Below are 71714 nucleotides of genomic sequence, written 5' to 3'. Positions count from 1 at the left end.
CACCGCCACCGCCGCCCGACACGGGGTCCCGGCCGAGGCCCAGGTAACGCCCCCTTAGCCCCTTCTTTTCTCCCCTCCGCCGCTCGGGCTTTTGTTTTGCTTGCTCGCTTTATTTACTACTACTCGGCCTTGAAGTTCCTTCTTGAGTTAAGAGGCGAGTAGTGGTAATCTATCTGTGTGTATAAACATTGCGAGGCTGTGATTGTAATAATAAATCTGCCGGGAGCAGAGAAGGAGAGACAAAGGGAGCCTGGAAGGTCTGTTTTCCCTACCCCCCCGGACCCCCTTTTGTAATTATTTAAAAAGGAAACTCTGCACGTTTACTCAGTTGAGTTACTCTCGAGTAACCTGCCTAGGATTGCAGCCCGAGCAGTGGCTCTGGACGGGGGTGGGGGGCTCTACGTGGAAGCCCCCTGCAAATCTGCTTCGAGAAAGCATTATTGTATTCCCCCCCCCCCCTTGCGCGGAGTAAGAGTTCCAGAAGTGTTTCTTTCATCTGTTGCTCTTGAAGCGGAAGGAGACCCCCCCCCCTCAAAAAAAGATGGTACCTTTTAAAGGCTTAACGGGACTAGTTGGTAGAATCGTGAAGTTGGGGGGGGGGTTCCCCTCCCTGCAATGGCATGAGTGGTTTTTGTTTTGTTTGCAACGGAGCGAGAACACTTGCCACAGTAAACCTGCTAGTTTTATAAAGTATCATAAAGCTTGTGGTGACACCGTTGTGGCAAAAAGAACAAAGAGCTTAGTGGCACCGTAAAAACCTAAAACAGATTTATTGTTTGCATGAGCATTAATGGAATAGCGCCTGCTTCATCGGATGCAGGGAAGAAAAACTTGCCACCATACATCTGCTAAATCTCTCACGGGCCACAAGCCTGCTCTTTTTGAATTATTGCGGTTAACAGTCGTGTGGCACCTTGGAGACTAGCAGACTTATTGTGATGAGTTCTTCTGCATCTGATGAAGAAGGCTCTAGTCGGTGAAAGCGCATGCCATTTTTATTTTAAAAAAACCCACCTGTTAGCCTTTAGTAGTAACCATAGTAATGAAGTGCCTTCAGCAACATGAGACAGTTATGTCTTTAGGTATTATAAAATGCATGGATACCTCTGTTAATTTTTATTTAAAGAATGAATTCAGAAAACTAATTTTAATAATTAGCTGTAATGCTTCATATGCTTCTGTGGGTTGCTGTATACGTCTACAGTAAGTTAATGCAGAAGTTGGCTATAACCTGTAGATATTCATGCTGTATTAAAACTTGATCTGAAAAGTTGCTCCTGAATGTCATGTTTTAAAATTCTATTATTATATCTTTCTGGATAATACCCCCCATCCATATTTAAAATATGGAAGGAGATTAAACACCCACAAGAGGTGAATTAGTGGGTCGAGAGAGAAGCTTTGTAAAGCATGCTGTGATGTGCCCGAAAAAAGTGATCTGGAAGTGAATAATACTGGCTGAATTAGTGGTAGTAAGTGGGAAGCATTTTGTACAATCAATATAAGAAGCTTGTCTTTGTCATTCAAGGATTGTGAAGTACTGAAATACGGTACAAGGTTATAGAAGCTATTCAGTTCTTTATCTGAAGAAGGGTACATGCACACGAAAGCTCATACCAATGACAAACTTAGTTCGTCTCTAAGGTGCTACTGGAAGGAATTTATTATTTATTTTTTGTTTCAACTACGTCAGACCAACACGGCTACCTACCTGTATTCAGTTCTTTAGTAAGTGTTGGAAGAAGTACTTTGCTTCTTCACATTGTTATTAAAACACAAAGCCTGATGTAGAAGTACTGTAGAAATGTGAGTCAGTGTTGGATCTAGGTTCCAAATCTAGATTTAGCCTTGGGGGTATTGCTAGCTATTGCCTTTCAGCCTCAGTTTGTGAAAAGAAGGGTGGGTTATCTATTGTCTTTAATCTTAGTAGCTCAGAGTTGTGTGCAAAATAATTTCCCCAATGCATTGTGTTAAAACTAATCTTGCTTCATTGCGTTGCTGAGAGGTACATAAACCACTGAGTGGTTTTATTACAGTCAAGTGCTATATACATTTTGTTAAGTAAATAAAAAATACTACACAGTAAAAGTGCTCTATTGAAATGGCAACGAACTTATAATAGCTTACAAAATGTTTTTCTATCACATATTAAGTAGGGATGGATTTGCTGTGAATATTTATTCTACTGTTCATCTGTAGGGATGCATGTCATCCATCCCATGCAATCACACACATTTTATCCTTTTTTCCGCTATCATAAATGTGGATTAAGAACATAAGAGCCTCCTGGATAAGGCTGGTCTCACAGCAGCCAACTTGATGCCTGTGGAAATCCACATGCAGGACCCTAGCACAAGAGCGCTGAAGTTGCCAGCAACTATTATTCATAAGCATTACTGTCTCCTGCCATGAAGGTAGAGCATCGTCATTATGGCTAGTAGCCCTTGGTAGCCTTATCATCCATGAATTTGTCTAATCCTCTTCTAAAGCCATGCTAGTTGGTGGCCATTGCTGCCTCCTGTGAGAACAAGTTCCATATGCACTGCATGAGATCCTGATGCCACTTATATTGGTGGAACGGGAAAAATCTATATGTAAAATAAGCTTAAACTCAGAAATACAGAAAAAAATATCACTGAGATGGATAGCAAGGATTAGAGCAAATGTGTTGAACATGTGTCATGATTAGTGTGTAGCCTTGGGAGCTGGCAGGTGTTGGAAGGGAGTGGGTTTGAAGTAATGTAGGATGATAACACATCCTTGAACAAGTCCAGCAAACAGAGTTGAATAAAGCTACGAGCAGACAGTATTCTGGGAATGAAGGCCAACTTCAGGCAACCAGGCATTGGAAAAGGTTAGACACTGTGACTGCCGTTGAAAGGGTTGACAGTGTGGTGGTAGCATTCAGTGGGTGATAGAGCTGGATGGCTATTTCCAATAGACTTGGTGGCAGGGCTGGGTGATCTGTGGGTCTTCAAATGTTTTGTTCCACATTTCCTATTATCTCTGACCATTAGCCACACTGGCTAGGACTGATGGGAGTTCAGAGTTCAACAAAATCTAGAGGGCCAGAGACTAGCACCCATGCTTTAGGGATGCATTCTCTTTAGATAGCTTTCCCCACCACAATTAATGCACCAAGGATTGTTTTCATTGACATTAAAAAACTGATCACCTGCTTGTATTCATCATTGACTGTGAGTTCACCAGCCTGTTAGGAGTGGGCTAAGTCAAGCTGTCTGAGTCGAATTTTCCTTAGATGCAAAAACTACTATCCATTCTGAATAGGATGATCCCATTTTCTAGATATCAGAGAACATGGGAATCTTGTAGGCATCTTACTTTTTGACTTTGATTAGATTCCCTTGCTATAGCTACACTTAAGCAAATTATCCTAACTGTCCATTAAGTTAATTCTGTACACTTTTAGCTACCCTTGCATTGCTGTTTTCTTTCAGATGATAAGGTGATCTTCCATTCAGTTGTGAATGGCTTTTTACTGGGACCAAACATTTGAGAGTGTTTCCAGTAAATTACAGCACTCTTTGACTCCTGACAATTCCCCCCCCCATCCTGCTATTACATATTTTCTTTTCTTTTCTTGTTAATGGATAGGATGTTCTGGTTAGTAATAGTATATAACATTTTAGTGTACTCATTTAATGTTATTTGAGTATTAGGGACACCTCTGACATTATAATCTCAATTCCTTTATAGAAACTTGTTTATTTTCTCTTATTCCAAGCACATTGCATGCTGCAAGCACTCTCACTGCTCTCCAGCTCGGTTCTTCCATTCCTTCCCCTCCCCTATTATGTGGGATTTCTCACATTCTTAAACAAAACAGTGTCCTATTGCTAGCCAGAGTTAAATGATTCCTTTTGATTATTCAAAGCTTATTTTGGTTTATTTGTCTGTTTTTGCTTATTTATATGTCTTAAGTCTTTGCTGTCCCTTATCTCATTATTTATGTTGCTGTGTTGAAATCTTTATCATCACTTTTCCTGTTTGTATATACCGTATATTCCGGCGTATAAGACGACTGGGCATATAAGACGACCCCCAACTTTTCCAGTTAAAATATAGTTTGGGATATACTCACTGTATATGAAATACGACCCGGTGTATAAGACGACCCCTGACTTTTGAGAAGATTTTCCTGGGTTAAAAAGTAGTCTTATACGCAGGAATATACTGTACTCCTTATTCCTTATTCTTGTGTTTTGATGCTAAACCATGCTTTCACACAATGTAATTTGATGCTACATTTTAATGAAACCCAGAGCTTTTGACCCATGGCTAAACATAGATTGTTATTTCTTTGGTTCCCCCCCCCTTTACTGTATGGTTATTAACATGGATTTCCCCTTGATCAAATCAAATTCATATTTTGAATTTCCATTATGCCATCAGAAAATCAAATGTGCATACAGAACAGCATCACACAGTAGACCTGAGTTCCCATTTAATTAACAGTTAGGTTTTACAGAATTAAAAACTAAGCTTTTAAAAGTGAGTTTTGAGATTTTTTCAGTTTATGAATTTACATTCTGGGAGTGGTGTGCCTTCAGACATTAAGATACTTAGTAATGATCCTTGATGTAAGCGTCCTTGATGTAAGCGGCGGCGATCTTCAAAATCAGCAAAAAATCGCCGAAAATCCTTTGTGCGCATGCGTATGGGCCTCTCCCGACCCAGAAGAGGTCATTTCCAATGCACTTCCGGGGCGGGGGAGGCCCATGCGCACAAGCGATTTTCGGCGATTTTTTTCCCCGACCGTGTGCGCATGCGCATGGGCGCGCACTCCCCCGCCCTCCGGCCCGCTGCGCGCGCACTCCCCTGCCCTCCGGCCCGCCGCGCGGTCGGCGCGGTGGGCACCGGCCCGAAGCCCGGTAAGTCTGGGGACCCCTGCCCTAACCTCACACAATACATCATTATTTTTTTTAAATAACATTTTATTAGATTTTCCAATTAATACACATTTAAACATAACAAATAACACCATAACACAGTAGCATGTATTTCACTGTGACTTCCCTCCATCCCCTCATAAGGTTTTCTAATCAAAGCTTATCCCGCAGTTTTTTATTTCCTCTTCTTAAATTCAGTTCGCAGGATTTACTTCAACCCTGCAAGAGTTTTTAAACTTCTACAGTTCTTTTCCATGTAGTCCACATATTTACTCCAGTCTTTTAGGAACTTTGTTTCCCCCTGGTTCCGGATCCCGCTCGTAAGTCTCGCTAATTCAGCATAGTCTATCATTTTTGTCTGCCATCCTCACACAATACATCATAAATCTCAGCAGCATTCAAGGTCATCCCAGATAACCCACCTGCCTTTAGACTCTAAAGTTTGGTTTGTTACAAGGAACAGAACCTTCTCAGTAGTTCCCACTTTACTGTTGGGTGTGCTATCATGATACCCACTTCTCTCTGAGCTTTCATGTGATGGTTGTGGCTTCTTTGGCAAGCTTTTCTTACTGTATGCCACTTTTAGATAATTATGATGTTTTTATTGTGGTGATCTTGTAAATGTTTTGTGTGGCTGTAAAGTGAGATGTAACTTCTTGATTTTTTAAATAAAATTGTCACAGGTTTTTAACAAGGATAAAAGCCACATAACTTCTGGAGTGAATACAAAGATCAAATGGAGTTGGGTGCTTAGTTGATGGTTCCAGTGTTTGGCACAGATGGATAAATGCTGCAGTCATATTTTCATGATCCTTTTATACAACCACCTGAAGCATTTTTTTTTGAAAAACAAATTCTTGCTACTTAAAGGTAACAAATTTTAATTGGTGACAAGAAGAGGAGGTCTTTTGAGGTAGAAAGGGAACCATGAGAGGCACACCTAAGTCTACTTGTAGAATACGTCTCATTGAAGCAGATTTACATCAGTCAATGAATAATCTAAATGAGCCTTCCCCAGCCTGGTGCCCTCCACATATTTTGGACCACTGAATTTAGGATTATTATTGTTATTTTCATTTCTATCAGTCATTTTCCTCCAAAGGAGACTGGGGCAGGAAACAACAAAATTGTGAAAACAATGTGAACATTTCAGAAACATTGGCAATGGCTCTATTAGTCATGTGGGCATCTCAACTACTGTACATGGGGGGGGGAAGAACTCACATATTTCCAATTTACAAGCACTGGGTTTGCTGGACAGGTGACCTGTCAAGTGGCTATTTAAAAGCTTGGATTAGTTGTACATTTGTAAAGAATATTCCTGTTGATTTAGCTTCTACTCCTTTAGTTTTGTATGTTCTAGAAGCTCCTGTTTTTTATTTTTTTTGTGCTGTCACCATTTTTATTGTGTGGGTTTTTTTGCACTGTTGGCTGCCTTTACAATCAATACATTTTGTTATGTTTATTTACCTAGGTTTACAGAAGTTTTTAACTTGTAAAGTTAGCGTTGTTGTATATTTAACCGTTGCCAATATCAGATTAGGCTACAATCCTAACTACGTATGCTCAGAAGTACATCCCATTGAATTCAGTGGAGCTTACTCCTAGGTAATTGGGTTTGGATTGCAGTCTTAGTCACTCTGTTGTAGGTGCCTTTGAGAGGAAGGAGGATATATAATGATGATGATATTTCTTTGAGGATTGATCACTTTATATGCCAACTATGGGCTTATCTACACTTACCTTTCCTCTGCTCTTTCCATGCAACAATTTGTGATTTAAAGTTTACCGGTAGTCTCTCAGCCTCTTTTTTTCTTCGTCTCCAGAGCTTTCCCCACAAAACTCTACTCTTTAAATATCAGTCTGTGTGAAACCTGAATTGATGTTTGCTCCGATTGAACTTTAAAGAGTGGGTTTTTGTGGGTTTTTCTGCCTCAGACATGGAGCATTATACTTCTGCCTAGAAAGAAAAAGGGAAGTGTGGATAAGCCCTATTACAGTGCAGTCATGTATAGATAGAGATAAATTTGGAAGGAAGCTGAGAATTAAATGTGTGTAAGAAAGAGTTAAATGTGAGTCTGCATGTGTGCACACAAATAAAAAACAGGTAATTTTTTTTAAAAAAAAATTAGCAAGCAAGCTTAAATACCAGGAATTCCTGAGCTGCTCTCCTATCATATTGTATTTTCAACATTAAATAAGCATATTTCACCCATGTCAGTACAGTAAAAGGAAATGATATACTGTATGATGTTGCAGGATGAGGTAGTTATGCACCACAAGGTTAAAATTGGGGGTTGTATCCAATGTTAGTCCTGTTCAGAGTTGATCCATTGAAAAGACCTGACTAGCCTAGTCCATTAATTTTAATGGGTGCTGTCTAATTGCTTTCCTTTGATTGACTGGCAGTGGAATATCCCCCCCCTTTTGAATACAAATTAAAATCCTATTTTTATTTGCTGAGAAGGCAGTGGTGGTTGCTACTGCTCTCAAAAGCTAGATTAAAACTTCAGTAGCCTCTTGTTGATTCAAGTGCTTGAATGGCTTCCATTAGACCAGTGGCGTGACGATCTTAAAAGCATTACAGTATTGCCCTGCACAGTTGCTGAACGATTCACCCCTAGCTTTGAAATTTGTTGTAGCTGGTGTCAGTGATTGTGATTATTGAATTTGTGCCATGTTTTCAGCAGTTAAGTATCTAAGCTGTGTACTAGATTATTGATCTAGAAATGAGTTGAGGTCAGAGTTTTGGTTTATTAGATGGTTTAATACATATCATTTGAGGTATGTATTTATTGTTTTGCCTTATATTTCAGTAGCAGCATCACTCTGGTGTTGAATATTTTAGCTCTTCCTTATTAATTTATCAAGAAAATCTTCACACACAAAAAACAGAAGAGACCAATTCTAGGAATATGTTTCAAAACAGTCTATTTAGCGTCATCTATGGGACATGGGTGGCGCTGTGGGTTAAACCACTGAGCCTAGGGCTTGCCGATCAGAAGGTTGGCGGTTCAATCCCCACGATGGGGTGAGCTCCCGTTGCTCGGTCCCAGCTCCTGCCAATCTAGCAGTTCGAACGCACGTCAAAGTGCAAGTAGATAAATAGGTACCGCTACAGCGGGAAGGTAAACGGCATTTCCGTGCGCTGCTCTGGTTTGCCAGAAGCAGCTTTGTCATGCTGGCCACATGACCCCGGAAGCTGTATGCCGGCTCCCTCGGCCAATAACGCGAGATGAGCGCCGCAATCCCAGAGTCGTCCGCGACTGGACCTAATGGTCAGGGGTCCCTTTACCTTTACGGGGGAGTAGGGTATGTTTAACCTGGAAAAGAGGGGACTGAGATATGATAGCCATCTTCAAATATCTAAGGAGGTGTCCCACGAAGATGGAGCAAGCTTGTTTTCTCCTGCTCCAGAGGGTAGGATCCGAATCAATGGCTCCAAGTTACAAGAAAGATGATTCCAACTCAACATCAGGAAGAACTTTCTGGTGATAAGAGCTGATAGCGGAACAGGCTCCCTCAAGGTGGTGGACTCTCCTTCATTGGATGTTTAAAGCAGAGGATGAATAGCCATCTGTCACAGATGTTTTGGTTGAGATTCCTGCTTTGCAAGGGGTTACTAGATGACCCTCGGGGTCCCTTCCAGCTCTACAATTCTATGATTGTATGTATAAAATACATGGGTGCCGCATGTGTCTGCCTGGGCAGAAGAAATACTATGTACATGATCAGAAAGAGGAAGAGTTAATGGCCTGGTTCTGGTCTTTATGAATTGCATAGGGCAGCAGTAAGCAAACTGTGATGCAGTTCCTATGTTGTACTTTCACTCCCATCAGCCCCTGCTGCCTTAGGCAGTGCTAAGAGGTATGGGAAACAATGAAACCCGGAGGGCCACAGCTGTACCCTAAGAAATATAGTCCAGAAAGCCAACTGAAGACTGGCTGAGTAAGCATGAGAATACTTCCATCGCATCAGTCCTCTTATAGTGATAAGCATGATTCCAACTCCCAAGACTAACAGTCAGGTCACTAACCGATGCCGGATGTCAGTCAACCTATTGGTCTGAACTTCAGTTTGTCTATTTTGCATATTGAACCAGGGTCAGACTGTAGCTAGGAAGGGAAGAGGAGCAGCAGGGGTGGAGATCATTGTGCTGGGTAGGGTTCATGGGAGATATGAGCCCAATGACATTTGGAGGGCATCAGGTTAGCCAACCCTGATGTAGGAGGAAGAGACTTGTGAAGGTATCAGGTCCCTGAAGCAAGGAGGAAAACAAAGCAACCGACAGGAGAAGGGTGTTAAAGAGGGAAACATGTAGAGCAATGAGACCTGCAAACATGGAAGACAAGTTTGCACTTGTGTTGCCCCACCTCGCTACCTTCAAGTCTATATAGCTCACACATAGATGCAGTGGCAGCTTGAGGCCTCTAGATTAATGAAGTATATTATTAATTGGCTGCCAGCCAGGGCTTGTGGAACAGATGTCACAGCAATCTAAGTTGAAGCACCTTGCATTTGGTGGCCACATCATGAGAAGCACTTTACATTTCCATGTTTCCGCTTGTGCCAAATGTATAATAATGGTTTTGTATCTGTCCTTATGAGGATGTGGGTGATGAGGAATTGGAACTGGTGGTGTAAGATTGATTAGGGTCTCTTGGCATGATGAATCCTACCCATCCTTGATGAATCTGTCTCCACAAGACTACTGCACCCTGGGAATTAAGCATCAAGACTGAGGGGATGTGCATTTACTCACACATACCCGTCAACCCTGAGAGTAGATAATAGAGATCCTTTGAGAAGAATAGGATACTGGAAGGACATATGTAGATGGAGATTTTACATGCATGCTGTAGTTAAGCCATCTAGAATCACCACTAGCAGAGAGCATTTTGCCTGTCGTCTTTTCTATTGGAACTCTAAAAAAAATAAAGTGCACAGTTCTTCAACTTTGGGTTCCCAGCTCTGGACTCCAGCTCTGATAATTCCCCAGTAGTTTAGCCAATCAAGAGTGAAAGGAATTGTAGTCTAGCTGCTTCTGGGGACCCAAAGTTCAAGAAGGTTGATGCAGGGGATTTTGGCTTTATGGATGTGCGCCTTCTGAATCATGTGTGTCCCAGCACCACAAGGCAGCAAACGGCAGCAAATTAGGGTCCTCTCATTGTTGGACTGCAACTCTCCTTGTACATGACATTTGGCCATGGGAGCTGAGGCTGTTCATAGTTATTCAGCAGCAACTGGAGGGAATCAGGAAGTGAAGGAATGAATTTCTAACTTTTAATTGACACATCAGAACATCCTGTGATTTTCACAGATCGCTGTTTTATTGTTTGCTTTCGTGTAAACACCAGTAAATACCGTGTTTCTCATATTATAAGACATGTCTTATATTTATTTTTTCCTCAAAAAAACACACTATGGCTTATTTTCAAGGGATGTCTTATTTTTTTCCTCCTCCTGCCGCGGCCGGCATTGCTGCTGCGCCTATCACTATGTCTTATTTTCGGGGTATGGCTTATATTCCTTGAATGCTTAAAAATCCTGCTATGGCTTAATTTATGGGTATGTCTTAAAATATGAGAAACAGGGTAGAAGAGATGCTAAAGCAAGCTATGCAGTATCTGCAATGACTTTTAAAGCATGCAAGGCATTATCTTTGCAATGCAGCTTACAAATGTTGTCTCTTAATTGTTCAAATACCCCTTTGGGACAGAAATATCCCGAGGAATGAAAAGAGGCAGCATGTTGCACCATAATAGCAGTGTTAATTGGAAGAACTGCCATCTGCTTTGAATTCCTACGCCTCCGTTGAAAAGACACAATCCCATACCAAATCAGTGCATTGGTCAGCTCAAAGTGGCATTTTTGTGGGGACTACTTTAAGCCACGCATGCATAAAATGTATTCTGATGATAGCTCTGTGATTCAACAGGACATTTGTGTGTTGCTAATGCTTTCTTGGAAGTGATTTTATAACTTCCTGGCTGCTCTGAATGTTAAATGTCAGTTGTACAATAAGTCTTAATTGGAAAAAATTACAGCTACTCTGTTGACAGGGTATAGTGGATTGGATACAGACTAAATGCTTAGAGTAGACCCATTGAAATCAAAGGAACAAGTTATGACTAACTCAATTCTCATTTCAGTGAGTCTGCTGTAAGTACCGTATGACTAAGTCTGGATGCAGCCCATTGTTGAGGCCATCTAGGACTCTCAGTTACCAGAGAGCGGAGTTGCACATGGACTTCTGCAAGGGGAAAGCCTATGTGCATAGGTTTCCATTAGAGCTGGAATCCATCATGAAGCATGCCTAATATGTGAATACTGTGGAATAGAGAATGTAGTGGAAGCTGTATATCTTCAGGGGCTGAGCTAGGGGCATGGACTTGCTCTCTGGTAATTGTGTGATGATACATGAAAATGCCTGTGTTATATTCTATTGCAGAAAGGGGTTAGTGTGTCCTGGAAACTTAAATATTGGTGCAGATGTGTATGGGTGTGTGGAATGCTTGGCACTTTTCCTTTGGACTTTATCAAATCAGAATTGGCTTCCCAAGCTGCTTTCATCTCTCTATCTTCCCTCCTTTATAAAGAAAAGCAATAATTGTGCATGAGGAAAATTTTGAACACTTCCTCTGCCCTGCTGCTTTGCCAGTGAGATTTGGAACCCCCCCCCCATCTCTCGTTTGGCAGCAATAAAGTATTAAAAAGACAACATAATTTGGAAGACACTAAATGTATCCTCTGCTTTGATATCTAGTGTGGCTCTTGAGAACGGAACTAGACATTATAAAAATATGTGTGGTGATTACTGAAAATGATTGGCTCTTCCTCACCCCCTCACTCAATTTCTTACTGATACTAATTTTAAAATTGAGTTAAACTCACATGCATGATTTGGCTCTTATCAATGCAGGAATCCTATTACAGCGGTTACTTTTTGAAAAACAAAGTGCATAAAGGGTTAAACCAGATAGATCTGCTGAGCTACATTTTGGGGGCAGGGAACAGAATAAAACATTGTCAAATAAGTATAGATACTTGGGGGAAGGCTGTTATATAGCTGCAGAAGAACAGGAGTATGCTTACTTCCTGTTGAATAATCGTTTTGAAAAATAGCTTGAACGCACTCAAATATTGCACATGGAAAAAACATGTCCATTTCTCATACATGATACTGCCCGGTGGCCCAGACAGTAAACATTTCGTGGCCATTATTGTGATGTTTGTGCTCTATTCCTTCTAGGTGCATGTTGGAGACAGTTCTTGGCCCACTGACTGGCAAGATTATTTGGTCTTGGAAGTAAAAGCTGTACCAAATGGACAATATGTCTATTACTAACACACCAACAAGTAATGATGCGTGTCTGAGCATTGTTCATAGTTTGATGTGCCATCGACAAGGAGGGGAGAGTGAAACATTTGCAAAACGAGCAATTGAAAGCTTAGTAAAGAAACTGAAGGAGAAAAAAGATGAATTGGATTCTTTGATTACAGCTATAACTACAAATGGAGCTCATCCTAGCAAGTGTGTTACAATTCAGAGAACATTGGATGGAAGACTTCAGGTTGGTAGAAGCACATATGATATCTTAAATGTCCTTACTCTGAGAGCAGCAGGGTATGGGGCATTTTGAAGCAGGGAGAGTAGTGGTACGAGAGCATAATTTGCCATGTGTCATGGAAATCAATTTGGGGTTTATAAATGGGGTTGGTTCCTTGTGGTGGTATTCACAGGGTATAAAGTGTTGTGTTGCTACCCCTTAGTGACATTTGATTCTGATCCTTGTCATCCTTTGTGATTTCGTGGAAGATACTCTTTTCTATTCTCATTTGAAATTTTCATAATCTTCAATCTTTCTAGGTGGCTGGTCGTAAGGGTTTTCCTCATGTAATTTATGCACGGCTATGGAGGTGGCCTGATCTTCACAAAAATGAACTCAAACATGTCAAATATTGTCAGTATGCTTTTGACTTGAAGTGTGATAGTGTCTGCGTGAATCCATATCATTATGAGCGTGTTGTATCACCCGGCATTGGTAAGTATGTTCATACTGTATGTGGAGCTGCATTTCATTAGTGTTTCATTAGGTTTGAGTATTGCAGGTTCTTCACTCTGCTGTCCTTTGCCTTTTCATGATACCTTATGCAGCCAGTTGATTCTAGATTATTGCAAAGCACCCTTGGGGCTGGACAAGGGCCCATCCCTCCAAAACCCAGTTGCATGTATTTGCTTTTTGTAAGGGACGAAGGAATATACTGCTTTTTAGCCTATAGGTAGGTTGCTGCTGTGGCGGCAGCTGCTTACCATGAATGCACCATGAATGCTGTGCTGGTAGAAGCAAGGTTGCAGCCCTCAGGTGCTCTTGATCTTCACTTCTGTCACTTAAGCCAGCAGTTCTTTCTTTGTGCCTTTCCCTTGCACAAAGTAACTTCAGCGCTTGGGGAGAACTGCTGGGAGAACAGGCCTTCCTGACAGTGGAACAACCCAGACCTTTCCTTCTTCCCACTTTAGTGGGGATGCAGGCCAAATCTTACACCAGGGAGTGATGATCTATATTTCTCTGCTCTTAGGGAAAACATTAGGAGGAAAAGTTACAACAGCTGTGCGGTTAACATGGAGAGTTTATGCCTCTCTTTGGACAGGGTTATTTGAAATACCATATCACAGAGCAGTTGTCTTCACCATTTTCTGACTTAAGACCCAACCTTAAAATTCATCTGGTGACCCCCCTTTTTAAAAATAAAAAGGCCATATATTTATATGGTGGTACTCCTGCCACCTTAGATTAGGTCATGACCTGGGAGTAGGTCCTGTGCTACCAGTTGATGTCCAGTGCCATAGATGACCTTGGAAATTCTTCTTTGGCTTTGGTTACTGTGGTATTCTGGCATTTTTTGGTCTAGCTGTGTCTTCCTTGCAGGGATGGGGATACCTGTTGCATCAGGGTTGTGTTCTGTACAGCAGTACTGTACTTGCTGAAAGTTGACCCTTGAGCAATGTTGTTCTATCTTACAAGATTTAGGCTATCCCTCACAGGTGGCGCCTACTGCTAATGTGGTGTCTTCCAACAAAATGTATAGAGAGCATTCAGGAAGGCTTTTGAAAACAGTTGTGTCTCATGAACCTTCCTTTTGAAGGATCTTTTAAAGTTCCTCTAAGATGGGTTGGATGAGAGTCTAAACACCAAAGGGTGTTTCGTGGTGGAGAGGAAGGGTTGGTCCCTTGTCCAAGTTTGGAGATCTTTTAGGGTTTTTATTACAGTATTATTAAATCTACCTCACTGACTGAGCAGGGAAGACCTTAATCATGTAATTTATTCATTAAATTCCATTTATGAATTGCTTTCCATAGAAATCTCAAAATGATTTCACATGAAAAGCATCAGCTATAACAACAATTATACAATTTCCTATCTAAAAGCAATTCTAACAATTCAAAAAAAAATGAAAACATTACCATACATAAAAACAACTAAAACCTTTCTATGTTTAGAAACAATTCCATATTTAACTCCAGTATTGGTGTTAGAGGGAAGTGAACAGGTAAAGGGACAGTTTTCCAGTTTAGTATAAAAGTTGTGATAGAAAGTTATTTTAATGTGTATTTTAAGAGTGTAATTTCACTTTTCCAGTTTTCCACAAACATTGAAGGAAATGTTTAATTGTGCTTCACTAACATATACAGTATGGCTGCAGTTATTTACCCACCTTATGTTTATAGGCTTTATAGATAGTAAAATATTTGTTTATTGGTATTTAAAACTGAATTAGTGTCTTTATGTGTTCTTTTCTCCTTAAAGATCTTTCAGGATTGACACTGCAGAGTTCAGGTAAGCTATACGTGAAATCATATGAAGTACAGTATAAACAGCAATATCTCTTAAGGTGAATGCCTTTTCAATTTAAAGCATATGCAAAGCATTGCTAGGGAAATTACTTCGAGAATACTCAAGTTAATTGATATACAGACACCTTCCACTTGCGTATAGGCGTGGTGCCGGGAAATAGTAACATAATTTAATTCATACCCGGAAATGGAGGGAGAGAGATGGAGAGTTTTTGTGGCTTGCTAGGAGTCCAAAAGGACCGAGGAGGAGAAGAGAGGTCCAGCGGGGCTTTGTTTATGCTGCTCAGCCTTCCCATCTAACAGCCGATGTGCGGGGTAGCACAGCAGTAGCTGCCGCTTTCCTGCACTGCCTCCAGCCAGCCCCAGAGCTTCAATTCCAGTTGTGGATATTTTGGGTACAACATTTTTGATTTTTGGAGAGAGCACGTCAGGGAGGGCATTTAAATGGTGTTTAGAGGGTGTTCCCCATTTACATAATTTTCACTTATGCGTGAGGGCTGCTGGAAGGTAACCCCTGTGTAAGTGGGGAATCGCCTGTACTATGGGCCACACAAATGTGTACAGACGTGAGAGAAAAAGGGTCTTAGGCTGGGGGTCTACTGACATTTTACACCAATGATTTCAGTGCTACTGGATGTAGCTAACTAAATTAAATCAACTAAAGTTAATTTAGCAATCTTAATAAGATATTGCATGTATCTAAAATGTTAAAATTCTAATTCGGTTGGATATCTTCAACTCTTTTCTGTGCAAAGTTTGTTGAAAACAAGTTTAGGAATTGTTGATGGTTTCGTTTTGTCAAACTGGAATTAAATCCATTTCCATTGCCTGCTGGGGAAGTGAAAATACCCCCCCCCCAAAAAAAGTGTAGGAAGTCTGTATATCTGCAGTATCAGCTTTGTGCATTCTTGATGGCCACTTCTGTTTTAACACTGAATTATTTGCATATCCGAATGTGCATCTTTGGATAATGGTGCTGAATTGTACCTACATAATATAAAGAGGTATCTGTGCTCTATTCATATTATAGTTGATCTGTATTATTTTGATTTTCTAAAGCATTTGAAACTTTTAGGGGTTCCAAGCAGGCCCCAGAGACTTCTGATTTAATCCCTAGAGCACAAATGTGGGGTGGATCGAAGGGATTAGGAGGCCCAACAAAATGGACTGGAATAGGCATAGACAAGGCAAATAGGCTTTGATTTGAAAAGGATGTGAATTGCTTTGTTTGCTCTGCTTTCCAAAACTGAATAATCTGTACATACATAAAGCATAATACCAGTTCTGAATTTTAAGAATTTTGGCACCTCAAACGTTTTTGTTTAGAGAAGCCTACCCAGATATGTAGAATGCTGATGAGTGTTTTTAGTTTATTGCTGGTCTTAATTGTTGAATGTTTCAGATAGTCACTTTTAAATATAATTTTATTGTTTTACTAGTTTGGTACACTGCTTTGAGGGTTTTTTTTACAGTCAAGTGGTGTATACATTTTATGAAATAAATAATGGGGGGAAATACATCCCTAAAGGGGTTGCCTGTCCAACCTTATTTTGAATATCTCACCAAGCAGCTTACTTTATTACAGATCTGCCCTTATAGTTAGAAGAGTTCCCCCAATTCACTTATCCTAAGTTTCCCTCCTTGTAATTGAAAACAGTATCTTCTCTTTCTAATCTGTGGATAATGTCAACAATTGCTGTCCTTTCTGAGATTTTTTTTATAAAAAAAGTGTATTCCCTCCCTTAATATTTCCTTGTAACTTAACCTTTTATCTTATCACAGCACCCTCAAGCATGTTGGTGAAAGATGAATATGTTCATGAATTTGAGGGGCAGACATCGCTGTCAACTGCTGAAGGCCATTCAGTTCAGACTATCCAACATCCGCCTAGTAACAGGGCATCTACTGAAACCTACAGCACCCCAGCCATGTTAGCTCCTTCTGAGTCTAGCACTACCAGCACCACCAACTTTCCCAACATTCCTGTCGCTTCCACAAGTAAGATAACTCTGTTACAAAACTTGTTTCAACTTCTTTAAAACTTGGCAAAATTAACTTGGCGAGATTACAAATTGGAATACTAATGTGGTTCAAAGAGCAAACCTTGATCTACCGTATTGGAGGGGGTTTGAATGAGGTGGTGGTGCTCCTCCACCTGGCTGTGCTGGCACAGGAGCATTTCCACTGGAGAACACCCCCTGGCACCTGCCCAAATGGAAGCTACTTCCAGTGTTCTCCCTGCTGGTTGTTGCCAGTGGAACACACCAAAATGGGACATTGAGGGGGTGGAGCCGGCTGTGCTGCCGTCACATGATGGTGGCCCATTCTGGCCTTTTCGCTGTGTTAGCATGGGGGCTAGTGTAGCATACAGACATTTCCCCCTCTTCTCTCCTTGCGGATTCCCTTCCACTCTGGTCAGTGTGAACTGCAGGACTGTGGATGCCGCAGTGGTTGCACCACTCCTGTTAAACCCCACTGCTGCTGGTCAGGGGTTTGGAATGCAGCCGCAGTCTCAAATGACCTTAAATGTTTTCTCCTCTTCACATCCTTGATTGATATTTTGTTACATTTCATTATTGATTTCACTGCAATTTAATTAGTGGGAAAATTTGATATGCTTTGTAATTATTTGACATGCTTCTTAAGTAACCCTTAAGCTGAGTAGGAATGTAAGTCTCGAAAGCTGCTATCATTTGGTTCCTAGTGTTATGCAAATGATTGGATTGAAGAAGATAATTTACGAGCAGTGGAAGCATGGCAAAACTTACACACACACACACACACACACACACACACACACACACACACACACACATTTCATTTTTCTGTTGGAAGCCACCCAGAGTGGCTGGGGTAACCCAGCCAGATGGGCGGGGTATAAATAATAAATTATTATTATTATTATTATTATTACATGCTCACAACTGTGTAGATTGTGTGAGTGCAGATTTGTTTGTGCAAGTATGTGGTCAAGAGTTTAGCATTAGAAAACATTTTGAAATTCAGTTCTAGTTCTTGTTGTAGAGAGAACTTGTGTATGCGGTTATCTGAAGTAAGTACAGAAGTCAGAAGACTGAGAAATGCTTTAGTGACTTGATAGTGAAGAGTTAATGGAAGACCCCCGGGTTTAGGGCGGTATATAAATTCTATAATAATAATGATAATAATAATAATAATAATAATAATAATAATAATAATAATAAATGCTTTGCAGTGGTTCTGCTCATCTGATTACTGTTACTCTGTGCATGCTGGGTAACACTGTTCATGAAAGTATCTACTATTGAGTATCAACATGTGAAAGTTAATTCTTTTTCGTTTAAATAGTTTCATTGAGTTTTCAAGAAGTATGTAAATATTTGAGAAGAGGAAGTTATCTGTTCAATAAAGTATGTTACTACAACTGCATTACAGGCAACGTCCAATTTACGAGGGGGTTATGTTCTGGGAGGCCCTGCGTGTAACAGAAACCATGTTTATTGGGAGCATCACAGAGGGGCAGTGGGGCTTGCACAGCCCCCACGCGTCACCTGAGCTGCTCAGCAAGCCCCGCTGTTCCTCTGCTCGCATGTGTGGCTCAGCTAAGTGCCGCTGCCTCTCTGGCTCTTGCACAGCTGACACATGAGGTAGTGGCTGTTGTTGCACTACCCTGCTCATCAGCTGTTAGGTGGGGAGGCCTCAGCAAAGCCCCACTGGGCCTCCAGCTCATGAGAAGACCCTCCCCAGAGCCCAAAGAGGACATGCTCCCCATTTCCAGGTTCCACTTTTGAGATCCTGGCACCACATGTGTGCAAAGTCGTACACAAATAGAGCAGATGTAAATGGGGAGTTGCCTGTACATCATTGCACTTCACTTGTTCAGTAAACAAACAGACACAGAACCACTATTATGAATAAACAAACTAACTAACTTATGTGAAAGTTAATACTAAGATTTTCAGACTGTCATTTAAAACCTACCCAGAGGAAGAAAATAAGCCCATGCACCTCCAAGTATAACTAAGAAAGCTGCCAAGCAATGTCTTTTTTTGTCCTTAATCCATACACATGTAAATGAAAGAATAGGGAATCGAAGAAGATCCACTGCATTACAGTTCGTTGGGGTGGGGGAAGGTGTAGACCATACTTCTATCAGCCTTTAGGACTGATGTAGTTTGATCCACAGCCTTCTCTTACCTGGTATCCTAGAACTCTGTTTCCTGGCCCATTCACACACACTGCAGAATATCAACAAGGAATCTCCTTGTGCTGGTTTGTCTCTTCACACCTTACAGGTTTCGGGCATGCAGAGCAGTTCCGTTTATAAGTTACTTGGCATTAAGCAACTGTGTTAGTAATGAAACAAACATATTTTGTGTCATGGCTTCCTGAAGGTGCCAAAATCAAAGAAGTAATTTTACCAAATAAAGGGCAAAGAAGCAGAATTGTGATGCTACATTCATCTAATGAAATGATAACTCATTTTCAGGCAGGTGTTAACTGTTTTACATTTTGCCAGGTCAACCCCCCAGTATGCTGCCAGGTGGCCACAGTGATGGACTTTTGCAGATTGCTTCAGGGCCTCAGCCAGGGACACAGCAGAATGGCTTTACAGGTCAGCCAGCTACTTACCACCACAGTAAGTATTATTTATACCGTACACCAGTGTTTTATGGCACTGCTAGTTTTTCAAATGAAATGGAGCGGGGAGGGGGTTTCCTAGGTGAAGCAAATTGGTCAGACTTTTCTACTCTGCATTTTTAAGACAGTACAACAACTTGGACTGGGAGTCGAACTGCCGCCTACACACCCACCATCCCTCACCATCAGAATGGACATCTTCAGCATCATCCGCCTATGCCCCATCCTGGACATTACTGTAAGCACCTTTTTATTACCACATTGAGATGCACTTACTTTTTGTGCAGCATTTTGGTGGCTGCAGGAGAGGCAGTAATGGTGCAGTAGACTTGGACCAGAAAGATCTGACTTCAGGTGTTTGCTCAGCTACAGAGTCCCTTGTCTGGTCTCGGGCAGGTCACTGTCTCTCACCCAAAGGAAATGATATGGGAAGGGTGGTGTCAGGGGATTGTTGCGGCTACTCCCGAGTAAAGACGCTCCAGTCCGTTCTCTCTTTAAGGGTTTTATTGTGCATGCTATTTACAGTGCACAGATAGCAGAAAACATAACCTCCTAGTCACTCGTAGAATCCGGCAGTGGTGCCCTTCTGCTCCGGGGCCAGCATAATAGCTTGGGCACCCCAAAACGCTGCCCTCTCATCCTGCGTTTGGGCGCGCGCCTCAATTTGGGCGCCGGAAGTGGCTGTGCTCCCTCTTCCACTTGTGGGCTAGGGCAGTGCAAGGGATCTGATACCTCCCTGAGCCTTCCCTCCTCCATTCCGCTCCCCTCCTCATTCCCCCCGCCTGACCTGCTGCTACTGCTCTCGCTGGGCGAAGTGCTGTTCAGGATGATGGGGGGGAGGCTCCCTGTAGGGAGTCCCCCTGACAGGTGAGATGTAAATGTAATGAAACAAAATAAGGAGAACTCAATGCGTGTTTCAGGTAAGCATGCTCATCTCTTATTCTTCCGTTTAACAAATGGCAAGGGTTTGTACAAACAACACTTTGAGCAATGGTTGGGGTACTATTCCACAAGTCGTTTCTGCCTTACACGTTTGGGCATTCTCTATGTGTGTCTATAAAGGCTGAGGTATCTGAGTTTATGTATAAAATTTGCACTGTACATGATCTCCCCCCCCCCCCAACTGATTTCTACTGTCTGCCCTATTTACTTTAACTAATAAATCCAAATAGTTAGTGGTCATTTGTTTTTGGAGGATGCAGGGACTTGTGAGGAGAGTAGACAAAGAATAAGCATCATGACTGTATTTTGCTTTTTTTTAGGGCCAGTTCATAATGAACTTGCATTCCAGCCACCTATATCAAACCACCCTGGTAAGTTAAGTGCATATAAAGAATGTTCACTTGAATTGGTGTTCTTCTATGGGCTAAGAATGTCAAATTGAAAGCAGCTTCATGCTCCTTTTAAAATCTCTTCTATCATTCATTTGATGAATGGGCAACCTTTAGAAAACCATATGTAAGCTTTTCTAAAGAAACCTGAGAAACACATTTTGAAAGCTTTAAGGCAAAATTGAATAAGCTCCCTATTTCTAGAGACACGCAGTGGAGAGATTTAGCAAAAGCTTGAGCAGTTATGTTCTAGAAGCTGATTCCCTATGCTCCTTCTCTGCTGCTTGTTTGCCTGGTGCTCTGCATTAAGTTCTCTTCTTTTTCTTCCTCCTCCCTACTCCTGGGGGGGTTAAAAATCAGCTCCAGAGTACTGGTGTTCAATTGCCTATTTTGAGATGGATGTCCAAGTTGGCGAGACATTTAAAGTACCTTCAAGCTGCCCAATTGTTACAGTTGATGGATATGTGGACCCTTCAGGTGGAGATCGCTTTTGCCTCGGTCAGCTCTCCAACGTTCATAGAACAGAAGCCATTGAGAGAGCGAGGTATGTTTTGTTATTTCTGGAAAAGAAAGCAACCAAAATGAACAAGGGGCTGGAACAAATCTATGGGGAAAGGTTGCAACATTTGGGGAGTTTTAGTTTAGAAAAAAGGCAGGTACAGAGGGAGATTTCATGTAATGAAGCTAAATGTTGGAGTATTCAAGACAGGCAAAAGGCAGCACTAATCCCAGGATCCCTGTGTTATCAACAGTTGTTTTGTGCAGTATTAAACATGGAATTGTTGCTTTAAGGTACCACAAGACTCTTCATTGTTTTTGCTGTCAACAGATTAGCACTGCTATCCTACTGGAAATTAATGTGTGTGTTGTTTTTTAAAGTATCCCTCCCCGTGAAGGAGCTGCCTAGAAGCTGCCTACAAACTGAACTGATTTTCTACATAACTGTTTCCCCTTCTTGCATTGAGTGGTCTGGTCTTTTTCAGGTTGCATATAGGCAAAGGTGTGCAGCTGGAATGCAAAGGTGAAGGTGACGTGTGGGTTCGGTGCCTCAGTGATCATGCGGTCTTTGTTCAGAGTTACTACCTAGATCGGGAAGCAGGGCGTGCACCAGGCGATGCAGTCCACAAAATTTATCCAAGTGCATATATAAAGGTTTGTGTGAATCTGTTGGGTGGCAGTCAATATTTTCTAGAAGCCTTTCCTGACTTGTTTTTTTAATTTTTTCTTTTTCTTTTTAGCACAAACAATGTAATTGTGTTTGGCATTGCAAGTAGAAGGGAAACAAGTTTTTATTTTTAAAGAACAGCCTATAGTCAAAATAAGAATTACAATATAAGCTTATGAAGAGCAGTCTTAGGAAGGGGTGGGAAGATGGAGACCATTCCCATGAGGTCTGCTGACGGGCTCACAGAAATTGGATTCATTCATTCTCTCTGTAAACCATGAGACCTATGATCAGATTTAAAACCCTTGATTAGGCTTGATGGCTTCAAACATCAAAATTAATCATTTTATGCAAGTTGATTTTTGTGAGATGTTGACAGGTTGTCATTTTAATTCTAACTATAATGTGAGCTGTTTTAAGAACTCAAACCATGCTCATGCCACCATGTATTTGTGGCCTTTCTCAAACTTCATGAAATCAGGCTGACCTCCCTTAATTTGTGGAAGGAAAATAGATCTGACCCACGTGTGGGTATTTAACAAAAGACTTGGCTGGGCGCCTAGATTCAAAACATGGGGCTCTGCACACTCTCCAGTTAGCTAGCAGCACAGTGTGGAATATTGGTTGTTAAACCCTTTTGCATAGCCTGTTTAGTGTACCATAAAATGCTTTCCCCTCTTTCTACCCTTCTTGCAATGAACAGTCCACACACTGTTATGAATAAGTTAAAAATGTTTTAATTACTAAATCCAAAAGTGGTTCATGCAGCAGCAAGGAGAACACAGGTAGATTACTCTTGGGTGCAAAATGCAGCATATAATTTCAAACATGCGGTCTGAACATGGACCCAAGTGGATTACGTGGCAACAAGAGAGTTTGAGAAAGGAATAGAAACACATTCCCTTATGGAAGAAGAGGGGTGTGTGACCTAGCTGAGACTAGGAGCAGAGCTCTGTGGTCTTAAAACCTTCATGTGCTAACTAGCACTCATGCATGCTTATGTTGGGCTGCAGTTTCCCACATAATTTACTATAGATCCCTACTCTTTCCCCCAAATTCACTTCCACCCCCTTCACTTCATTCTTCTCCTATACCTCCACCCTTAATGCTTCCTCCTCAGGGGCGGGTGTGTGTGTGCTTCTATCTTTCCAACATGTCGCTTCTCCAACATTTAATAGCCTCAAATCATGTGGTGTAAGCATGTTGTTTATGTTGTTGCCCAGCCATACATCATAATTCTCATGCGCACAAATAGTTTGGTCTGATTTGGCACCTACCTAAGTTGCCCATGTGCCTTTTCACAGAAGCCACCATCATTCAGTCTGGTCCATAGTCTTCTGTTCCTAAAGCATGTGGCAGGAACTTAACAAACAGTTGCTACACTATGCAGTAACAATCCCTACACAGAAGGTATTTATGTGCATGATTCTGCATGATTCCTGGTGTCTGCCTTCGCAGTTTGCACAGCCCTTGTTGTGTTTTCCACAGTGCATACAACCAGTGGCGTCAGAATCCTAGAGGATTCTTAGGAGAACAGCAAAGGGAAAGAACAGTAAACTTTATGTTCTAGAAATAAACTTAGCCAGACAAGTTTGTCCTAATTTTTTGAGTTACCTGCACTTTCTGCATTGTAAAAGCCTTAAGTGGTGGGAATTCCCAGTTGTTTTAATTTTGGTGGGTGTTCTTTTGAAGACTTAATTTGTAATCTGTGCTGTTTCTTTTTTAATAAGGTGTTCGATTTGCGTCAGTGTCACCGTCAGATGCAACAGCAGGCTGCTACAGCACAGGCTGCAGCTGCTGCTCAAGCTGCTGCAGTTGCAGGAAATATTCCTGGGCCTGGATCTGTAGGAGGAATCGCTCCAGCCATCAGTAAGTGGCACATAAAAGTAAATTACCAGCTTTTCCCACCTCTCTTTGCTATTAATTCACTTTTGAAATGATTTTGGCAGGGATAAATTAAGTTTGATCATGCCAAACTGTGGTTTGAGCTTCCCAATGTGTAAGCAAACCATGATTTATAGTTGTGCACTTGTTTCCGTTTCTTTTTTTGTTCATCACTCCTGTTTCCAGATGCAGTGACCTCTGGAGGCAGACAAATTAACAGAACTGTGGTTTGTCAGTTCAGACAAAACAAACCGTGGTTTGCAACCCTGTTAAACCATAGCTTTGCACGATGTCTGACTAGAGCTGTAGAATGTCTTATTTTTCATCAGGGAATTTGTTTTGTCCATTTTCAACATGACATGCCCCTATGATGAGTTGACAGGAGTGCTGGGTGTGAAAGCATTTACAGAATTCCTTTCCCATGGGAATTCACAAGGGATAAATGCTTGGAATATTATGAAGGAGGAAACTGGGGGCTGCAGTTCAGATGAGACAGCTATACTGTATCTCCTACTGCTTTTTAAATCTGGTAGGTGGTTAAAAAAGATCCCTGCGGGGCAGAAGCAGGGGCTGGTAAGCACCAGCTAGGACCTGCTACCAGATTGGACAAAAGAATCATGGATTCTGGGGGATAGTGCAAGTTTCTTCTGAAATGCTTCTGGAATGCTAGGCTCTGTTAAATTGAGCTTTGGCCTCAGGATTTAGGCCTTGAGGATTATAGTAGGACAGTAATGGCTGTTACACATTTGTTGCATATTTTCCTTAGCCAAGAGCATAAACATTTTGAGACTATTGGAAACTGTTGCTGCTCACCCAGCAAACAAATTTTAAATACTTTCAGAAATCTGGGAAGTGTTTGGCAGCAAGCATTGTTGCTGTCAAAGCACCCAAGCCACTCAAAAGCTGGGTTGAGATTGGCAAATTGCTTACCTGAAACCGAAAGCTAAGACAGGTGTTTAATGTAGTCCCTGGCTCTTTTTAGGTTTGTCAGCTGCAGCTGGAATTGGCGTGGATGACCTTCGCCGCCTGTGCATCCTCAGGATGAGCTTTGTCAAAGGTTGGGGACCTGATTACCCGAGGCAGAGCATTAAGGAGACGCCGTGTTGGATCGAAATTCACCTGCATCGGGCCCTGCAGCTCCTAGACGAAGTTCTTCATACCATGCCTATTGCAGACCCCCAGCCCCTAGACTGAGACCTTGCGGCTGTTCTTAGTTGTTATAGAGTGAGGATGGCGGATTGTAAAATACAATTTTATTAACCGGAAGATATATTTTGCTTCCGTTCTGCTTAATCTTTTAACCAGGTTTCAAAGAGAAAATGTGTTTGCCACCTTGCTCTCAGCAGAAAAAATAAATAAATCAGAACCTGCAGGAACTCTGAATGGTTTCACACCTTCGGGCTTATTCTGTAGTTGTGGGAAGCTGACGCCAAGCAACAAAGTTTTGATTGTGGTCTTGGCGTGATCACTGCTGTGCTTAGGAAATCTCACTTGGCTTGATTGAGGACCCCCCCCCTCCCTGCTTCATTCTCGTGACGGCATGGATTTTTTGGGGGGGGGGGGCTCCACTTAAGCACTTCTTCAGCCTGCCCCTTAGCTGGATCCACCCCAAATGAGCAAAATCATGTTGATTATTCTAAAGGGATGGTTTCTGGTGCTGCACTCTGCTACAGCACTGGGGCATGTCTCATAGCAAGGCTCTGTATGTGAAATATTTATGTACACATAATCATTTGAAACACACTAGAAACGGATGAGCTTCGAAGCTGGCACTAAATGTAAATGCAACATAAAATATTCAGCAAGGAGAACTGCCAGCTAAATTATGTAACCAGTGTGCAATGATACATATTTTCATTACTATTCCCAACTGATTTCCGCTACAGTGAAAAGGCTGTAAACCTGGACAGTTGAGATAGCATTAATATGTGTTTTACTGCACTTGGCGTGCCATCTCAAAACCTCGTAATCCTGTTGATGGTTGCATCGCCGAGAATCCAGATTATATATATTTTTTAACATTTCTACTCAGGGCAAGATGGCAAACTTGTTTTTATACCTCTTGGTTATTTTAAGCTCTTTATCCCATCAATGATTTTATCTATTTGCATTGACTTTGTATAGAGAATTTCAGGTAGGAGTTGCAAATGTATTGGCTGTATGACAGATGAAATATTATGCTTTCTCTAGTTAATAAAACTACTGGAAAAAACTCTCAGAACTCTGATAGAAATTTATCTACAGTTTTCGTAAGTATTTTCCTACATTTTGAATCCTTTCATCTGGAGTCCTGGATAAGGTTTCTGCCTGAAAATTCTGCAGGAAGCAATGCGAGGGTTTCTCTCCACTTTTTGGCTTGCTTTCAACCCCTGTGGTGTCAGCTGTCTTTCCCCTTTACGTAGATCCAGTATTATAAGAACAAACGGTGGCAGGAATGGACACTGGCAGTTCCCATAGCTAGCAGGCATACAGAACAGTCAGGAGCACATTTGGCCTGCAGCATCTCTCCCCTATGGCCAGCCCAGCTTCTGATATCTGAGTCTCCTGCCTGTATTAGTCTCCCTCCTCAACTCAACCGGACTTATTTTCTGCCTCGCCCTCCAGTTTTCTATGAAACCAAAGCATTATAAAACTTTTGCTCAGGCTTCCTCAAACTCGGCCCTCCAGATGTTTTTGGCCTACAACGCCCATGATCCCTAGCTAGCAGGACCAGTGGTCAGGGATAATGGGAACTGTAGTCTCAAAACATCTGGAGGGCCAAGGTTGAGGAAGCCTGCTTTTGATCATCTGAAAAGGTGTCCTGATTAATCAGGCAACTTTTTATTTTATTTTTAAAGATAATCATTTTCAGTAGAAGTACGTACATAAAACTAGGTGGCAACCTCCAATTTAGTGGAAGCATCTTCTCCCCTGCTGCCTGAAAAAGGAGTGCTCTGTAAGATGGTGCCTGTTTTTATAATCTAAAGACAAAGCATGGTTTTTCTTCAAAACTATGTCATTCCTATGCAAATGTATGCAGACCTAATTGAGTAATCTATTAAAAGCCATACAATTAATCAACGAAAGAGTTCTTTAAATGAGCGACAGCCCCAATGGAAGTTCAGTAATATTATGTACAGTGGTACCTTGACTTACAAACGACTCGGCAACCAGATTTTTCGACTTACGAATGGGGGTAATGGCCGCGTGCTTATGAATGTCTCGACATCCGGAAAAAAACCATGGCGGTTTTAGATAGGGATTTTTCGACTTTTTAGATAGGGTTGCTTCGACTTACGAATTTTTCCGTTTTCAATGCATTCCTATGGGAAATCACGTTTCCAATGGCGTTTTTCGACTTACGAATTTTTCAACTTACGAAGGTGCCTTCGGAACGGATTAAATTCATAAGTCGAGGCACCACTGTACTCAGCATTTTTTATTCTTCATGTAGAATTTCTTCCCTGCCCCCATGCTTAAGCAAAAAAATACGGCTTTGCATCTTGTGGGTGGGGTGTGGGTGTTTGAAACTGTGCAATTCCTGGAAGAGAATTTTTTGCCCTGCTCTTCAATGTTGAACTGAAACACAGGGGCTGCTCTAAAGCAGGCTCAGCAGAATGGTTAACCCGGCCCCAAATGTAGCCTCTGAATGAGTTAGTCATCAGTGTAGGGCCTGACAAGCACACCGGGGCATCAGAATGGAGGGCAGCTGGAACCCAATGTGTGCTAGAGCTTTTCCAAGTCTGTAAATAGTGCAAGAAGCATCAACGCAGTCAGACAGGTTTTCCTAGGCGAGTCTCACTTCAGAGATGCAAATGTACCAGTTGCCTTGGCTTTCTTTCAAAAAAAAGGAAAAGCATGGGAGGCCTTGTGGGGAAGAGTATGTGTGAGTTGCTAGATTTTGCTTCCCTCCCAAGTCTATCCTCAATATACTATTGGGCTACTTGAATGGTCAGTGATTAAAGGAGAGCCCTGTGTAGCCCCCAGTTCCAATTTATGTAAAAGGGAGGGGGGGAGCCAAACACTTTCTTCCAACCTGGAGACTATGTATATCATGAAAACCCAGAATTGTGAAGAAAAATGGAATGCTTCAAACTGTACGAATTATAGAAATAAAGCAAATTTGCATACTTGCCTGTTTTGCATAATTCCTCCTCTTGTGACGAGACAGGGCATGTTGGGAAACCTGCCTAGGACACCTCCCTTATCCCCTGCTTCTGTTTACAGTCTTTGGGACAAGATACTTTTTTCTTTAAAAGTAAATAGATAAGTGAAAGTTGAAATTCTCAGGCTGAATTTTGCTTCCAGGATCTAGAAGTGCTTGGCATAATGCAGCTGCAGAATTGTGAGGTAATTATGGTCCTGGCACCTTCGCAGTTGTGAAACCCTTGCCTGAGAAATAGCTCTGCTCTAGGTCTTTGACCAAACTGCGGGAGGCAGTGCAAGACAGGAGTGTCTGGCGTGCTATGGTCCATGGGGTCACGAAGAATCGGACACGACTAAGCAGCAACAGGTCTTTGAAAGTTGACAAGAAAACACTCCCCATTTTCGAAAACCTCCAGAGCTGATGTCATTCCTGTTGCAAACTAAAATAATAGATAGGCTGTGTATAATTGCCTGCTGGGATATTCTTAACAAGCAAGAACGCCCCCTGAAGCATACACTCATTGCTTGAAAATAACAGTTTGCTGTGCTGCACAAAGGAATTGGTAAGAGATGCATTTTGTGGGGAACAGTCCCATTTCTGCATTATTTGATCATGAATGAGAAATGAACACCTGAGCTGCTGTGATAATTTTCTTTTTGTCTATGACAGCCAAGGTATTTTGTCTGCAGATTTCAATACAATTGTACCAAGTGGTTTTAATTTTAACCTTTGTTCTCGGTAGGGGAAATGGTAGTTGTGGATTCCATGAGTTTGCAAATCCTTAAAAGGTGCAGCTGTGTCAAGTCTGTCTCAGACTACATAAAGAACAAGCATTCTTGTAGGCACCTTTAAAAAATGTGTTTCATTGGCTGGTTTGTGCTTATGAAAGCTTATGCCCACATAAAAATCTTTTGGTCAAGAGCTGCAAGATTAATGCCATGAAATGGACCAATGAGACCTGTGGTGAATGTTAACTTGTCTCCCAGAGTTTCCTGTGAGCCGTATGCCAGCTGGTGGTGGCCAGAAAGTTCCTGTTTAACCACGAATGTCCGGAGGGTTTGGGATCTGTCTTGCATCTATCTACTAGAATAGAAGCTGGCTCTGCTATGATCCATCAGGGCAGATTTTAAATTTTGATGATAATTGGGCTGCTTGAAACAACTCTTGACAGTGCAAGTAGCCACTAGGTGTCCTCACTCTTCCACGTTTCAGAGGAAATGTCTCTTAAAATGTGTCTGCTTCATCCTTTTCTCATGAAGAAAGCAAGCTTTATTTGCAATAATCTAGCTTGACCCTATGGAAGTGAGAGCTGGACCATAAAGAAGGCTGATCGCCGAAGAATTGATGCTTTTGAATTGTGGTGCTGGAGGAGACTCTTGAGAGTCCCATGGACTGCAAGAAGATCAAACCTATCCATTCTGAAAGAAATCAGCTCTGAGTGCTCACTGGAAGGACAGAGATCCTGAAGCTGAGGCTTCAATACTTTGGCCACCTCATGAGAAGAGAAGACTCCCTGGAAAAGACCCTGATGTTGGGAAAGATTGAGGGCACTAGGAGAAGGGGACGTCAGAGGACAAGATGGTTGGACAGTGTTCTCGAAGCTACGAACATGAGTTTGACCAAACTGCGGGAGGCATTGCAAGACAGGAGTGCCTGGCATGCTATGGTCCATGGGGTCACGAAGAGTCGGACACGACTAAACTAAACAACAAGAAGCTTGACCCTTAAGACAAAACATTAATGTACTGGGTGCACAGATGCCATTTCTTCATCCAATTGTTGGCTGCGTCTTCTATGCAAATAGAAGCATTGCTTCTATTGTATAGAAGTTGCAAATACTGTATAAATTTATTGCATTTATATCCCACCTTTTCTCCAATGAGCTCAAGGTGGTGTACATGGTTATCCCCCCTCATTTAATCCGCACAACAGCCCTGTGAGGTTGGTTAGTCTGAGAGGCAGTGAGTGGCCCAAGGTTCCCCAGTGAGCTTCATGGCCAAGCAGGGATTCGAACCCTGGTCTCTCAGGTCCTAGTCCAACACTCTCGACCACTGTACCACACTGTCAATGCACATTAGAGACCTTGAAGGCTCGGGGAAGTCAAGCATGCCCATTAGACATCAACATGACTTGTGTTCTGCAATTCAGTTCCTTTCCTTGGGATTCTTACATGCCTAGCTCTTATTAGATGGTATTTTGGGCTGCTGGTGAGAGGGGTGTGTGTGTTGCACATCTAAGCACTTCCACTAAAAAAACCCCAGCTGTGGTCAGCTCCCAAAACTGCAGTGAAAAACCCCACGTAGCAGACTTCCCTTGACAGGTCAAATTTCCAATTGTAGCAACCCTATTCTGCTTTGGCTCCCTGGTCCATGATTGCCAGTCTTCCAACTCTCCCTTCCTTGCTCACTTCCTAACAGCACATAACTCCATTCCTCTGTTCTTAGCTCCTCCTTTCTTCCACTCCTGTCTTGACCACATACTTCTTCCCTCAGGTTCTTGCTTTTCAGATCACTGCCTACTTTGTCCCACTTTCCTTTGCTGCTGCAGCTCTTGCCCAACCTCCTATGTACTCTTCCTTTGCCCCCTAGCATGCAACTCCTTTTCATCTTACATGCTGTGAAATTTCTTCAGCACTCTGATTTAACACCATTTCTTTTCAATTCCTTATCTGTCCTTACCTGGCAAGTCTCATTCTCCACCTATCTTTTTTGCGAGTTGCTGTGTTCTCATCCTTCCGCTGTGTTGCCTAGAAGTTCCCTTTCTCTTTATTTCCATAGGTCTTGAGATCCTCTCCTGAGTTTCCAATCTGCCTGTGTTGGAGGTTTTCATCCCAGCCACGCCAAACTGACAATGTGCCCTTCCCTCAAAGAAGCTGGACTGCCCAACTGCTCCCTGATCAGCTAAACATTTTCTAATTGCAGCACCAAGCATCAGCAAAGGTTTTACCACCCTAAGTACTATACTAGATAGCAACTTCTTAAATTTGCAGTGTTAAGTAGGCCTTGGATATTAATTTTAACAATGAGCAGGCCTCTGAAGTCTTTGCAGCCTTGCAATCCCCTCCTGCCATTCACATCAGCCACAAAAGCAGACAATTATCCAGATGTTGCAATATACCATTAATTATTACCTTTGGGCTCTTTTATTTGCAGTACAGGTGAGTCACTGGTGAAATTATCCCACAGACTGTTTTCAAGGACGCTGGCCTTTCTGGAACAGCAATAGCCACACCTTGAAAAACAAGGCCCAAGTTGGCTGACTCACTCCCATTTCAGACCTCTGTTGTATTCTCAACAGGAACAGCGTTGTGCTTTGACAAAGCAAGATAGGAAGAAAAAGCAAGATAGGAAGAAAACTAGTGTCTGACTCCATGACACTGGAGATGCGGTCATGCTAACCAATTATGGGAGTTGTTTGATGTACGATGGTTCTCGTACATTCTGTCCTCAGGTACACCTGCCTGAATGCAAAATACTATTGCCTTGGGACTAGTAAATGGTCTGGAAGCTGCAGATGCTGTAGAATTGTTGGGCAAGGCAGGTGTAGCACTCATTGGGATTAAGAGATCACTGGAAGCCTCTTTTGTAAGAGCCGGACAGAAGCACAACAGATGAAAATAACCTTTAGGAAATATTAGACTTTTAAAGCAGAAGTCAAAGCCCATTTCCTGCATCAAAGAATTATGGGCACTGTAAGTTTGTTAAGAGTTGGTGGGAATTGTAACTACGAGGTGCAAACTACATTGACGAAATCTCTTGGAAGGCTGAAGGGTGTATTTTAAAGGCATAGTGTGTGTGCAGCCTTAGTCTTCCATAGTCTGCCTTCCATAGATTTAAAAACCCAGTCTGCATGTGCCTTCAATTCAAATATTTTTTTTTTCAAAAACGGTTGCCCAATTATACATGAGCAACAGTTCATCATAGACTTGTGGTCTGTAGTGTGTGAAATACTAACAAGAACAACAGCACAGAAATAATAATAATATTTTTTATTATTATTTATACCCTGCCCATCTGGCTCTTTTCCCAGCCACTCTGTGCAGCTCCCAACAGAATATTAAAAACACAGTAAAATATCTAACATTAAAAACTTCCCTAAACAGGGCTGCTTTTAGATGTCTTCTAAAAGTCAGATAGTTGTTTATTTCCTTGACATCTGATGGGAGGGCATTCCACAGGGCGAGTACCACTATTGAAAAGGCCCTCTGCCTAGTTCCCTGTAACCTCACTCCTTGCAGTGAGGGAACTGCCAGAAGGCCCTTGGAGCTGGACCTCAGTGTCCGGGCTGAACGATGGGGGTGGAGACGCTCCTTCAGGTATACTGGGCCAAGGCCATTTAGAGCTTTAAAGGTCAGCACCAACACTCAAATTATGCTCAGAAACGTACTGGGAGCCAATCGGTCTTTCAGGACCGATGTTATATGATCTCAGCCACTCCCAGTGACCAGTCTAGCTGCCGCATTCTGGATTAGTTGCGGTTTCCGGGTCACCTTCAAAGGTAGCCCCACGTAAAGCGCATTGCAGTACTGCAAGCAAGAGATAACTAGAGCATGCACCACTCTGGTGAGACAGTCTGCAGGCAGGTAGGGTCTCAGCCTGCGTACCAGATGGAGCTGATAGACAGCCGCCCTGGACACAGAATTGACCTGTGTCTCCATGGACAGCTGTGAGTCCAAAATGTCTCCCAGGCTGCACACCTGCTCCTTCAGGGGCACAACTACCCCCACACCCACCCGCCCCGTCCCCCCAAAACAGTACTTCTTCCTTGTCAGGATTCAACCTCAATCCGTTAGCCGCCCGCCATCCATCCTCCAACCGCAGCAAAGGCATGAGGTCTTATTCTTTTGCTTGCATGGGCACTAGAGACACGACGCAACAGTGCCCTTTTACAAAAGGAGAGTCCTTTGGTTTGCAGAAGAGTGGACTTGGAGGAGTCATAAACATTTGTTTCTGGAGAGATTAGATGATGTTGGATGCAAGTATTAATTCTTTGCTTGTGGGGAGTTTAGATGACGTTGTCATCCCATACTTTCCCCCGTCACTTTTCCTTATCACATAAAGTCTGATCCTTTGGGGCAAGTGGGCTTCTTGCCCCCAATCAGCTATAACTGCACAACCTGATGGAATGCTGGTATGCAATGGATTCCCAATCCTTTCAGGTACAGTGGTACCTCTACTTACGAATAACTCTACTTACGAATTTTTCTACTTACAAACAGAGCTCTGTCCGCCATCTTGGATGCAGTTTAGATAGGATTTTTTCTACTTACGAATTTTTAGATAGGGTTGCTTCGACTTACGAATTTTTTCTCCCAATGCATTCCTATGGGATTCGACTTACAATTTTTTTTTGACTTACAAATGTGTGTTCGGAACGCATTAAATTTGTAAGTAGAGGTACCACTGTAATGGGTCTCTGATAACAGGCCAGGGGAGGTGATTTTTGCCGATTTCTATTTCCCCTAACACCCTCCCCCAACGCCTTCAATGCGGAACTGGGGGGGGGGCCCAACTCCCCTGGTCCTGGAGCAGATGGAGGTGGGGAGAGGAAGGCCTATAGGGTAAATTGGTGAAAATCCTCTTCCATTAGTCTCTGGATCAAAAGCCTTTCTCTGAATGGAAAGGTGTAATTGGATTTGGCACTTCTGCAGATGAGGGATAGCCAACCGAAACCTGAAAAATAACAACTTGCACTAACAGGTTTTTAAAAGAGGCTGCGCCAAGTGGCAAGGAACAAAATAGGTACTGTCTGTATTGCTCTTCAACGTCCCTTCCAGCTGGGTAAATAGTAGCTGGAGGTTGAAGAGCAGGATTTAGACCCAGGAAATGTCAGAGTAAAGGGTTGGAAGTACAGTGGTACCTTGGGCTACGAACTTAATTCGTTCCATTCTTAACCGGAAACTGTTCTTAACCTGAGGCGCACTTTTGCTAATGGGGCTTCCTGCTGCCGCTGCCACGCGATTTCCGTTCTCATTCTGGGGCAAAGTTCTCAACCCGAGGTACCGTACTACTTCCGGGTTAGCGGAGTTTGTAACCTGAAGCGTTTGTAACCCAAGGTACCACTGTACCTCTGCTGTAGCTCCAAACACAGATCAAAGGTCCCTGCAGCCAGATTTGAACCTAAATTATGCCAAATCCCATATGCTTCAGCCCTTCCAGTATGATATTGTAAACACACACACACACCGTGTTGAAGAGAGCCTGCTGCATGCAACTCTCTGCAATTAATTCAGATGCTGCAGGGAAGAGGGTCCATTCTGCTCTCCAGGCATGACTGAATCAAAGGTCTAGCACACCAACCGGGTGCCCTACAGCTATTTGGGGCTAAAAATCCAGTAAGTAAATAAAAACAAAAAAAAATGGTAAATCTGAATCGTGTGTGTGTGTGATATGGGATAACTTTTTGTTGCGGTCTCTGCAAACCACCACCACCCCCCACACAAATGTGCACACACGCATGATTCCGCAACAAATTTCTGTGTCAAAGCACCCTAAATCACACTGGACTCAGTGGGACTTTTGAGTAGCATTGCACTGTCAACATTCCAACAAATATGCACAAATGCACACACATGACAACTATCAGATGCAATTTCCTATCTACTGGTTTCTCCCTACACAAGTGAGTCATCTCTAGACAAACCCCCTTTCTCCTAGGCCTTTCATTCATTAAACTCTGTGTGCGCGCAAGTGGATTGTTTATGTTTATTATGTTATGTATTTTTGTGTTGTTTTATTATAAACCGCTCTGTGATCCTTGCATGAAGGGCTGTATAGAAATTTAATGCATAACGAGTATGGAGCAGCCAGTAGATTTCGTTAAACAGCTAATGTGCACACGTCTAGATCAGTTGCCTTTTCTTTCGAAAAGACAATGCTTGCATGCAAAGGCATGTTTCTCCAGTTTGCAGTTTAAAAAAGCCTGAAAGAACTTGAATCTGACTTAATATTCCTCTTCCACAGCTGAGATAAAGTAAAACGTTGCTAAAAGGTAATTAAGTCTCAACTGCTTTGAATATAAGCTGTTACAAAAGAGAGCTGTGTGTTGCCTTAGCAGCAGCAGTATCAAATATGGCATTTCATGAACATTTGAGTGATTTCCCCAAGTCCTGTTTGAAATGCGTTGCTCATCTGCACATGCCACAACACATACACACAGAAAGTAAGTCTTGGAAGACAATGACAATCGGGCCACCTGCAGATCTTGTGTGTCACCACAAAATGTGTCTCCGATATTGATGCTCACCTGAGGATCTTAGCAATCTGGCTACAGCATTCTGGACCAGCTGAATCTTCTGAACACTTTAGAAAGGAAGTCCCACTTAAGAGCACATTACAGTAGTCCAGGCAGGATGTAACTAAGGCATGCGTCACCATGGCCAGATCCAACATTGCAAGGAAAGGGCAGGGTTGCTGCATGAGCTGTAATTGTGCAAACACATTCCTGGCCAGCACTGAAAGCTGGAGAAATCCAGAACATTCAAACTGCAAGCCTGAGTCTTCAAGGGAAGTATAACCCCAGCCAACACTGGTTGAAGCCTTATTGTGTTGAAGCAGGGCCATTTCACACTTACCACTCCTTTCCCTATCAATTTCCCTCTCACAAAAATTTCCAGTCTTGGGGGAAACGGGTTTGTTGCACAAGCCCTCCCAAATGGGACTATGATTGGGCAATATAATATGACTGAATCCCATGCCAAAATGGGGACGGTCTTCCACAACAATGCTTCCTTTGCACAATCCACACAGCTGGGGTTCAAACACATTGTTGAGATATCTGGCTGTACCAGGTCCGTTGAGAGAGAAAAGAAACCGGGTTTCCCGATAATATTACAAAGTGGTTAAGTCTGCTTTCCGCCTTGGTACCAGAAAGCGGCTTACAGCCCCACAGAAGCAACGAGTGGCACCTGGTTTTCTATTCTGCAGGGCATTTTGCTCCTGCCGCCTCCAAGGAATTTATTTCCTACTGCCGCTGCTGCCATAGTGGCAGCAATTCACCTTTTGGTGAATAGGCATCGCTGGTCTCCTCCCACTGTGTTCCCAGTGCAGATCTGTACAGTATTTCCCTCTTGTTTCTGATGTAGATCTTCACTTAGCCCTTCTTCCCTGGCGGGAGGCACCATTTTGTGCTTCACCTGAGGTGCCAATATGTCTGGGGCTGACCCCGGCATTGGGAGGTAAATGGCCCTGAATTGGGCTGTGTGTGCAAGGTAATAGTGTAGCAGGAGACATTTTCTTTGCTTGCCTCCCTTGTTTTCTTTTCAGTGCACCAGTTGCCCTCCACGAATTCTTCAGTTACAGGTTTCTAATATGTCCTTTGACATGCAAACCATGAAAAGAGCAACGTCAAGAAAACATTCAAGTTAATGGAAACAAGTCTTTATTAAGTAACTTTTAATATCAGAAAAATAAAACTCTTATAATTCTCTTTACAGCAAATATATAATATCAGTGCTTTGGCCACCATAAGTTAAAGGCCCTTTATCATAAAATATATGGTTTGTCTTTTTTTAAATTTACTCAAATTGAATTTATAATCCCTATGACCCCCCTACATATACATAACAAAAAGAGTGTAGTAAAATTAGCAAATACTAAACTATATTGAGAGCTTTGTCATTCTTGAGTCTGTGGTTTATAGAAACGGTACACGCGCCTAATGTCTGTCGACTCCTTGGCTTATTAGTTGCAGTGTACAATGCAAGAGTACAAAATACATGCTCGGTGAACGAGATTGTTCATATCTACAAGACTGCAGCTAAAGATTAAGGTTTCAATACTGACATTTAAACTATCCTACAAGCTGTTAGCGTTAAAGTTATGCATTTCATAATATAATAATATTATAATAATAATATGCCATCAAGGCAACTTTTATACTGGAAAAAATCATAAAATAAAAACCGTTATCTGTAAACTTTTTTTAATACGAAATGTAACCCTTTCAAGTGGAAATAAAAAATAAAGATTTCTGTATATTTACTAGTTCAATACACATAGAATTTGCTATACTGAGGGGAGGGGGGGGGAATCTGTTTGTTTCAACTTGAGAAGGTATTGCTCCAAAAGGAAAAGAGAGAGAGAGAAATAAAAAAATAAAGAAATCCATCAGAACTTCTGAGTGTTCTTTTTTCAAATGCCAGCACAGATTTGGGAACATTCTGAGTATGAAGAAGCAAGAAAACATCCACAGGTTGAAATGTAAAGAAAACACAAAGGAAAGGAACGGGGAGAAGCTCGTATTGACTTGCAAAGGGGAAGATGGGTGGATTTGAAATGAGATAAACCCCTCGCTGGGCCACAGTCACAGCTGCTCTCATGAATGATACAAGAGCATAATGTAACTGATTCTCTGTCGTCGTCCCCCCTTTTACATTACTAAAAATAAAATACATGCTTCACATAATGTGCAAGTTATGGTTGAAACATAAAAATGATTCACATTTTTTGAACTCTGATAATCTCTAAAATAGTTAATTTAAGAACAGCTTGATCAAACTAGCCAATGGAATGTTAGCATCCTCGCTATCAGATACAAAGGGTGCAAAGACCCGACAGCTGTCCTCCCAGCAGACGCCCCCTCCTCTGAAGCAGACTGGGGGCGGAGAAGGGGGGGGTAAGGAAGAGACACTTGATAGGCTGCTCGGAAAACACCACAGCTTTTCACATGGATTCCATGTGTGGTGTGGGTTGAACACAGCGTGAGTGCTCCAGTGCAAGCAGAGGGGTCCCCCTACTCTCAACGGGGTGAGCCAATCTATGGATACAAAACGCAAAACCAACACCCTCCCTTGAAATTAATGGGAAGGCCAGCTACTGGGGGGGGAGGGGGGCTCTTTGTTTGCGTTGCCCTTAGCACTGATCGAGGCAAGGCAGACTGTCCCATGCTTCAGCAATGGAAGACCCACACATTCCTGATTCTCTTAAGATGCCCCATTTGCATATTGGAGGAGAAGGTGGTCTATTCATACCATTTTGCCCTGTCCCCTGTCCCCCTTATGAACAATGATCACATTAATAAAAGTTACCGCTACGCTACTTGCTGAATGCCAGGAAATCAAATTGTGCATCATAAAATTATTTGCAACATTAGGTTAATTAAGCCTATGTTGTAATGGGGGGGGGAGGAGGAGGAAGCGCCCCCAAACCTGTTTTGAAAAACTGGCAGTGTAAAGAAGGCAGCATTGGAAGTGTGTTTGATACATTGATAATCCTTTGTACCCTTCCCTCTTATAAACCGACAGTTTCTACATTCAGGGCTGTGTCAGACTTTTGCTGTCATGACCTGCGAAGCCTCACGCTCCATTCTGTTCTGAAACTGTTCCAAGTTCCTGACCCGCCTATCGTCTCGCAACTTCATTCCAGAACTCTGCTACAGGTGCCACAGCTGCAACCAAAATGGACAAAGACTGGCTAGGCTTAGTGTTAAACTGTACATACCTTTTCCAAAAAAGAAAAAGAAAAAAAGAGACTACATGCCTTTTCAAACAACATTAGCCTAATCTCAAGAAAGCCCAATAACAGTCTGAGTTCATTATAAGTTTACTTAGGGGGTACCATTACATCCAAGCCATTAAGAGTTTAAAAAGTCCATATATAATATCTCTATATATTTAAGAGTGAATTTGAATCGCCTGAGTAACAGCTGTCTGGCAAACTGGACACGTGGGTGCGTCTTTTTCACAGATCTTACTGGCACATTCCATGCAGAACAGGTTGTGGCCACACGGAACCAGGGCGGCAATTACTTCGTTCTCAAAGCATATCACGCAGTCATGCTTCCGTCTCAACTCTGGAGGGGAACTAGATGTGGAGCCACCATTGGAAGAAGAGTAGCTGTTGGTACCATTGGAGAAAGCAGGGATGTAGATCGGAAGGCCAACCTGGCTGACTGTACTGGGTGGATCGCTTCGGACTCTCCTTGCCAGCGGATGTTCCAAGGTTTCGGGAAATGTAGGCGACAGGCGAGGAGTGGATGGCTGACTCCCTCTCCGTGGAGCCTTCACGTTACTAGCAGGTTCGTTACCAAAACTGGAGAGCGGGTTAACGGGTTCAAAGGGTGTCCAGATGGTTTGAGAAGGCGTCGGCAAGGAGTCATACGCAGGAGAGTCAACTGCAATGTCCTCCGCACCTACAGAAGGCAACGTTTCTCCAAACCAAAAGTTGCCTGCGCTGAATGGACTTGTTGGGCTGAAGTCAGCCAGCCTATTGCTTCCAAAGTAGGAATCAGTGGAGCCGCTTCCTAAAGAACTGGAGCTGTCATTTCTGAAATTAGAAATCATCCTAGTGCGGCTTGGAGGAGGTACTGGGTTGGAAGTAAGCCAGGCAGATCCCAGGTTCCCTCCTTCAAAGCTCACGTCCGTACCGTTATAATGGAAATCATTTTCTTCGTTCAGTTCAATGTAGTTTCCAGTGCGCATGGCGATGTGCATTTCTATCTCTTCGCGAGCACGATCTACGTTTTCAGGCATACCGGTAACCTCAAATACTGGCTCCTTGTCTCTACTGGGAGTAACTATGTAGGTGTGGGTCTGCTGCTGGATCCGCTTGATTGTAGCGCCTTTGGGGCCAACCACCAGCCCCACAACACGGTAAGGCACCCTGACCTGGACTGTAGTTTGGCCTGGTAGGTTGGGGTTACAAGACAGTCCTCCCAATGCTGGGCCATTTTTGTTACGTGAAGCTCTAATCATGGAGAAGTGTTCAGCAGCAGAAAGAATTTCCCTTTTGGCCATGGCTACATCTTCTTTGCGCCCAGTGACGACAAAAATGGGTTCTTCTCCGCGGACAGGGGTCTTGATGTAGGTATTTGTCTTGGCTCTCAATGCCTTTATTTTGCAACCTGCGTGGAGAAAGCACAAATAAAAGTGCTTTAGTGCACTCTTGAATGGAAAAGATGCAAGAGCACTTAGCCTCTAAAAATTGCTTTGTGCTGACACTCTGGATCCTCAACATCTCCCACTCCCCAGTGTTAGATCAGTGCAAAATCACACCATTACAGTGAAAACAGCAATTACCCAATTAAAGAGGGTTGCTATTGAGAACAAGTGCTTAGTAAACCCGGCAGTTAAATCACAAAGTAACTCAACTCACAGAAACCTTTAGCAACCTACCCATCCATACCAAGCTGCAATTTGAAAAAGACAGCTAACTTTTTCAAAAGCCTCCTTGCCTGCCTAGTGACTACTTACAAGCCTCTTCTAAATCATTGTCTTAAGCTAACAAATGTTGTTAACTTCTGTATTTGTTCTGTTCCTTGGCGGAATGCAGAACAACCTCTAAAGCCAGTGTACTATATCCACACTTAGGTTTTCAAAGAAATATTTTCCAAGTAATTGGCTGAAGCCAAAACCACATTGATCAATGGTGTAGCAGACAGTTTCATTCCATTCCGTATATAGCAATTAAACAGAAGCTACATGAAGGTTATTTAACTGAACAAGAGATTTAATTTTCTTCAATATACTGCTTTTCATCGAAGAATATCAAAGCTGTTTACAATAGAATGAGTAAAACCCATATACAGTGGTGCCTCGGCTTACGAATTTAATCCGTTCCGAAGGCACCTTCGTAAATCAAAAAATTCATAAGTCCCATAGGATTTCCCATAGGAATGCATTGAAAATGGAAAAATTAGTTAAGTCGAAGCAACCCTATCTAAAAATTCGTAAGTCGAAAAATCCCTATCTAAAACCGCTGTGGGTTTTTTTTCTGGATGTCGAGACATTCGTAAGCGCGCGGCCATTACCCCCATTCGTAAGTCGAAAAATTCGGTTGTTGAGCCGTTTGTAAGTCGAGGTATTACTGTAAGGTCAACAGGAGCAGAAAATGCAACACAACCACATATGAGTGAGCAACAAAAAGCACACCCAGAGAAGACTCACTGAAATTAATAAACAAACAAAATTGGGTCCAATAATAGTATGGTGCTGCCTTTTCAAGAGTTACTATCGATAAAAGAATAAACATGGTCTGGAGATCTCATTAAAGGTGTTAATAAAGGTATAACTACACTAGATGGTCATCTGATATCTCTGTTAATTATATGATATAATCTTTTCTTATTAACTGGGAAAATGTTCAGTTCCAGTTGAGTGCAGATATTGCTTGGTGGCATATAAAACAGTAACATTTACAATTTCATAGCCTAGAAAAATGTGGGTTTTTGTTAAATATCACTCCCCCCCCAAAAAAAAATATGGTAAGTCTTGCAGTATTTGATAATTTGCACAAGATGGAATAATAGAATTCAATGGTTTGAATGTTTTCAATTAATGTGCCGGCTAAAAGACCTTATAAGGCAAAATGAAATTAATAGACCACAGGGTTTGAAAAATTAACTTTAGAATTACAGAACTCTAAAGAATAATTATCTAAAATATATTGGAGCACAATGATTGAGGAAAGAAAAGCAAATATAGATAGGTTTAAAAGCTAGATGGAATAATTATTGTGGGGTGTTGAAGCTATTTTCATAAAAGACTCTAATATCTCAATTCCTACTGATTTAAAGGAAAATCATTATAAAGTTCTATACAAAAAACATTTAACTCCTTTAAAATTAAGCAAAAATGAAAAGGGTAATGACAGAGTGAGTGCATTTCCAGCACAGAGTATGTGGCTTTCATACGTGGTGGGGTTCTCAAGGGCACTGGATGGAAATGGTTGAGATTAGAATCACTGCACACATTTCCATTATTGTCACCACCAGTAAGAATTATTCAAAGATACACTGAGGATATAATACCATCTGAAGATCACAGAATTGGAGGGCAACTTAATATTTTACAACTCCAACTGAGGTGGCAAATAAATTTCAAAAAGTAAAAAAATTCACGGTGTGCAGAAATATAATAGGGTGAATAGTGTGGGATACACTATATTTGACAAAGTTTACCCACTTAGCTTGGTTTAGAAAAGTTAGGCAAAGGGTTTAGATACTTGAAATTGGAATTTGTGAAATTATGGAATAGAGATTGCCAAAAATAAGACATTTCTGTTGAACTCAATGGGACTTACTTCTGAGTCGACACATGCAGGGTTGTACCATTAAAACATCACATATACAGTATAGTACAGAATTAAGCCTCCCAAGCTGAAGACACTCTATTCAGTCGCTTTAGGTTTCTCATCAGGAGAAATGCATGCGGTTTGGAACGTCACTGAAAAATGCCAAGTCCCGATCTATTATGTGAAAAGTCAACACAACAAGACCATTAAAAAGTTTTTCTTAAAGTGACTTTTACAGGAAAGCTGACTCTACAGACTCCAAGGTCAATCTCTCCTTTGTTATTTGGAGAGAAGAAACAGCAATCGAGAGGAAGCCGCAGCCTCCGACACCTGAAACTTCTGAATGCGTCATCAATCAATGCTAAATGAGTTTAGTTTGTAAGGAACTGGTAGCAAGATACAGATGCAATAGACTACTGTAAAGGCAGCCAGGCCAAAACACAGGCCATTAACCTTCTTCTGTAGTTCCACTGGCTGACCTTCATGTCTGCTGCCTTGTCTTCTCCATTAAATCACGTCTTCAACATGCCATCTAATAGCCTGATAAAAGTATTAAGCTAGGGTGAGTTACATTTTATACTTCTAACACACTGTCCTGGATGCTGAGGCCCAAAACTATAAAGGAAGGAAACTCTCCCACACCTTTCCCCCCCCCCCCAAACTCCTGGACATGTGAGAGATTGCCACATGCATTTTCTGTTGTGATGACAGAATAGACCTGATGCTTGGAAAAACTGAGTTAAACTGTGCAGTGCTGATTTGTTAGCAAGATATTGTCTCCAGACACGCTCAAACAGATGTTAAGAATACATACAGTTAATGAATAAAGCTAGGGCTACTGATCTACAACTACATAGGGGATTCCGATTTACTGGTACAGGATGGGCTAACTGTATGTACAAACAAATAAACCGACCTCCACCTATGGGAGGTTGTTTTTCCTTATCTGAGGACTTGAACTACATGCTCACTTCTGGATGCGGAACACCAAGAGACTACATTGTGTTCCAATGTATTCACCAAGATTTATGTATGCATGCCTGCGAGTTGAATATTTCCACCATTCTAAACAAAAATGAACAATTTTAGTAAAAGAAGCAAAAGCTTGGCAAGCAAACACAGTCCTTTTCTCAAGTGTTTTTTTTAAAAAAACTGATACTTTGCCAGCCCCCTTTCATTTCATTCTTCCTCTTATATAGGTGAAAGATCACATTGAGGATGCCCAAGTTTAGTCAGCCAGGTCTATTTGCAGAAGGATGGAGGGAATAAGCAAATATAGTTTTCAGGACTGGAGGGCAGCAGTGCTGTTATTTTCTTCAGTATGCACATGTAAAATATTTACTACTATGTCTAAATGCACCACAAACTGGGATATGTGGACATTTCATGGGTGGAAAAGGAGAGGTAAGTATTGGGCTCAGAAAAGTGCAATCCCAAGGCAAAGCCTCTGCTCCTCTTGCAACCTGTTAATGGGCCATTCCCCTTGTAGCTAAAACAATGCTTCAGGAAGGAGGGAATTGGGCCACTGGGTGTTTGGACCAGAGGGAACCTGTGTGATGTGTTGATGACATAGTTAAGCGGGGAGGGCACTAACCGTTATAACCTCTCGACCTGCTTAAGACAGAAGCTGTGCCCATTACCTACTGCGGCAGGAGGGGGAGAGAGACTGTAGATAATTCAAGATGTGTGCCTATTGCAGCCATCTTGAATGTTCTCACTGTAGATTTTATAATCTAAGGGTGAGTGGTACAGAGCCTTTATTGCCTCTTTTGAGATTTCTGCGTTATGAAATTGTCCTGGAATATGGGAAGCTCACTAAAGGAATTCTCTCTCTCTCTCTCTCTCTCTCTCTCTCTCTCTCTCTCTCTCTCTCTGTGTGTGTGTGTGTGTGTGTGTGTGTGTGTAACAACTACAACCACATTCGCACTGTAGTGTTAATGAAGGTATTAGTTCACCCTTTTTGTGGATTTTGTTGTGCTACCTATTTTTTATCTGCTTTGGTGTGTATGTATAAAGAAGGCATCAGCTGAGGAAGCCCCAACTAATGATGGAAAACATTATTCACTAAGTTTCCAAGTGAAAGAGATGTATTTGTGTTTTTTTTAACATTTTGCTGATTTTTGCATTACAAGTCTTGTACCCTGCTCTCCCTGAATCACAGCCCTAGAATTTGTTTCTGACATAATAAGATAACAATGCCTTTGGCCACGTGTAGTTGAGATGTCAGGGTTCTGGTTCAATCAACCTCTACAGTATTTGTAAGACCTTTTGTCTACTTTCTGGTGTGTGTGTGTATGTGAAAACTCTCTTTAGTTACTCAGTGCCAAATCCCTCATACAACCAGGAGAACTAATCATTGCCTTTCCCCAGAAAAACCACGGTACTCATTATGCACCATTGCTGCCCTTTCTGACCGTAGAATTTGTTGGAGAACCCCCTCCACAAATGCAGCTGACTAGTTATTTGCTAGGTGAAATATTCCATCACCATACTTGTGAATAAAAATAAAAATAGTCCCATGTTCAGCAGCCTGCAAACTATATTGCAGCTTGCCTTCCAATGCAACCGCTCAGGAAGTTCCATTGCCTAGGGAGTCAGCATAGGCTCATTTTTCAGCACTGACCACTAATTAGAATTGGACAAGAATTTCTCTACTCAGATTGACTGTTGATCCAGACTACTTTTGTTAGCTTTTCTGCTTCACGTGGCTTGACTACGTGATTGCGTCAGCTTGAAGCTATTTGCTTTAAGTAGCTTTCTGGGAACCTTGTAAGAGTCACTTGGATAGGACCCACAGACAAATCAAGTCCTGCATTTTTTCCCCCAATGGTGGCTGGCATTATAGGTACAATGCTTTGTGGCACATAAGTTTTGGTCTGATTTGCTTGGGTGGATCTGTGGTGAATTGGTTGAAATGCTCCTGCCTCAGTGTGTGAGATAGGGAGGTTGTGTATGGAAATATGTGTCCACGCCCTGAATGCTTGGCAAATCCCTCTTTCCAGGTCTGCATTAGTAGCAGCTTCCCCTTTTTCCAGTGTCTCCAGAAGTTTGGAGAAGAAGCAAGGCAGACTCTTATTTACTTTTAGCCTTCTCAGGTGGTAAAACAGACCCTGGTTTCCTTCCAAGACCAGTGCTGCTTCTCCCTACTGCAGCAGTCCAGTATGACATGCAGCAAGATCCAGGACCTCAGATTTCTCTGGAAGATGGCTCAGTGAATGGTGTCTAGGCAGCTGATGAGGGCAAAAAGCAGATCCCTCAGTTTTATTAATTTTAATTATATTCTACCTTTCTGTAGAATACAATTACAGCTGATAAAGTACTAAAAATAGCAGCACTGGTATTAAAAAATCACGTTAGAAGCGGCAGTCCATAAAGTTCCCAAAAAGCAGCAAATTGTTAAGCATTAAAAGCTTGTGATGAAAAGTTTATGAGTAGATGAATCTCCACAAGAAGGGTATCCCATAGTTTTGGTGCTTTCAGAAGATCCTGTGTCTTCTACCTGCCTAATCTCACATTGTAATAGAAAGGGAGATTCCTCTGACATTTATTTAAAAACCAGGCACCTTTACACAGAAATAGATAGTCCTTGAGGTAACCTAGGTTGGTAGAGGCTTTAAAGGTTAACACCAGCATTAAAGTGCTCAGAAGCAAATAAGCAACCATTGTAGGTGGAATAAGATCTAAGATCTGATTGTCCAGCTCTGGATACCATGCTGCTAGCTAGTACTATCTTGCTGTTTCCTCCACCTTCTCTTTGAGCCAAGGTTTCCCAGAGCACAGTTCCAGAATTCATTTCAGTGGTGGGAACTCTGGAAGCCATACAGAAGTACCAGTTGATGGAAACCACAGGTAAGAGTACTCTTGTGCTAAGATCCTGCTTGCAGGCTTCACAAAGGCACCAGGTTGGCCACTGTGAGAACAGGGTGCTGGATTAGATGGGCCACTGGTCTGGTCCAGTAGGCTTTTTTTATTATTTTCCTTCACTGCTAAGTAGTCCTAGCCAGCAGACACCTGGAGAAAATAATTTCCAAGGGAAATTGGGGGTTTTTTTGGGGGGGGGAGAATAAGATAGAGCAGGCTCCCATTCCCTAAATCAGTTCTCTTTCTGCCTATATCTCTTCCTCCAATCTATCTCCTAAGTTTTACAAGACTGTTCGCACCCCAATAGTGACTTAAAATAGTTGTGAGCCTTCTGTTTCCAACTCTCTTCTACCACCACTGGTACAAACAGGTAAAAGCTTGGCCAAATTACATACTGGGGGTGTCCTTATTGTTTGCCAGCTTCATGCTCAGGGAGAAAACACTGCTTTGGGAATAGAGCTAAAGAGCACCTTCCTCTCCCCCACAAGTGCTGTGAACATTCTTTTTTTAAAACAAAAACAAAACAAAAACCCTGCTTATTGCCATTCAGTCCGCTGCTTTTTACTAGCCTCCTTCAATTCCATTAAAAAAGAAAACATTCAATTTAATCCACTCAATTAAAAGTTGGGCTATAAATCCTCAAAATGAGTAAGGAAACAGAGTCTTCTTCCTGGCAATAATCTCATTGATGATCCTTGCCTAGCGGGTATCATATAGTGAGGAAGATGGTGCCAAAGTTGACAACATGCTGGTGTGGCTGAGATGGAACAAAGGAGCACCGCCCTCACTCTCAAGGGATTTATCTTTTTGCCCTCTCTCAAAGTCATGTCCAAAAGGTTACTGCGCAGAGTGAGGTGCTTTTTGCTGCTGCTAATATTCATGGGATGTGCCCACCCCTCTTTCTGTCCAATACATTCTTTTATACATTCCTTTCTTTTATACATTCCTTAGGGCTGGAGCAGTACTTCCTTAAGGTAAAGGTAAAGGGGCCCCTGACCATCAGGTCCAGTCGTGTCCGACTCTGGGGTTGCGGCGCTCATCTTGCTCTATAGGCCGAGGGAGCCGGCGTTTGTCTGCAGACAGCTTCCGGGTCATGTGGCCAGCATGACAAAGCTGCTTCTGGCGAACCAGAGCAGCGCACGGAAACACCGTGTACCTTCCCACCAGAGTGGTACCTATTTATCTACTTGCACTTTGATGTGCTTTTGAACTGCTAGGTGGGCAGGAGCTGGGACCAAGCAACAGGAGCTCACCCTGTTCGAACCACCGACCTTCTGATCAGCAAGCCCTAGACTCTGTGGTTTAACCCACAGCGCCACCTGGGTCTCTGGAGCAGTACTTCCTTAATAGATGCTTATTATCAAGCTCTTCACCTTACTAGGAAAATTTAATGGTGGAAGCTGCTTGCAATAAATGAGGGTTGTTCCTACCACAATTTTGAGTAGGTTCACCGCTTCTCTCCCCTCACTGCCCCCTTAACTGTGCAGTATTTGTAGTTTTAAACTTTTCTACATGTATCCTGGGTTATATTTCCATATTAACAGATTAATCCTTCAAATCAGCTAGATTAATCCTTCTGCATCTGTTGGGCTGATCCTCTCTCTCTCTCTCTCTCTCTCTCTCTCTCTCTCTCTCTCTCTCTCTCTCTCTCTGGTATTGTGGGTAGGTTGCATGCACTGCACAAATGTTATTTGCCAGGAAAGTGCAAACTCTATGTTAGAATACATTATTTTAGCTAAGCACATTTGCATGCATTTGCTTTACATAAACTCATCTTTCAACATAGATGCTTTCAAAAGATTTTGATATTTAATGGAGCTGTCAATGGGAGCAGAAGATGATGGAAAGAGAAAATACAAGGAGATGGGGCATAGTAGATGATAAATTTATTTATATTCTGCTCCCCCCCCCGATGGGACTCAAGTCAGCTTGGATAACTGGCAATAGTCATCTATCGCGGAGTAGGGTGCTGAAATTCCCTACTCTAAGCTTGACTGCCATGTTATCTAAAACCTATTGTTATCATTCCATATTATTTGCATGTTTGGGTGTGAGGGATTCCTCTCTCTGGAGGGGAGGGATAGGGCAACAACAGGAACACATTTTGGCTGGGTACCAAGGCATGCCAATATCTCTGACCCCTGTATCAAGCATAGAGAGAATTATTCCTGGAAGTGTAGAAAGCAAATAACAGGCTGCTATGTAACTAGAGGAGCTCCAGAAATGACACCTTCTATTTAGACATCACTTCAGAGAAACAAATTACAATACACCAAAAATAAATATTCTTGAATACTATGTAGCCAAGAAAAGATCTACTCGAAATCAAGCATGGCAGGTTTAGGGTCAGACGAGAACAAAGTAGATGTTTCTTCCATCTGTTTGTCTCTCCACCACCACAGAATGAAATGTTACTGAATATTCACTGATTTTCATAAATGTTTCTCTATGGACTTGTTGCCTGTGCCTAAGTTATCACACTCCTTCCATTATAGCTTACTTATTTCCCTTGCAAATGTCCACATTTTAAAAGTGGCTGAGAACACAAAAATGCATTTCGCACGATCTAACTCAGTGTGGTCCAACATGTGGCCCTTGTGCTACCTTCCTAAAGGAGGTGGGAAGGCTTTAGAACCCTTCCAGAGCCTTGTGCCTCCTTCCTAAAGCCCGACACCTCACTTAGCTGGCTTTGAGAAGGCACCACAAGGGTGGGGTCCCCCCCCCCATTTTGGCCTCGACCCCCTCTGTGCAACAAAGCAGTGTGTGGCCTGCAAGTATGAAAAGTGGACCGCCCTGATCTAACTCACTGCTTCCTTCTGAAGAGTATATCCCAAGATCTTTCGAAAACAACCATCCAAACCCAAAAGCTAAGCAACAATTCAACAACCAAAATCTTTCTAAACCAGAATCAGAATTTACTTTTTTAAAAAACATACACAAAGATGAGCAATTTTGGAGCAAAGCTTACCAAAGGTATAATGGATTAATTAACTACCGTTCAGGATATTTGCAAGGCAGTGGAGTGTGAAAATAATCTTGCTGCTAAACAACCAAGAAATTATTTCCTATTCAAAGATAGGGAATCTCTGTGTCAACAGGTGATGTCCTCAGGAACAGCAAGGACATGGCAGGAAACTGTCCAAACAGCCCAACTGAGCATATCTCAGTCATTGCTTTAATCTCCAGGAGTCTATGCCTGCTCACATGCGTAGCAACGTCACACTGCCTGCTGAAATGTACAGCTCTTCTTAGCAGTCAAGCCCACCTGTTTCCTCTTTACATGGAAAAGAGGGACCAAATTAAGGAAGTGCTGCCGACCTCACCGCAAGTGCTGGTCTTTGAAGAATAAGGAACTGAAACAAGAAAACTCATGCTTACCCGTCAGTCTCTGGTCTGGAACAGTGGCAGTTCAGAAGTCGGCTGTTCCACTTGCCCTCTCGCCTCTCTTGCTGACATCTGTTTAGACTTGGCACACCTTAAATTCTGCTAGCTTCCCTTGGGATATGCAGGCCAAACACGTGACTTCTGTATATAGCTTAATACAGCCTTCACCAATCTAGTGTCCTATCTTTTGGGCGGCAATTCCCATCAGCACCTGCATCAATATGGCAGTGGTGGCTGGGGGTTGGTGGGGTTTTAGTTCAAAACATCTGAAGGCCACCAGGTTGACAAAAGCTGGCTTAATATATAACTTGTATAGAGGTTAGGAAGTGCCTGAATTCACTGGGTCTCTAGCTACAGCCAAGGCAACCGCTAAAGTCTCTGGACATCTTTTAACTCTAATTAAAGCAGGCTTTTTTCTAGTTGCACAAAAAAGTGTGAAGGATAGGAAGCTCCCACATTTTGGAATCCAACAAACCTGTCTCCTTGCATTTCTGCACCTCAGTAAAATGTGATGCGCTATCAGGCTTATTGTATGGCAATAAACGGACAGACAACAGTCTCAAAGAAGAAAAGCAGCCCCCCCTTCTCTATATACATACATCCCCCACCCACCAGTCTGTTGTATCATTACAGCCTTGTCTCCAATGCCTGTTTTGCATGTGTTTTTACTATTCTCTCTTTCCAACAGTAAAGGCTGAACAAAAGTGACAATTATATTACGGCCACCCATAAAATGGATTGCAAGATGCACACAACCACATGGGGAGCTGGTTGTCTGCAACGCCACATGCAAAGGCAACCCATATTCCTCCACATTTATGATTGGAAACAGGTATCAGGGTGCAAAAGAATCCCCACAAAATTAAACTTTGCAGGTAGTCAGCACATGCCAAATGCCATAGATATTCCAATCCTGCTCCAAGAGTGGAGTCTGGACACTTTCCTGTGATGAGAAAAGCAACACCAACCAAACCAAGTTAGTTTCTTGGCTCTGCTAGTTTTGCAGTGCAAGTTATTTTATACGACAACAAAACTGTCTGTTCACTGGCAACTTTGAGTAGCCTAAGGAGAGAGAAAAACAATACCCAAAGGAACTCTGGCAGTTACCCCCTGAATACTGATGCACATAACAAGCCAGTGCTAGTCTCCGCAAGGCATGTCTGTTAAGTAATTACGACAGTGGTACCTCTGGTTAAGAACTTAATTCGTTCCGGAGGTCCGTTCTTAACCTGAAACTGTTCTTAACCTGAAGCACCACTTTAGCTGCTGGAGCACGATTTCTGTTCTCATCCTGAAGCAAAGTTTTTAACTTGAGGTAGTATTTCTGGGTTAGCAGAGTTTGTAACCTGAAGTGTTTGTAACCTGAGGTACCACTGTATTAGCATTTCCATGCTGAAATGCGTAACGTTATAGAGAACACTACAGGGAAACAGCACATATGGAAATACTGCCGAGGTAAACTAGAAGAATATATGCACATTTCTTAAGTAACTAACAATCCCCAAGAGTTCCCTCTCTCTCTCTCACTGTAGGCTGCTGAAGACAAAGTACTTGGCTCCAAATCAGGTCAATTTGGAAGAAACACTACAATAAAGCACACCAAAAGATTAATCTTTGTGGAGGAAACACATAGCAATTAAAATATTGGATCTTGAGATATATTAGCAGAATTCCACTCATGTGGCAGGGCTTTTCAGGCACCTATCTGGACTGCAATCCCAAGGATCTCTGGAAAGCCGCTTCTGAAGGGTGAGGGACTCTCTGGAATGGCATGTGACTGGGTAAGGGGGACTATAGCAGGGTAGGGTAACAAGAGAGAAATTGGCAGGGTGACTGCCTTGCATAAGTGCTTTTCTGCTTGTGCAAGACGTCTCTGGTTCCAAGCTCTTGTAAATAAAATGTGACTGCCATATAAGTTGGCAGGTGGAACATACACCTGTAAGCACAAGGGCCCAGGTTCGATCCACGGCACCTTCAGCTAAAGCAGGAATCCCCAAACTCGGCCCTCCAGATGTTTTGGGACTACAATTCCCATCATCCCTGACCACTGGTCCTGTTACTAGGGGGATGGGAGTTGTAGTCCCAAAACATCTGGAGGGCTGAGTTTGGGGGTGCCTGAGCTAAAGGAAGCTAAGTAGCATAGCTTTGGGAAGCCTGCTGCCTAAGGCCTGGAGGTTGATTCTACAAAAACAACAAGTGTGCATTTGCTTGCCACCCTAAGCACCTTTGGGAGGAAGGGCGGGATAATAAATTCATTAAATAACAACCCTACGCCCAAAAAGGAACTTTCACTATTTTGTACTGATTCAAAGGCCAGAAGCCAGGTTATACTAGCTCAACTAGTCTTACAGTGAGTATATTTTAATCAAAGGAGCAATTAATTCATCAACTTTAATTACACAAAACAAGGTGGAGCACTTGTTCAATGACACCTGTTAACTGGTCTCCAAAACTTCAACTTAAACTGGTGGGGATGGGGAGAAATAACCATGCAATTATATAGAGTAGCTTATGTACAAAGACTGATCTGGGCATTATGGTTTATTCATGTTTACCAGCTTAAGTGTCATAGCTACAGAAATGGTAGGGGTGAATTCATTTATTTAAGAAAATGGACACAACCGCCTGATTGTAAAAAACCTCAACCTTAAACATAGTTAACTAGTATGTGGGACACATTATCATATCCTCCTTATCTCATCCACCCACTGCCAGGAGAGATAAAAACTGATTACTTTTAAAGTTTTATTTTAATGAAAATTGCCAGATTTTAAAAGTTTAAACTATAACAAGTTTCTATTTTTAAAAAAAATGGTTAAAATGAAATCTGAACTGAATACAAACATTTACGGTGGAATTTAATGTGATACTAAAAATGTTTTTATTTGCATAAGCTTATCAGCCTTCCCAGATACCGGTAGTATTCCCACCCCACCCCGTGCTGGAGATTCTCCTACAAACACCCTCCAGAGCCAATTTCAGGGTGAACAGGGGGTGAAAGGGAGGGAGCCCAGATGCACAGGGTTTCTGTTGATGGGGTTTGTAAGGTGAATCCCGCCCAATTACAGTTGTACCTTGGTTGACGAACGCCTTGAGAGTTGAACATTTTGGCTCCTGAACACCGCAAACCCGGAAGTGAGTGCTCCAGTTTGCGAACGTTCTTTAGAACCTGGACGTCTGACATGGCTTCCACAGCTTCTGATTGGCTGCAGGAGCTTCCTGCAGCCAATTGGAAGCTGTGCCTTGATTTCCAAACATTTTGGAAGTTGAACAGACTTCCGGAACAGATTCCATTCGACTTCCGAAGTACCACTGTATCTCTTAAAAACCGTATTTATGTCACTCTTGTGAGCTTTTGATGAAAGGCTACTCTTTGAAAAGCAATCACTGTGAGGAAAACATATTCAGTAATCATCACTGCAGCACAATAGTCCATGTGCTCATATTATGGTTTGATCCCTGGCAGTAGAATCTAGTTGATGTCATTCTGTATCTCACTAGGATCATACACAGAGTACTTACGATGATCATATACTCCCTTTTTATGCTGAACTACCCAGGAACTGCAATGTATTAAAGTTCTGAAATAATTGCTATAAACAAAATGAATAGTCTATTTCCACTACATAGAAAACACTGCTTTGTTCTGTTTTAACTACAATTCATTGCTTCTGAAAAGATATTGGTGAGTGTTACAGTCCAGTCTTATGAACACTATACTGGTGGGATGCAACTACTTACTGTCACTGGGAAAGAGGGTCCCTACTGGGGGTGGCCCCAAACCAGGTACTTTGGGCAGTGCTGCCTGTTTCCCACTATGTGGACTAACTTTGATGTCTCGTGTGATCACCAGATGCATGGAAATGTTTCATACAGCCAGCGGTTCTTTCTCTCTATTGGCTGCGCTCTCATTTGCGTATGGGTAGGAGATTCAAATCAAACTGGTTCTGAGACAGTCCAGGGGTAACTCACCCATTTGTACTTGCCTATTAGGGACGCAGGTGGCGCTGTGGGTTAAATCACAGAGCCTAGAGCTTGCCAATCAGAAGGTCGGCAGTTCGAATCCCTGTGACGGGGTGAGCTCCCGTTGCTTGGTCCCAGCTCCTACCAACCTACTGTAGCAGTTCAAAAGCACGTCAAAACGCAAGTAGATAAATAGGAACCGCTACAGCGGGAAGGTAAACGGCGTTTCCGTGTGCTGCTCTGGTTTGCCAGAAGTGGCTTTGTCATGCTGGCCACATGACCTGGAAGCTGTACGCCAGCTCCCTCGGCCAATAATGCGAGATGAGCGCCGCAACCCCAGAGTCGGTCACGACTGGACCTAATGGTCAGGGGTCCCTTTACCTTATAAGTAAATATTATTTCGCAGTATAAAAAAAACACAGTGCTATTTTTCTTGTTACAACTGCAAGCAGGAGGAGCACAGAGGAACACTGAAATCCCTCCTCAGGTGGAAACTACACACATATGAAAAACGCTGTGGAAATGCTTTTTAAAAAAATGTTTTGAAAAAATATATTGAATTTTCCATAGCTCGCCAGCACCATTTAGTGTCACATTTGTATGTTGTACCTTTTACAACACATTTAAAACGTTTTATTTGCAGCTGTATAGCTGAGTCCTCAGTAGCACATTATTTGTGAGTACTGATGCATTTTTGAAGCACTACCTTAGCACTGATTTTAAACAAATTTATTTAAAGAGATGCAGAAATAAGCCTGAAATAATAATGTATCACAAATGGGAAAAACTATTCTAAAAGCTAGAATTCACCAAGCCTCTGGATTTCTACTACCAAGACTTTTAAGTGGCTGACACAAATCTGTTCACCTTCAAAAGGTAACCAGAACATTGAAATAAGACAGTTGCAGGGGGTCCCAGGGGAAATGTTGCAGAACTTCCTAAGAACTGAAAGGGAACTGCAAGTTACTGAACTTTTATTTAACACCCCCCAGTAAGAATGATAATGAAAAAAATAACATGCCATATCAATATATAACATGCTGAATTACATCTGAAGTTCACAACTGTATGTTAAGCGAGACTATCACTGGAGGAAGTGTCTCAGCATTTTTTTTTTTTGAGCCCAAATGAGCTTCATAACTTGCCCTCAGATAACAGTCACAATCATTCTGCATGGAAAGGGCACCGACCGCCATTAGTCACAAAGGTTAGGGAACAGAGAGAAGAGTTATAAACAAAATCTCCATGGCTGTGATCAGATCACTTGGCCTTGGCCTCTTAGGAGGACTCTGGGAACTCAGCTTTCATTAAAATAAGCCTAACAAAAACATACACAGAGAAGTGCTTCGAGCCCTCACAGCTGTCAAGCAAAACTAAAATCACGTGCGGACAGTGCCTGCCAAAAGACTCTGAAACCAGAGAGGATGTGAGCAGGAAGCACAGGCAGAACTTCCTTAATCATCAGAATTCCCTAACCCACAACACAGCCCCTAGCCCGTCTTCTTGTCTCAGAATCTACAGCCTTGAGCAATCCTTCCTCTATGTTTGCAGGACAACAGAGTTTTGCAATGGCTCTCAACCCCCATCGCTATTAAGATGATTATCATGTGTCTTTATGACCATTGTTGGAAAAATACATTTTAATTTTGACAAATCTGCATACCCCTTTCTCCCAGAGAGCTCAGATTACCTGTAGAGTAGGTTACGCCCAGGGTTACCTTATGAGAGTCACAGGCTGGATGGTGATTTGAACACCCACCTCCCTGAGTCAGGTTTAAATGTTCGATTACACCAAACAAAGTATCTAAATCCCACGCCCCTTCAAAAGCGCCAGATTGGACACACTACACAGAAAGCTTCAAGGGCTCTACACTCCTGGGGTCTTGTTTGTCTGCATTTCAATGCTTGTTTATTTATTTTAGCAAATAAGATAAAACACCACAAGTGTGTGTGTTTCCAATGCATCACTGCTTATCAAATGTTTTAACTAACACCATGCACATATATGGTAAGAGATTAAGAAATGGGTCCCCCAAATGCACGTTTGAGTTAAAAGTGGGTACTGGGTCTGAAAAGATTGAAAATGTTTTACACTACATACCTTTTCGCAACCCAATTAGCATATCAAATATATTCAGGTTGACTCTCATCTAGGGAAATGCATGACGAGATCTAAGCATGCAATATGGGACTCTCCCCCTGACCTCTCTGACTTTGGAGTGCCTATGTTTGGAAATGCACTCCAATATTTTATTATTACTCCGAGTCCTAACACATTCGAACACCTGTGTCACGAGCTGAAGTGATTTTTTTATCCTCTGAATGAGGAGCTCCCCATTCCTGCAAAGATAAAGAAATTCATTTTTATTTGTGGCAGGGACAGAGATTATTTGCTTTGCATGTTGAAGGCCCCTGGTTCAATCTCCAGGTAGAAGGGCTGGTAGAGACCCCAGCTGAAATCCTGGAAAGCTACTGCCTTCCAGTGTAGACAATACTGAGCTAGATAAACTACTGAGCTAGATAAACTCAATACAAGACAACTTCCTATGTTCCTACTCATTCAGGAGTCAAATACCGACAGCTGCCTCTTGATGTTGGCACTCAAAAGGCATAATTTACTGGTATATAAAATACAAACAGACAGACAGACATGACAGTATTTTCTTTAGCAGGTTTAGAAGTTTGCCTCCTTTTAAATTTTTGACCTCTGCTCTGGAGGTTCAATAAACCAAAGGCTAGGTTTGGGGCTTTGTTTATTTTCCCCCTTCTGACCTTTCTATTCTTATTGCAAAGGAGGTTTGGAGTTGTACAGATTCGAAGAAAGCTTCAATTGGGGGCTGCCTGGCCCTCTTCTTTGGAAATGGTACTACTGTACAAGTTTCTGTGATGTCATCACATGCAGCAGGCGAGACCAGCCACCAAATTTGGGCTGGAGACAAAGCAGCGGTCACCAACCTATTCTCAAGGTGGTCATTGAAACTTGCTCTTGGCCTGAATTCTCTGCTTGCTGTGCAGTGTGCGTAACACTGTCCATTTCTGGCAGCAAATCATTCTGGATGACTCTGCGCCTCATAACACAGAGCAAAGCTTGTAGTGAATGGAGCTGTGAGATACTTACTGCAGCCCTGCCAGCAATGGCTTCAGTACTGATGGTGCTGAATGTAAGGCTATAAATTCGCAGGCAGCTGAAGAAATGGAATGTGCACACATAAGGCCCACCCACTGAAATCACACAAAGGCCAAAAAAAAAAAAGATCTAAAATACCTAACACATTTCAGTTTCAGACTCTGGGAACTCTGGTGGATTAATATTCCACAGTGGAAGTTACAAGAATATGCCAGTAGCATATTTTAATATACACTAATTCTGGATGGAAAACATCTGTCATCAAGATGCATAGTTACCTTGCTTGGTTAGGTTATATTTCTGTTAAGTTACGACTCTTCAGTAACTCTCTCAAGAACTTAATCTTAATGTCCATCTGGCCCTATTTTCAGAAAGCTCACATATCTTTCACCATTGTAAAGTTTCCTTGCCTTAAAAAATAAATCAAATCATTCCTACTGCAACTACTCCACCCCAATTACTAATGCTATGGAATTCAGCTTCTTGGAGTGCAAATTTCATGGGAGTCATTATAAGAATATAAGAGGTACCCTACTGTATCAGATCAAGGCCCAGAAACTTGTTTCCAACAATGGTCAACCAGATGCCTCCAGGAAGCTCACAAGCTGAAGAGGAAGACAGCAGCCCTTCTCAGCATCTTGGTATGCTGCCTCTGAATCCAGAGGTTCCATATAACCATAATGGCCAACACTTGTTGATAGAGAGCCAGTGTGGTATAGTGGTTAAGAGCGGTAGTCTTGTAATCTGGGGAACCGGGTTCGTGTCTCCGCTCCTCCACATGCAGCTGCTGGGTGACCTTGGGCTAGTCACACTTCTCTGAAGTCTCTCAGCCCCACTCACCTCACAGAGGAAGGGAAAGGAGATTGTTGGCCCCTTTGAGACTCCTTAGGGTAGTGATAAAGCAGGATATCAAATCCAAACTCCTCCTCCTCCTCTTCTACGAACTTGATTTGATTTATCCTCCATCCCAAATGTGGAGTGTACAAAAGACTGTCTGAAGAAATGCAAACTTAAATGGCGATTTCCAGCTAAATAAATCAGCTTTATCGTATTTTTTGTTTTGCCTCTATAAAGCACAGAGGTCCTCCCATATTACCTCTATTAAAATTTCAAGTACTTTTTAAACCTAACACTTTTCAGTCAGCAGAGAACGAACAAGGGAACAATGGGTAAAAATGAGCAGCCTAGTTAGCAGGGGAGCTATTTACTGTTCTTAAAACCTTTGGAGCCTTTTCCCCCTTGTTAACCATCATTTAACCAAATCCATTTTTCATAAAATTACTATTTATGTCAAATGAGAACTTTAATAACATGTAATGTGCCTTCAATTTATTACCTTTCTATAGCATTATAGAAGCTATACTTGTCCTCAAAGAATTGTCAAATTGGGTTGGGAGAAACAACTTACTTTGGCCTAGTTTGCACACAACATAAACTATGTATAGTAATGTAAATAAAACACAAAAGAGCTTTTGCTCCCTCCCCTGCTTGTGACTTTGCCACACCAGAGAGGAAATGAGTCTGAGTCTGGCTTTTTAGATGGCTATCATATCTCCTCTCAGTCTCCTCTCATCAAGGCTACCCTACTTCCTCAACCATTCCTTCCAATGCTTGGATTCCAGACCCTTGATAATCTTGGCTGCCCTCTTCTGCACACATTCCAGCTTGTCAATATTCTTCTTAAATTGCAGTGCCCAGAACTGGACACAGTACTCCAGGTGTGGTCTGATCAAGGCAGAATAGACTGGTACTATTAGGTTCCCTTGATCGGGACACTGTACATCTGTTGATGCAGCCTAGAATAGCATTAGCTTTTCCTTTTTTTGCTGCTGCATCACACTGCCAAGCTAAATGTCCCCCATCTTATATGGGTGCAGCTGTTTTTTCATGCCTAAGTGCAGAACCTTACATTTGTCCCTATTGAAATTCATATTATTAGTGTGAGTCCTGTTCTCTAATCTGTTAAGGTCATCGTGAATCCTGTCTTCCGTGGCATTAACTATCCCCCCCCCATCTGCAAATTTGGTGACCATCCCCTCAATTTCTTCATCCAAGTAGTTAATAAAGATGCTGAACAACAATGGGCCTAGGACAGAACTCTGAAGCACCGCACTTGCCACTTTTTTCCAGGATATGGAACCATTAGTGAGCACTCTTTATGTATGGTCAGACACCCAGCTACAAATCTACCTAAGACTTACAACACCCAACCCACAGTTTACCAGCTTCACTGCAAGAATATTATGGAGCTGATCATACAAAATGAGACCAATAGCCCTTTGCCCATCCATATCAAGGGGGATGGAGCTCTACCTGCTATGGTAATACAAGCTCTGACTTTACACGGTGTGTACAATTGTACTGTACATTGTAAGCAAGGATTATAACAAAATGTCCTTCTGAACAGGTATTTATTTTTCACCATTCCTCAAAATGTTTTATGACAAGCACATTTTTAAGTGGAACAAGCCATTCACTATAAAACGGTGATAACTCTCCCCCAAAACAAAACTACATGGGGGTTTGTTACCTGAGGTTACCGGTATATTAGCCTGGATTAACTATGCCTCTTGTGGCTACTTTGTCAGAGCATGCCTGGCAAAGCAGGAAACAGGAAAATCCATTTAGCACCATCCATTTTTAAAGGCAAATTCTACTCAGATTCCTTCATGTTAGTAGGGTTGTTTTTTGTTGTTGCTTTTTTGCCTCTGGATGAAACACAGTTCTTTTGTCCCACCTACTTGGCCTTCAGAAGGCTGCAGAAATAAGAACCTGGGCAACTGTTTTAGGTACTTTCAGAAATGTTAAATTCTACCACGGTGGCATCCAATGCTGAGCTGGCCAGGTGTAGTCTTGAATGCAGAACTACTCAGACATCTCAACTGGCCAACTTTTGCTTTCTAGGTGCAAATAGCACAATATAATTTTGAGAACTGTTTAATATGTACAGATGCACTATTGTTTATTCCTCTCCTCACACATGCCTCTTACAGAAAATATTTTTTTAAAACAGGAATTTCTTTGTGGAGTCACAAATCTACTTATGACATGTTCTTAGCTATGCTGACTCTGTAGTGGCATCAGAAACTAAAGACCAGGAACATGTAGTACGAAAAGTAACTGCAATAACCAATAGCCTTTGGTGTGGGGGGGGAGGGGAAACAGAACAGGACTCAATTCTTACGCAAATAACATTTTCTGAATCTGGTCTGAAGGAACCGAATCCCTGAGAAAGTACTTCTGGAGAAGAGCTACTTGCTCAACATTGAGGAGCATATCAGAAGCATATACCACACTTGAGGATTGTATCTTGCAACTTTTAATTGCAGGTAGCTAACATAACTTGCATACCAACCTTTATGACAGATGCCAAGCAACAGATACTCTAGTGTGCTTGTTTTGCAGTAGCTCACACCTCACTGTGAAAAGGTGGTTCAACCACTTGTTATGAACTGGAAACAGATTGGGGAAACAATGTATTTAGATTGGCTGCTACTTCTTTCCTTACTTCTTGGTAGAATCAACAAACTAGTATTTTACAATCCAGGCTGCAGAAGATATTACTTGACAGCTACTGAACTAGCAAAGCAATTCTATGCAAGAGTTTATTTCTAGGTAGACAACTCTTAAGTTCAATGGGACTTATATCCAAAGTAAATTGTGCGTAGGATTCTAGCCTCCAGAAAATACTAATGAGGCAGATAAGCCAACCTATCTTCTGTGCAAATTAAACTACTGGTACATCCGAACTTCTCTTGTGTGTATGGTCTATATAGGTGGCACTGTAAACCTTCATTTTCTTCCCTTGCATTGATGACTATGGGTTGAATTTTTGTTACACTTGTATTTTGGTGGTGTATATTACACCAAACAGGTGGGCAGGAATAGTGAATGAAGTCAGGAATCTCCGGATGCAATGTCGTTTTATTCTTCTCCCCACCCCAGCAAACATCCCACACTTGACACAAGCCTTTTTTGCCCTAATCTCTCTCTCTTTCTCCACCACTTTGATTTGTGCCAGTATGGCTTGAACACAGACAGTCTAAGTAAGCAAATGTGCCAAGTTATGTCACCAGCTTAAGAAGAGCTCAGCTGGGGTGAAAAATACACCAGCTGGAATATTGGGGATGTGCTGTATGAGGGAATCATGGTTGCACTGTAAATGGTCACACAATTTCTTAAATTCTCTAATGCCTGCGATTCTCTTAACAGGAGTAACTGTGAACACCCAACACATTTCTTCGGCTTTTGTTTGTATAAAAGGTACACATTTAAAAATGCATTTTTCTTCTTTGAAAGTATGGTTTTCTGCTTTTCTGCAATGTAGTAAGGTCCTTGGGACAGCAGTAAATACCGGTAGGGCATAAATTTGAGAGCAGAAGAGCTGTTTGGTCATAGGGACAGCTATTTATTTACCATATAGTTTGTAACGGGTTTTAATTTTTTTTTATTACAGTACTTCAATAAAGCCTTTTACGGAATTACAGCTAATTCTGGGCATCAGAGTTTAAGAAAGATATTGACAAGCTACAATGTATGCAAAGGAGGGCAACCAAGATAATTAAGCGCCTGCAAACCAAGCATTATGAGGAATGGTTGAGGGAGTTGGGCATAATTAGCCCAGAGAAGATAATACCAACAGGTTATAGGATAGGATACCATCTTCAAATATCTGAAGGGCTGTCACATGGAAGATGCTGCAAGCTTATTTTCTCCTGTTCCAGAGGGTAGAACCCAAACTAATGGATTCAAATAACAAGAAAGGAGATTCTGACAAAACATTAGGAAGAACCTTCTGATAGTAAGAGCTGTTTGATGTCTACATCGGAAAGTGGTGCACTCTCCTCCTTCGGCGGTTGTCAAAGATCCTTTAGCTGTGATTTCTGCATTGCAGAGGGCTGGACTAGATGACCCCTCGGATCCCTTCCAACTCTACAATTCTGTGATCTGCCTCTGAGATTTAAAGTAGACTTCCATGCCAGCTCTAATCTCTAAATAGTGTTCTCATTTGCCAGTTACCAAGGAAATAAAATCCACAGGACTACATGCCCCCAAAGGCAGTCTATTACGTGGAGAGAAGTATAAGCATGCATGTTCTCTCCACTTAGTCTCTGATGCCCCCAACCATGGGGATGTATGTACTATCTAAGTGCATAATTTCTTATGTGCACAAGCTAAAAGCGTATATTATTCATCAGCAGATTTTGTCAATAAACTGATCACAAAATAAATAAAATAAAATTCATAAAATTGAATTTTATGTGCATAAGACAGTGTTCCCTTCTGGGTGCCCTCCAGATCTTTTTAGACTGTAACTACCATTATTTCCCACCACTGGGTGGGGATGATGGGAGTTTCAGTCTAAAATACACTAGGTTGCGGAAGGATGATTTTTAGGACATAAGTGAGAACAGGATCTGGCTGGCTGGTGGGCTTCTTACCTCCCACAGCCTTGTGGGCTAAGTTATACAGGTGGACAGGGCTATCCGCCTGTCAATCAGCTGGCATCACAATGACCAGTTTTTGCATAGCATGTGCATGGAAGCCTTAACCCTGTGCTCTGCAAGCTCCAACAATCAGCTGATTATTGAGCTTTCATCAGCAGGACTATGCAAGTCCCGCTGATCAGCTGACTGACGTCCTTGCAGCCCCACTGTGCCTTTATCTGCCCATACCTGACAACATATGAAGTTAGGTGTATGGCAGGTGGGCATGGCTTGGCCAAAATGGCCTGCCAGGCATAATTATGCCTATGGGCAGGAGGATCCCCACCACGAGTGTTGGATATATTTGAATTTGCCCACATGGACAGCTGAGGATGCTAGAGATGAAGGTCAGTGGGCCAGTCTCCTCTCCACATGATGGACACGGGTTGGAGGGAAGTATAGTCCAATCTGCTCTACTGAATAAGCACATCACGGGAGCAATCTTTAAAAGGTTACCTAGCCTGAAGCAGAAAAGCTGTTGGTTCTGGTATGTTATTGTGATATGGAATGAAATACAGGGAAAGAGGATTGTTAATATTTTCTAATAATGAGCAACAAGTACCGTTTATTAAATAATAAATTACTTTCATCATCATAAACGATAATATGCAAATTAACCAAATTCAAAGTAGCTGATTAATCAGTTAAGAAGCACAATGATTGACTAAAAATACTTTTAAAGCACAAAAGACAGTCAAACTTTTGAAGTGTTTATCAAATAACAAAAAAAATCACATGCTATATAGGACTTTGGTTTAATGGAAATGCTTATATCACTGACCACACCATCCACAAGGAAGTGATAACTTGATTTTATGACATCACAAGTCATGTCCTTATCAGAAAAGCACAAACTGAGAAACAGGGTACTTGGTAGAAACAACAGCAGAAAGCAGAAGCTGGAGGATTGGAGACGTTGGCCAGGCAAACATGAAACAATACATGTATTCCCTCCTTAAATCTGCTCACTGTAAAACCCATTTCTTTTTATTTATAGCCTGATTCAGCAGAAATGGAAGCATGTCAAAGTAAAAGCCACAGTAGCATAACTTTGCTCATCTGAGCCAGTCCCTAACAAGTCAGTTGACTGCTAACAGAGGTAAGCCTGATGGCAGCATCTGCCCTGAGGTTAATAGGTTTCATATTCAGTTATAATCAGAGCTAGCTAAAGTTTTTAAAAAACAACAAAATCAAGTTCTTTTGGGGAAAGGACAGGCACTTAAATTTTATAGCAGCAAATGATGCCTATCCTTGTATCTGCAAAGCCAACCACAGTATGTCTGCTTCAGCTTTTTATTTATTGCTTCACAGGTCACACCAGCCTGGCGCTTTTGTTGTGTCCTTGAATACGCCTTCCCACCAACTTCAGGTTATTGTGCTCCCAGACAAAAAAGGACAGATGGGGGGATAACTCTGAAGAGAAGGAGGGGTGACAGGAAAGCATCTGACAATTAACTGACAGAGAATGGGAAAGGATGAGTGGCATTAATTCAACTACTGTAGTTTGTTTTTGTGCTTTTATGAAACTTGCAATACAGTTCTCTACACTGTAGATGGGGAGGGGGGACAAGGAAAGCACAAGCTGTGGGAAAAGTGGTTGTGCCTCATCTTTACAAAGGGGCTCTGCTAGTTAACTTCTAACCCACCCTTCTGATACTGTACCAGCTTGGATTATGCCAACCCTTCAACTATAAATTATTATATTCCAGTAGATCTGTCGCCAGAGTTCTCCCCCCTCCCACACTTATATTACCACTTACAGCATTACAGACCACCTACAGCAACAAAACAGCATCTTCCAAAGTGTATCCCAGCAGATAGCAAATCACCACATAGCATGCAGTTAATATATATCAAATCTTTCATTGAAAGAGCTCTCAGAATCATACAAGTGAAGTGGCCCTTTATTGTGGTAGGAGTCCTTTACCACAGGCTAAGGTGCTTGTGTATATTAGCAATGGCCTCACACCACATTGTGTATATTAGCAATGGCCTCACATCACATTACATGTCTATCTTTCCAAGGAAAATGGGACCTGGTCTCACAATGAAGATTGAGCATGTGACAAGCGCATCATTAAGTGAGCTACACGACCAAGTTGGGGATTGACCTCTGGTCTCCCTAGTACTGTACACTAACATCACACCAGCTTTCTACCAGGAAGTCATCTCAATATTCATACCACTTGCCAGCCCCAGGCGTTGAATTCATCACCTATCCCAACTCAATTCTTTCCTAACCTCCCCCTGGCTTGAAGGTTGGAGATTCCACCACACCCCAGGCAGTATTTTCCACTGCTAAGTTATGCTTACTTAGAAAGTTTTTCCTAACATCAGGCTTCGATATCATCCATTCCAAACTCTGCAACAATAAGACTTTGTGCACAGTTCTACCTGCAATAAATATTCTATTCATCTTCTCCAAAATAATGCTTCCTGAAAGATCTCTGATCCTTTCTTACCAGCAGTATATAGTATTCCCACCCCCCACCCCGCACTTAATGGAAGCAAACATTCTTTCTAAGTGTCTGTTCTTCATAAAAAAACAAACCCCACAGGCCCTACTCAGTTCTACCACCCATACAACTAAGTTGTTACTGTCTGTGAAAATTTAAGTCACCCAAATCTGCTCATGCTTTCTGTGGAACATGCCCAGGCCTGTCCAAAGGCCTCCTACATTTAGTTTTACAATACCTTGGACCTTTCCTTCCCAATCCAGCTCATAACTCTTATGCAGCTTCCCTTTCTCTACAGAAACACCAGAAACCACCCCACATTTCGGAACACCACTTCCTCACCCACCTGTTGGTATTACCCCACCACCACCACCACCAAGGTAACCCATTCAGCAACCCTGCAACTGGGCAGGCCACCTACCAATCCCAACCCCCAAGTTCCAAAACCAAGAGGTCTCCCCAACTTCCAGCACATCTCAATTCTGCATCGCCGAGGTTGTGCACCCCCCCATCCTCCAGACAATTTCCCCCTCCTCTCCTTTACCCCCACCTGGCATCTTGACAATCCCAAGGTTCAGACCCGACTTCCTCCTGCTCTGAATGCAATTCTCCAGCCCGGGGGTTTCCTGACACACACACCCCGAACTTCGCCTTCGCTCCAAGTCACCCCACGTGCATCCCATTCCATCAGACCCAACCCTTCCCAGTACTGTATCCCACTGCATGTACCCTTGGCTTTCCTGGCTTCGTGCAAATTTCGCGTGTGTGCATTCAATGGGCCAGGCTACCCGCCCCCCCCCTCGTGCTTCCCATGCCACAAGAGAGCAGGGCAGCCTCCAATAATTACAATAATAATAATTAGGGAGGCCTCGCCCATACCCAGTTTATCCAAATCCCCCCCCCACGCACCACCCTCTCCTCTTCCTTCCCCAGCGACATCTAATTTCGGGGCCCCGATCCCCGATCTACTCAGCCTCCCACACCCCCAAGGCCTCCTCCTGCTCCCCCACCCACCCACGAAGCACTCACCCTGCCGCCCCACAATCTCGGCCACATGCTCGGAGCTGGGCACCGGCACGCACTCGGTGGTGTTGACGCTCTTCCTCCTCAGCAGCGCCGCCTGCTCGCCGTTCAAGGCCGGCACCGGAGGGATCCCGGCCGCCGCCGCCGCTGCCGCCACACCTCCTCCGGGCGGCCCGTAGCCCTGCGAGAGCATCGCCGCCATCACGCCCCCGTGGTGGGCATCGTCGCCGGGCCCGTACAGCGCCCCGCCGAGCGCCGCCTCCTGGGCCTCGAAGGCCGAGCCGGCAGAGAGGGGCGGCGGCAGCATGACCGAGCCCAGCCCGGGGGGTAAGGCCGGCGGCGGCGGCGGAGGCAGCAGCAGGAGAGAAGCCGCCGGGACGCCGCCGCCGCCGGCCTCCAGCAGCAAGTCCTCTCCGCCGCCGCCTCCTCCTCGGTCGTCGTCGTCCACCTCGTCAGGCGGCTCCTCCAAGTCCAGCTCCAGGTCGCCGCCGCCCTCGGGGGCCTCCTCCTCGCCGCCGCCCTCCTCTTCCTCCTCCGGGCGCTCCAGCGACGGAACGGGAGCCGCCTCGCCGAGGCCCAAGCCGGCCAGGCGGTCCCTCAGCAGCGGCGCGTCCGGCAGGGGCGGCGAAGGCGGCGGCGGCGGCAGCAGCAGCGGATGGTGGTGGTAGTGGAGCAGCAGGCCCGGCGGCGGCCTGGGCGGCAGCAGCAGCCCCGCCAGTTCGGGCGGCTCCTCCTGAGGCGACGGCGAGGCACTGCCGCTCGGCATGGCCTCGGCTAGGCCGCCGGCAGCGGCGGCGGGCGGAGAAGGAGGAGGAAGGGGCGACGCGCTCCGGCTACTGGGCCCTCCTGGGCGACATGCTGCTGCTGCTGCTGCCGGCTCTCCCGCGGCGGCGGCGAGGACGACGGCCTCCTCCTCTTCCTCCTCCTCTTCTTCTTCCTCCTCCGCCTCTTGCGGGGCTTGAGGCGAGGCGCTGGCAGCAGGAGCGGCGGCGGCGACGGCGACGACGGTGGTGCCGCCGCCACGGCCGCCGCTCGGCTCAGCGCTTCTTTTGTTCCATGGCGGCTTCCCCCCGCCGGCTCCTCCAGCAGCAGCGGCGGCGGCCGCAGGCGGCGGCGGCCCAGGCAGCTCCAGCCCCGCCCCGCGCCGCTCCCCCAGCCGGGCGATTGGGTGGTGGCAGCGGCGGCTCAGCAACAGCAGCAGCAGCCGGCGCTTGGGCAGGGCCCGGGCAAGGCGGCGGCTGCTGCGGCCGCAGGAGGAGGAGGAGGAGGCGGAGGTGGAGGGGGAGGGGGAAGCGGCTGCTCCGTCCGCGCCTGGACGGGGAAGGGGGCGTGGGGCGAGAGGAAGCGGCGGCGGCGGCGGCGGCGGCGTTTGCGGAGAGGGCGGCGGCGCCTCCTGCTGCTCTTCTCCCTCCTGCCCTCTGGTCTCCTCAGACACCATCCACGCGCCCGCCCGCCCTCGCTTGCTCGCCTCAGGCCCAATCTCGCCGCCAGGCCCCGCAGGATTGTTGGGTCGGCCGGGCGGGTATTGTGACGGGGGCGGGAGGGAGGCTGAGGCGGCGGCGGCCGGGTGAGCCGAGGCCTTGCCCTGCTTGCCCTCCGCGGCCTGGCCTGGCCTGGCCCGCCCCTCACTCACCCCGGCCTTCGGCCAGCTTCCCGCTCCCCCCCCTCATCCCGCGTGGGACGAGGGAGAAAGGCAGGGGCGCCTGAGGGAGGGAAGGCTGAAGGGCAGGAGCCGCGGTGAAGCGAGGGAAGAGCAGGAGACAAAGGAAGGGCGCCCGTCCAGAGATTATAGGCCATCTTTTTAAAATAATCATAATCATAAATTCGACAGGTTCATACACAAACACCCTGAAGCGTGCCTCTGAACATGCACAGAATGCATGCACCTGCACACACGCACAACTTTTTATTTTTTTGCAGTTCTCAACCCCCAGCACTTTTGGGGCCTGAAGCTTCCCCAGATCAAAGGCATGGCTTCCACCCAGGAAAGCCTGAGCCTCCTTTTTAATAAATGGCTGGGTGGCACCAGCCCTGACAGAGTGTGTGGGGAACTTGCCCAGTTCCTTCCAGAACAAGCTTCTGCGAAAGCGCATGTGAATTTCTTTCTACAAAAGGGTTTTGTTTTGTTTTTGTTTTACAGTGCTTCCTGGGGAGTTGCCTGGAAAAGGTTTCTTGGGTGAGCAGGTCAAGTTGCCTTTTTCAGGCTGGGGCTAAATTAGGTAAAGGGACCCCTGACCATTAGGTCCAGTCGTGGACAACTCTGGGGTTGCGGCGCTCATCTCGCTTTATTGACAGCTTCCAGGTCATGTGGCCAGCATGACAAAGCCGCTTCTGGCGAACCAGAGCAGTGCACAGAAACACCGTTTACCTTCCCGACAGAGCGATACCTATTTATCTATTTGCACTTCGACATGCTTTTGAACTGTTAGGTGGGCAGGAGCAGGGACTGAGCAACGGGAGCTCACCCCGTTGCGGGGATTCAAACCGCCGACCTTCTGATCGGCAAGCCCTAGGCTCAGTGGTTTAACCCACAGTGCCACCCGCGTCCCCTTGTCAATTTTACCCCTTGTCAATTTTACCCCTTGTCAATTTTACCCCTTGTCAATTTTTTTTTTTGTACATACTTTTTATTAATTTTACAAAATACAAAAAAGCAAAAAAAAAAGGTACATACTTAAACCCCTTTTCCACCTCCTTCCTACCCACCCACATGGGTCCTCCCCTGCCACAGAAGTATCCCATGTATGTGAACAGTCAGAGATGGTCCATTTTATGCTTGGGTTTCTGTCCTCCCCCCCCTCCCCTGACCCCAAAGCCCCCCCCTGCCACCAGGGAGCTCCAGCAAACCAGGGCAGTACGCAGGAGGACATCCATCCAACCATCTATTGTCATACCAAAAAAAAGAGAGAAAAATAGAAATAGGAAAAAAGGGGAAAAAAAAGAAAGAGCGAAAAAAAGAAAAAAGAAAAAACAATACAAAACAAAAAAAATTTCTTGCATTCATAATTGTAAAACCATATTTTGTGGGCTTCCCCTCCCCCCCCCTTCCCCGGTTTTCATCCCTTTTTTATCATCTGCAACAGTTTCTTACTTTATAAAAATACACCTTTGCATCTTATACAACTTATAAATCAATTGTTAACATTTTCATCTAATATTCAAATCACTGAGAAATCAAACTCCCATTTTCTCTTCCCGTGCCTAATTTTTTGTTTTTTCTCCCTCTATAAGCCTCCATATTTTCACATTTTCCAAAATCCATTCACTTTTAAAACTATAACTATTCTCAATTTAACCTTACATCCCCGATTGCCGGCTTCCCCCCCCAATCCAGCAAATTCCAAAATCAGCAGACCAGTTATAAACCTGTTAATCCATCCTTAATCACAACATCACTTTCCCTTCACCCCACCCCCTGTTTACAGTCTTTTGTCATCCAGGCCACCATACAGGACCCCTGAATTTCTTCTCTTCTCTGCATATTTTTTCCTTCTTCCCTGTGGGCGTTCTGGAGTTCCAATGATACCAATCGTGCCCCCCTCAAAAGCAGGGCACTCCATCCAACTTTTTGTAGAGTAGAGTCATCATTTTTTTCGTGGTGTGCTTCATTTTGTGTTGAATCATCACAATCCTCATCTTCTTCTTTTCCTTCCCCATCATTGTCATTCTCACATTCATCTTTTTCAGTGTCCAAAGCTTCATCTCCTAAAAAATCATATTCCGCCATCACCTCCTGGAATTTTTCCTGTAACTCTTGCCGTCGTGTCTCCTCTTGACATAACTCTATTCTTGTTTCCCACATTAAGGTCAAAACAGACCGCTGGAACTCAGGGGAACACTTTTTTGTTGACATATTTCAGTCCTGCCAAGGTCAAAACTTGTCACGTGGGGTGGAATATGATCACAGTTTATTTTTCGACTCCATTTTAACAAGCTGGCTGCATTCTTCAAGTCTTATTAACCATAAAGTTCGAACTCACATTTCACAAACACTTAAGCCAAAAAAGAGTTTCCACAAAGTCCAGAAATACAAAGTGAAGTAAAATTTGACTCATAAATCCTGACAACTCACTGGGTTGTCTGGGCTGCCGGCTCCCGAGTGGAAAGGTTTTTTTTTTTCTTAGGCTGTACCTCTTATTGCAGGGCATCATAAACCGCAGTCTCTCTCCCCTTTTCACCCTGCATCAAAGGGGAGATTCTCTTTGATGCCTTTGAGGGATCCTTTGAATTGTAAATCTTCTGTTTATGGCCTCGGGTTTCTATTTACTGTCTCTTTTGTTGCCGTGGGGGGGGGTGGCTTCCTCTTTTCTCCCCTCTCTCCCAGATCCAAATTGTTTTATAATAATCCAAATCATGAGGTTACTTACAGTCTTTTCCAATCATTTTATTTTCGGAAGAATCCAGCGCTCTCCGCCTTCGGCTTGAAGCTTCTCCCTGCTAGAATAACGTTGCCGCTCAAAATGGCCCCCGCGACTTCTACCCTCCTCGCTCCGGAGCTCTTATTAGAGCTAGCCGAAGAGTTGGGGAGTCCGGATTGGGTCTGTGCCGAGCAAATTGCCCTCGGGACGCCCTTCCCGAGGTTCTAAGGGGCGCAGCGTCGCTCTCGCTGCCCTCCCCACTCCTAGCAGAGACGGGCCGTCTCGGAGACGAGACGAAACCCCGCCGATCGACGCTGGCGCTGAATCCGGAAGCTCTTACCCCTTGTCAATTTTAAGTTGTTCACCATGAGGGTTCTTAAAAGTGACAGAAAGGAGAAATGTCTTTCGTCTTTATTTATTTAATTTGTAAACCATCTTCCATCTGAAGATCCCAGGGTGGTTCACAGCTTAAAAATTAAAAACCAGAACACAAAATACATAATAGAACGTAAACCAGACCAATAACACCTCACATCTAAAAAGGCCATAGAATGTTTAATCAGTTCATGACCTGTTTATAAATGTTATTATATGTAATGAAAACACCAGGCAAGCCGCCCTGGGGAGAACATGCCACAAGTGGGGAGCCACTGCAGAAACGGCCTGTTCCCATGTTGCGCTCCTCCAGACCTCTCATGCAGGAGGCACACAAAGAAGGTCCTCAGGATGATCATAGGATCCATTAATATGGGGAGTGGCGATCTTGAGCCATTTTAAGGTTTTATATGCCAAAATCAGCACTTGAAATTGGGTGTGGCAACTTAACTGGCACTGGCCCTGATCTAGGGAATGGCCCACTAGGGTTGTCACCTGTCCTTTATAATACAGTGGAACCTCGAGTTGCAGACATACAGTATATTCCTGCGTACAAGACTACTTTTTAACCCAGGAAAATCTTCTCAAAAGTCAGGGGTCGTCTTATGCGCTGGGTCGTATTTCTTATATGGCGAGTATATCCCAAACTCTATATTTTAACTGGAAAAGCTGGGGGTCGTCTTATACGCCCAGTTGTCTTACACGCCGGAATATACGGTAATCTGTCCCGGAGGCACGTCTGCAACTGGAAGCGTTCGCAACTGGAAGCGCTGTGTCTGCGCATGGGCACAGCACGATTTAGTACTTCTGCACATGCGCGAAGGGCAAACCCAGAAGTAACCCGTTCTGGTACTTCTGGGGTTGCCATGCAACTTGAAAAGACGTAACCTGAAGCAGATGCAACATGAGGTATGACTGCACAGGATTGTCCCATATTCCAGTGTAAAATACTATGTCATGTATTGATACAGTTTTGTCCTGTATTTTAGGTTGTCTCCGTGTGTGTGTGTGTGTGTGTGTGTGTGTGTATGTGCGCGCGCGCCAAGTTACAGATCCTCTCCAAATGCATGTGTTTGAAAGAGTTTGTGAGAGGTCATGTCTTTAAGCTCTGGGTAGCCAAGCACAGAAGGATTTACAAATTCATGTGCATGTGTGTGCACACATATGCATGTGACAAATTCCAGAGGGGCCATCATGTTAGGCTGAAATAGATTGTAATGGGTTGCTTTGAAGTCACTTCAGCAACAGATGGGGGCGGCCAGGAATCACATCCCCAACCACCGCAGCCTGTCCTGTATTTTGCCAGTACAAAGTTGGCAACCCTACCACCACTAAGAGTGCCTCAATCTTATCTGGATTGAGCCTCAGTTTGTTAGCTCTCATCCATTCCATTACTGAGACAATGCAACAATCCAGCACATCCACTGCCCCAGTTGCAGATGTAAAGGAGAAGTAAAACTGTCGCCAGCAAATTGCTTACAGTGTTCTCCATAGATCTGTACCACACCAGTGGTTTTAAAGACTTTTTTTTAGGGACTGCTGGGATTCTTCAAACATAAAGCGGGTTCCTTGAGGAGATCAGTAAGGGCAGGTTGCCCACCAACCTTGATCCTCCTCTGCAATGCGCAGGGAGGATGTAGGGAGCACATGGCGAACCATATGGGTCAGAGCTCTACCCTAGAATATGCCCCATGTCCTCTGGAGTACACAGAGGTTCCATGGTGGAGAAGCCAACAATGTTTGAAAACTGGTGATTTAGAGTGGTGACTACTTCAGACAA

At 43.3% G+C, this 71714-nt stretch overlaps 2 protein-coding genes across 4 annotated transcripts in view; one reads left to right on the top strand and one right to left on the bottom strand.

The window, feature by feature from the left end:
• Nucleotides 1-27602, top strand: part of SMAD4 (SMAD family member 4) — a 27944-nt gene extending 342 nt beyond the window's left edge. The window contains exons 1-12 of one of the 3 annotated variants that reach the window (XM_035100344.2): nt 1-43; nt 12163-12484; nt 12781-12955; nt 14720-14749; nt 16549-16764; nt 19265-19384; nt 19511-19624; nt 20649-20699; nt 21084-21261; nt 21701-21869; nt 23613-23751; nt 24749-27602. The exon at nt 1-43 is cut by the window's left edge and continues 342 nt beyond it. In XM_035100344.2, the coding sequence (XP_034956235.1) occupies nt 12236-12484; nt 12781-12955; nt 14720-14749; nt 16549-16764; nt 19265-19384; nt 19511-19624; nt 20649-20699; nt 21084-21261; nt 21701-21869; nt 23613-23751; nt 24749-24960 (1653 nt within the window). In that variant the 5' untranslated portion in view covers nt 1-43; nt 12163-12235 and the 3' untranslated portion in view covers nt 24961-27602. Of the gene's footprint in view, nt 44-5095; nt 5781-12162; nt 12485-12780; nt 12956-14719; nt 14750-16548; nt 16765-19264; nt 19385-19510; nt 19625-20648; nt 20700-21077; nt 21262-21700; nt 21870-23612; nt 23752-24748 lie in introns of those variants that run through there. The other 2 variants (XM_035100342.2, XM_035100343.2) reach the window with 2 other exon arrangements.
• Nucleotides 27603-36254: 8652 nt separating this feature from the next.
• Nucleotides 36255-66321, bottom strand: MEX3C (mex-3 RNA binding family member C). The gene is made up of 2 exons (XM_035100345.2): nt 65208-66321; nt 36255-39733 (listed from the first exon to the last, which is right to left on the bottom strand). Exons 1-2 carry the CDS (start codon nt 65965-65967, stop codon nt 38505-38507), a joined length of 1989 nt encoding a protein of 662 aa, XP_034956236.2. The 5' UTR covers nt 65968-66321; the 3' UTR covers nt 36255-38504.
• Between the last annotated feature and the right edge of the window lie 5393 nt (nt 66322-71714).

Source organism: Zootoca vivipara, chromosome 11 (assembly GCF_963506605.1).
Source record: "Zootoca vivipara chromosome 11, rZooViv1.1, whole genome shotgun sequence".
NCBI classification, from domain to species: Eukaryota; Metazoa; Chordata; class Lepidosauria; order Squamata; family Lacertidae; genus Zootoca; species Zootoca vivipara.
Note: the sequence above shows the minus strand (reverse complement) of the source record. Positions and strands in the feature narration are given on the sequence as shown.

What these genes read in the sequence shown, in the direction of transcription:
- MEX3C (XM_035100345.2), bottom strand. Translation starts at nt 65,967, where the DNA reads ATGCCGAGCGGCAGTGCCTCGCCGTCGCCTCAGGAGGAGCCGCCCGAA. An exon ending in CGAGATTGTGGGGCGGCAGG is followed by an intron (nt 39,734 to 65,207) that starts GTGAGTGCTTCG and finishes TTCTCCACGCAG; the next exon opens with GTTGCAAAATAAAGGCATTG.